We start from the raw sequence: 72,089 nt of genomic DNA, 5'->3' as shown, positions 1-72,089 counted from the left end.
ATGAGCTCAAATGTCAGCATAACATGACCTTCCTTGGCGACAGACCAGGGCTTAATGTTTGCTTAATGTACCACCAAGGCTGTGTTGCTCCTGAGAAGTACTTAAGTCCAAGGAAAGTGTTCGAGTCGCTGACTACATAGTAGTTAAATGTACTTACCTAATTGGACTTAAGACATCTTAGCTGCCTGCCACTGCACTTTCTAAGCTAAAACTACTTTAATTCAGCTGTAACTGAATTGGGTTTGCTCTCCTCTATATCCATAGCCATCCAGCCTCATCATGATTTTTTCTGCTGTTAAGGAAAAATCCACAGTTTTAAAATGCTTTGTTAATGGGTTTTGTTAGTTTTTTGATGTTGTTTTGATAGGGCTGTGAGCACTGTTAATGGTAAATCACTTCTAACATGTTCTCCTTGGTTCATGTGTTTCCAAGTTCTTCCTATGCTTCTTCTTATGGTACAATAATGAAATCAATGTAAATGGAGGTAACATGACATAACGGATAAATTGAAGTGATGATTCAGTATGGGGCTCTGCTCACAGCATAACCTATATCTCAGTCCTTTTGTGCAGTATCTGAAAGATGTCATTAAGTTAGCCAGGAGTATTTGAAGATCTTTATTTGGACTTCTTTTTATTGGTTGATTTTATTTTCAGATTTCATTGACAGTGGTCTTAATACACAGTTAATGTATTTTGTTTTCTGAAAGCATTTTGGTGGAGATGTTTATTTATCTTTTGGTGTATTTTTTTTGTGAGAGAGATGTTAGAAGCACAAGCTACTACATGGCAAACATATGCATAGATAAATGCTCCCTACAGCTCAGACCTTTCATCTGCAGAGACTTACAGTGCCCCTCTAATATTTTTGCTTGTTTGGTGATTCTACAATACATCAAGACAGTGTTAAGTCCCACTGTGCATCTTCACTTCTAATATCACTGAGAGTATAGCACAGATCTGAAGAAATCAAAATTAATTGTTTCTCATTCCTGTTTATCTACTGTTTGCCTTTTATATTGATATTGCTTAAAACCCACACAATCTGCCTTATTTGCTGACGAGGGTTTGCTGTGAGCAGACAGCATTTGTACCATAGATTTAAAGTTTACTTTAACAGGTCAGTGAGAAGGTGCGCACATGATTAATATGCCCTGAATTCCCAAGGGAGACTGTGAAACACCTTGGGCATATGACCATTAGACTTTGATAATGCTTCTGGAAGATCAGGCCAGACTAGGTTTAAACAGGATTATTCTAAAGTAGATTTTCCTTAGTTGCATGGGGTTTATGAGGGGAAAGTAGGTTTATCATCCTGGAAAAATCTAGATTCCTTTCAGTTTCATTACAGTCTTCAGCGTGAGTATGAGATAGTTCCTTTGATTGATATACCGGCCTCACCTGATGAATGATATCCCTACAGATTTGTGTATTTCTGCGGAAGCTCACTTTCTGGCTGACATTGTAGGACCCAAGACTTAGATGTTATGCTGCCAGTTCAATCACCACAGCAGCTCATGGGAAGTTCACCAAGTACTGGATTTAGTACAAGGAGGATGCAGGGGCAGGCAGGATAGTTGAGAATGCCACACAGGATTTGCATGGGCTGCTAATGGATTTAAGTTTTGACCTTGGTGCCAAGACAAATTGGCAAATAGCTTCAAGCCTATAGTAGTGATATTGAGATTGGCATTTGCCATCATGGCTTCAAGGTTGGATACCTGAGTCTGAGCCCTTAAGCTATAGGCTTCAGAAATGCATTTACATGTGACTTAAGGTGGTGTTTTTGCTGACATTAGTAATTTAATCTGTTGCATGTAAGCACCTGACAATAATTAAAGGATCTAGATTGGGAACAGATCACTGGCTCCTCAGTAATATTTTATAGGCCAGAGTTTGGAAATCATATCATGCTAGGAAATAGCCTCAAGTTACAGGTTAATTTACTCAGGATTTCACATAAGCAGAGGTTGTTCTGTTTAGTAGTTTGTCATCTAGTTAGGGTGAATCTCAGGTCAGCACAGAGTAACTCATCAGTGTTGCCCAGCCTTCAGTAAATAGAGGCATTTAACACTTATCTGCAAATAGCTACTAGAGACCAAATGTTAATACCAGTGAATAATACCATCAGGACTTTTACAGCCCTTTTCCTCTTTGTTTTACTGAGCCTTTCAGATGGTGGGTAAGGGTGCTGTCCCCAATGAACAGAGGTGAGGATGACACGTGGAAAAGGGGTCACAAAGGACATAGAACTGGGGCCTAGGCTCCAGCTGAGCCATAGTACCAGGCTATTGCCACCAGCTACTTGACTCTCCTACAGCCGTAGTTTTTCACCCCCCCAACCTTAACATAAGCAATTACTCCCTGATTTGTTTTTATCAGTAGTCCAAGCTAAAAAGCCACATTTTAATGAACAATACCAGAGATCACAGCAAGGGTAGGTAAGTTATGCTGCCAGGAGCAGAGGCATAGCATCTGGGGATACCAAATCCATCTTTCAATGAGAGAAGACTGGGAAGGTGCAACAGCCTTTTGGCTAGGACCTGAGCAGGCACTACACAAGCCACACCTCCGTCACATTGTTCAAAACACGCAAAACCAGATGAAGCCTATAGGTAACCATTTCTGCTTTTACCTTACAGCAAACACTGCCTCAAAATATCTATGTACTCCAGTATACTTCTACAGAGGCTAAAATCTACACACCACCACACTTGGTCTTCCATCAGGCTATTGGAAATCTTCAATTCCTGGCATTTCATTTCAGGAAACAGGTGGGTCACACACACAGCCAAAAAATAAAAGCAGCAAAAGGGAGGAATATCCTTACACTTCTGCTACCAGGCCTTGGAAACTTCTTAACTGCTTAACTAACTCTCGCAGCAGCTTCAGGTTGCCTTTGTTTTCCTCTTTGCTTCCCCCTCTGCCTTCCTCTTTGCTTTCCTGCCCCTTCTCCTCCTTGTACCTCTTAAACAGTGTGAATAAAACCTATCTGTGATTTTCTTGAAGCTGTTCACATAATTTGAAAAGCTTGGGGGTTGGGAATTCTTTTTTAACTAATCATGGTAAAAGGTTGTGTCAAGAACATAACTTTGCAGATCTTACTATTACTGGAGAAAGGAAATTAATATATGCACAGCCAGCTTCTGAGTAGAAGTAGTATGCTGGTTTGCACTACAAATACAGGGCTACTTTAAAAAATGCTGACACAAGAATGTCACTATTGACTGCAAGTTCTAAATAGGCAGGATAACTTCCACTTTTTTTTCTGCTAACTATGCCTTTCTTAGAGCATGCTTTTCTAGCATCATTTAAGTTTCTGACTTCTGTTTATTTCTTTAACCAAATACAATTTAGTTTGGTGGAATATGGGCAAAAGGATTGCATGAAATTATGTTTTCCCAGACTTGGTTGTTGTATTTCTACAAACACACCTCATTGGTGCACAGCTCTGTTCTAGATGAGAAATGGATCTGGAAATCTCTCTCTCTTGGTCTCCCACCTGAGTTGCCCAAGTGCGGTCTGTAGAGAAGCTAAGCATACAGCCACAGCTGTGTATAGCTTTTTTGTTTCCTAGTTCAAAGAAAGAGCTATTCTCGCCCCACAAAAGTAGTAACACAACTAACTCAGAAGTCTGATTCAGCTAAAATAACCTGTGGCTAACCATGGGCTTCCCTGTTCTTGGGTCCCCAATTACATGTCCAAAAGTGATTGCTGGGTATGTCACAGCTCTTCACAAAAACAGCTGGAAAGAAAGTCCAGTAGGCTCTACCAGCTGCAGGTTGAATTGCCATCCCAGCTGCCACCTCTCTTGAAAGCCCAGTTGAGGCTGCCTGTGCCTCCTTCCTCAGCGTGGGGCTGGCTGGTAGGGCTGTGGCAGTTGTAGCCACATCTGCTGAAGTGAGAACTCTGGCCTGTCCTGTCCCATCCTGGCAATGCCTCCTGCAGCCACAGACACAGTGAATCAGCATCTGAATAACAGCCTTTTTTTTCTCCCCCCTGTGTATTGACAAGGAATTTCAGTATAAGGAAATTGCACTTAGAACGAAAGTCAAATAAAAGAAACTTAACTGGCATCTTAAGATTTGCCTTTTGCAAGGGTACAAGCTAAGGACAAAGCTATTTGTTTAGTTAAAGAAAACATCAGGCACATCAGTTAGTCCCTGAACAAGGTTTCAGGGCCAAGTAAATATTTTGAGCAGTCCAGCTAGTCTTTCATGGGTTCTGCCAAAGACAGAAAATGCAACAGTGCCATGCTGATTTTCTTGCTCTCTGGTATAAAAGGGTGGATAAGTCTTTTTAGAGCACTGAAGTGATTTTTACATAGTAGTTCTTAGTAATATCTAGGACTTCAGTTTTGTAATCTTCTTCCACAAGAGAAAGCCAGCTGAAATTTTGATGGTCTTTGAGAATGTTTGGGTTGCGTGATAATCTTATTTAGAGAACAAGTTACAAACTTATCCTTGCTGCATACTAATAGAATGTATTTCATCCATCTGTTCCACATTTGTCACCACAATATCTGAATGCTTTCTTCTTTGTCCTTGGAGGACAATTTCTTGTGCTTGGAGGATTTCTTTTAAGACTAGATTTTATGTAAGTAAGGACCAGTGAAGAGAAAGGAAGTCTCCTCTTCTTTCTCTCCTCTCTTTCTACGCTCTGGCATACAGCTGCAGCTGTGTCCTTCAGAGCGCTTATCATCCCACGCTTTGTACAGGGAGGAAGAAAACATGGACACTTGATACTGTTAATCAGACTTGGATGAAGATAATGACGTTAGCAGTGCAATATTTTGTCTAAAGTCTGGTCAACCCTGAATCTGATGTTGTCCTTCAGCAATGCCCAACTCAACATGTCCATCAGCCTTGGCACAGAGATCCCACGCATTTCCATGGTGACAGGTAAATCTCAAGCTGTTTTGCCCTTTCACAACATATACAAAATGTTCTACTGCTTCCAGGTCTATGAAATGGTCTGTTTTGTTTGGGGAATGTGTAGGAGTAACTGTTACTCTATGTTTTCTGTGAAACCAACCCAGTCTACTTCATGTGTAATTTGCTTGTCCATTCCTAAGCTTTCTCTGTTGAAACAAATAGCAAAATAAATGCACGGAAAAAAAACCTTTTTACAAATCCAAGTCAAAATAATAAGAAGCACAAAACATTCCAGCTTTTCCTTGAAACTGGCATTAAGGACAGTGACGCTAATGGAAAAGGTGACACTATATGATTTACTGCAACTTGCAGTCCAGGAAGCAGGGATGTGTCAAGGTAGTCAGTCTGAAACAAACAGAAATGATTGTGCTATCCAACACATAAAAAACAGGTACAACCCACAGTCACTGGATGTTACATCAAGCAAAAATATGGAAGTTTCAGAGAGGGATTAGACAAACCAAGGAGCTAAACCAAACATCCTCACTGCAAAGTTGTTTTTAAATGTCTTTGATTTGTTGGTTGAAAACAGGGCAGAGTCTAAAGGGGAAGGTTCCTGCTGTGTCTTGCTATCCTGCTGCAGGTCCAAGTCTATCAGTCCTACAAGAAATAGGACAGCTGTACCAGATAAACCTTTGGTCTGACCTAACTCCGTCCCTTTTACAACCATGCATAAGGAAGAGTACTCTTATCCCTGCAGAAGGATGGAAATGCCAAGCAGTGGCTAATGTGCCATTGAGGACATACCCTCTCTCCACATGAAGAACATAACACTGTCAGTAGCTCAGGGGTTCCTGACCCCATTCCATTTTGCTACAGTTTTTCTCCAATTTCATTATTTTCAATAAATGAGAAAGGGGTGTGATTTTTTTTAGTACGAAGATGGGTTATCTGTAGAGTGGCTGAAGTCCTCTGTGGATTCATGGAAGACATATTGTGTAGGAGCAAGAGTTGTTCAAGCTACCTTGATGCCTAGTTGGTTCCACAACAGCCTAATATTCCTGCAGCTCTTACTGTGCGTGTCTTCAACAGCTTAAAACTTTTTTCTTCTCACCCAGCAGCATATCTCTTTGTGGGAAAAGGTTACCAAACCAATTCCAGGCACTTAAAGTAAATCACATTTTTGCAGGAAAGACTTAGAAAATCATGGAGAGGGTCAGCTCCAAGCACAAGCACATGGGACGCTACTGCTACACGTACTGTAGGGGTGCTCTGCCACAAAGCCTGGCACAGGTGCTGCAGCCACACATGTATGATGGTGGTCGCGACCCACACACTTACGGGTTCAGTATACGTTTCATGTTTTCACAGGCTGTAGCTTTCAATATTGCAGCCTGTGTAGCATCTGCTCTTTGGACAATAGCCATCAGGTAACTCCAGAGGTCCTAGCTGGTCCATATTACTGGGCTTTGGTGTTGTTGTAATAGTGGTTTTAATCTAAGTTCAATTTTCATGGCCTAAACACCAAGGAACTGAGTGTTCCTTTGAGCAGGCTGTCCCCTCTTCTCCAGCTCAGATCTCACCACTGCAGGAAGGCTGGAGAACTGTTCAAATACGACCTACAACTGTCACGATAGTGTAGTACCTAAGACTGTCATACCTTTATCTACCCCGGCTTTCAGCTATTACTCCATCTATCTGTATGGGTCAGATTTTCAACAGAAGATCTATACGCTGCTCTGGGTGACACACTATACTTCAAAGGCGTGGAGATGCCTTTGATGGCACAATACTGTGAGGGTGCATTAACCAGGGTGTTAGGAAGGCTGCACATGCCCTGGCAGCCCAGCTTTGAGGTTTCTGCAGGGTAAGGGGCAGAGGGGCAGTGCAAGGGATTGGAGGAGATCAGCATTAGGCAGGTATCACAGACTACTTATTCCATGCCACTCCCACCCCAGGCTGCTGATCCAAAACGCCTCTGTAAGATATAGCCTTGGAAATACAGTGGGGAAAAGCAAGAGGAAAAGGCTTTTTTTCTTCCATTTTTTTCCTCTCTCACTCTTATTTCAGTATTTGTTTTGCTCTTGCTTTCCTCTCTTATTTTCTTCCCTTCCCTTTTCCCCTGCAACTCCTCAAAGGGCTTTACAAAGCAGGAGTACCAACCATTTTTTTATAGAGAGTTAAAAACTGAAGCACAGGAGTTTACGAAGGTTGCTCATGCTATGTCCCACCTCAAACTGCCTCACCTTGCCTCAGTCCCACATCAGCACCTACAGCCAGATGTGACAGCTACTATAAGGAAGCAACAGCATCCAAACCAGGCAGAGATGCCGCCAAGAGCTGTCTGTGCACATGAACTGCTTTGAGATGGCTTTTGTATTAGAAGAAGTGCAAACATAGTGATTTCAATTTAATCTTATCCTTGACAGTTTGAGATGGTGTTGAGGTGAGGATGCCTGAAATGGCATTGAAACGCAGAAGCCCTAGTGATGAGGCCACCAGCCTGGAAGTACAGGAAATTGTGCTCAGCTCCCTTGTTGTCTGACATGCCTCCAGTAAGAGTTTAGGCTGCTCATGGAGGCTGGTTGAGCGCTGAGGTGTCCAAGCAACCTCCAGAACTGTTAGCACAGAGGTCAGCACAGCACCACAGCTAAGAGAATAATAATACACCAAGATGGTGACTGCTTAGCATGTGTGTGATGTCATGCTGCTCATCTACTGTGCCTAGAACAACTCTAGCCCCCGTCACTCCAACATATTCTCTGTGTGTCCTGGCTTTCACTGAGACTTCCAGCCTCACAGCTGGGTTCATGATGAATGCACAGCTTCATGGGATGCCTTAGCAACCCTTATCTCAGCGCCTGGAGAGGCCAGAGAAGAAGAGAGTAACAGCTAATTTCTTTATAGGTTTAGGCTTAAAAAAAAATTCAGCTGCTCTTTCTGTAACAGTGACTTCTGCAGACAGTTCAAACTCTTCTCTTTTCCCTCAATTATCAATTGGTATTTGTGAATCTTCCTATGACAATGCTGGAAATGACCCCAACATTTGCAGCCCCTCCACTGAGGTAGGAAGTATCACTCAGTGCTGGCTGGTATGTGCTGCAAGATTGCACTGGTCTCATTTGGCACATCTGTTTGGTGTTTCACAAGCCATAAAACCACAACAAGCATGATTCCTTAAAAATAAAAGCTCAGGGAACAATTTTTGGCAGCACTGAAGTTAATACAAAGAGCATTAGCACTGCCCACAGCTAGCTAGAATTTATATTCTGTATAAATTATCAGACAACTTGGTTTCTTACAGCTACGAACCTTTGGCAGTGTGCGGGAGGTTGAGATTTGTTTAGGCAAAGGCCAAGAATAAAGTTTAGCTACCATTGTAATATTTCCACGTTCCAAGAAGAAAAATACCTTTTACCTTTTGAAATGGTATCTCTAGGACAAAGTGTGAAATGAAGAGGCACCACTCATATTTCATCTGGATTTCATGGCATATCTGATGATATTTTGGGATTAATTCCTAAAGGACTATTTTAATTGGAATGCCATCACAAACTCATTACTTTGGAAGGAAGACAGCTAATTGCAGAGTACAAACATAGGGCAAGCAACCTTCATTTTAACTACGCGCTCAACTCATGAACTGTAAACCTATTAAGCTGTTATAAACAGTTCAGCACCTGATCCTAAATCAAGAGTCTTTTTATTCTTTTTAATAACCACAGGAGGAGACTAACAAAAATTACACTGGTAATGCGCTCATGATTATGCAATAGCTTTTTTCTAAGACTTCTTCTGTGTTCACTTGTGCACACTGTGTCTGTATCAACTCAATGTAGCGGAACAGGTAGTTGAAGCCTGACATTTATTGGCAATAGACTCAAAGGCTCTCAAATTCTCAAACTGGCTTGTAAAACCTCTATATCATAACAACTCTGCTCACAGCTGGGGTTTATAATGCTTTAAATAACTAAGTCTCAGCATAGTACTCTAGCAAAAGCTCACAGAAGTATTTCTCAATGCTACTTTCCAAAATAAAATGTTAAGTATCAGAATTCTTATGGTGAAAGCCTAAATGGTCCCTTCTATTAAGAACAGCAGTCTACAAAGAAGTTCTTTTCATTTGTTTTTTCTCAGTAGTTTGCATGACCTTTGCTGATAAGTTGACTGATGAAAATATGGAACAGCTGTATTTCTTGCACACATAATTTTGCATAAGTTGATAAAAACTTGTACATAATTCTCAAAACTTCAGCATACAATTCCTCAGTATGTAATAGTGGCTCTCCTATGGGGGGCTGTTTAGTTTCTTTTAAGGAAACCCATTTCTGGTGAAGCTGCTTGGAGTGAGGACATTTATGTGCCTAAGATTTAAAAAGTAAGAAAGTGAAGAAAAACACATAAAAGGATATGTGACCGTGCTTGCTGCCAAGTATAAGAAGAAAGCATATCAGAATAGTCTACTTAGGCACAAAATAATGAAAAGATTACTGAAGCACTGCTTTTGACTTATTAAGCTAGAAAATCTAGTAATAACGATGCATTAAAAGCTGTTAAGAGTTTTGAATCTGGGAAAAGGTTCCCCTAAAATAGCATGCTAAGCAAAAGCAAACTTTGCAAACCCCTATGATGTGTGTGCCCACGTTCCCCAGAGAACAGGAAAAATCTGTGCATTTCCACCACTTTGCTGTGTATTACGGTCTTCACTGTAAATCTTCATTATTCAGCTTGCTACCTTTCTCTCCCAGGCCCAAAGTCAAACACAGAAGGAGATGAAGGTTAGTGCAAACACAAGGCCTCTTTATTTTGTTTGAACAGTACACGGGTTCCCATTTAGCATGACGAAAACCAAGCAGAAAAGTGGAAATTACAATACCTTTTTCCTAAACATTGCTCTTCCTTAAAACTGCATGAGTATAACAGGAAGGATAAATTCACAACATTAACTCCAGTTAGCCATTTTCACAAAAGAACCAAAGCCTATGCACAACAGGCAACGAGCTGACAAAATCAAGAACCAGAATCAGAAAAGCTTACTGCAATGAGGTGTAAGATCCCCTTTGGGAAAAGAAGACTTGTTTTGAAGCAAGGGCTGCAATCTTCCTCAACTAAGAAATATGTGCAACTGAGCAAAATCTGTCAAAGGAACACACAACCAAGCTCCAAAGCCACAGGGCCAGATAGAACACAGAGATCGAAGCCTTCAGTTGTCACTATCACTCATACCTTCTACTGAAGGCTTATCTCCAAGAAGTAGAGGGGTTTTTTTACCTAAATGTGCCTAGGAACACTTGGCTAAGCAAAGTCTCTGAAGATGTAAGTGCAGACTAAGGTAAAACAATTTTATGTTTTTATCAGCTCACAGGTTATGTCCTGGTTTTGGTTGGGTTTAATCATTACCAGCTTAAATCATTAAGCCTTTAAATCATTGAGCCTAAGAGCTGTACAAACAACATAGTATCTATCTGATGGGACAAATCATTTGAGTTGTAGTATTAAGTAGGCAGGTGTTAAGAATGCCTTTTAGCCTTGTTCTTCTTCAAACTCTATTCATTCAGCACTGTTATTTTCAAATAAAACCAAGTGCATGAGAAACTACAAACTAAAGCCAGAGTTAAAAAGACTACACGCTTTTGAGTCCTGACTAGGGGAGAAAGCGTGAGCCTAGGCATGACTATTGCATTCACTTCTACAGAAGTGAATGCCTTTGCACAAGCCACAGGGGACCTCATTTGTTGGAGCACACACTGATTCAGGACATTTTCCAAGAAAGGATTTCCAATGAAATTTCAAGGAAACTGCCCTCCAAAATCATTGTTCAGCCTTTCAAGAAAAACCTACAGTTCTGTTAACCTTACTCAACAGATTGTTGTTGATGTTGCTGATGTCCTTTTTGCCTCCCAAGAATTGTTTTGATTGCTGTTGTTATTGGTTTTTGAAGAGAGAGACATGAAGATATCATTTGATGGCTTCTCTGTTGAGAGAAGCACAAATTGTTGCACATGTAGCTTAAAACCATCCCCCCAGTTTTAAGCCAAAGTTCCTAGTACCTAGAAGTTCACTACTAGGTAAAATATATGTTTATGTAATTTTAAAAGTGCTGTGCTCTCTACAATGTGCTAATCTGATTTTTAAACCAGCTTATTTCCAGTTACTTCAGTCACACCAGATGAGCTCGTCTGGTCCTCAGGAAGAATCCTGAATGCCCCAAACATCATCCCTTGTCATGTGCTTGGTGGTGCAGTGGTGACTGAGTCCGACACAGGAAGACAAACATCTGGTGTGACTAAACTTAACCAATGCCAAATGTTTCATAGGACACGTGGAATTAAAGCATAATGTGGTGTTGCACCAGATTTCTTATGCAGTTGTTACAGATAATCATGAGGCAGAGGTTGAGAAGTTGAAAAGTGTTATATAATTATTCTGTTATTTGCTACAACTATTTGGACTTGTATTATTAAGCATGTAAGTTACTACTTTGCAAATCTGCTCAGTTTTTGGGCCTCAGTAACTTTCAGAAGGAATGAGGTCTGTGATTTAACAGAACATTGCCTGAAAACATATCTTCATTTCTGAGTGTTTCCTACTAAAAGTTCATTGACATATTATCTAGCTTTTATGAGTTCCTTTGATCCAGCTTCTTTCTACTTTGCATTATTTTCTACTCTGCTAGTACCCTTTTCAAATCTCTTCTCAAATTCTTTTTTCTTTCCAATCCTTTCTCAAACTTTTAAAATCCCTTGTTTGTTTTTTTAAAATACCTTCTATTTGCACATCACCATTTTAGAGATGAGTTGACAACTGCTACACACAGGGCTTCAGATAAGGCAGCACAGTTTATTCATATAAATCAAGTAAAAAGCTGCTTGTCTTATCATTTGTTATGGATTATTCATTGAAATGCTTAGAACAATATTTTTAAACAGCTTGTCCAAGCAATGTCATTAATATATTTTCCTTTTAAGCTGGGATATTGTTCAGAAGAACTCAGGCTTTGTATTTTTCAAGACTTATGCATACTATTAAAGTGTGTAGTCAGGAATACATTCTTCTTTGCTCAGTGGAACAGTAGATATTTAGCAAGAATTATCACCTTTTGCTAATCTCCATTGCATAACCATGATCAAAATTAAAAAAAAAATCTATTTCTCTGTATTTTTAAATTAAAACATTATTATTCATGTCAGCTTTCATAAAACCATTACAACTTTTTCTTTCATGAATGTATAATCAGGCACAAACTTTTGAACCGGGTCATATTAATGTTTCTTTTTCTAACACGAAGTCCACCTACAATACTGAAAATGTTCAGTACAGTGAACAAATACACTGTTTTGTTTCTTAAAAGCTTTCTAATTGCACAAAAAGCACAGAATAAATACAAACTCTAGGCCAGGGCAACATTTTAAAGTGCAGAGCTCCACTTACCACACATGACTAATTCAAATAACACTGCGTAATGCATGGGCAATAATAACTGGCATTTCATTAATAATCAAAACTCAAAGTGACACAATGAGATCAACATTTAACAGTAATTCCAATACATTCCATCTATAATTAGTAAGTGCTCATCTGAACATAAAACACATTAAGCATATTGTCCCAACAAGCAAGTTTTCCATGAACTACCCCTTTTGAATTTGTCTGAAAGGTGTGCCGACATTAAACAGAAAGACATATCCACAATCTGGCAAGAGAACTTATCAAGAATGATACCTGGAAAGAGTAGCATGTACATTTTTCCAGAGGTTTTATCTTGTAAGTAGTGCTATGTCAGTTTATACTGACTGAAAATTGCCCCTTCTTTTCTTCCTCTTCCTCATCCCCTCTTAGTGTTTGGCTGCCTAATTTTTACTTTCTTTATTTGTTTGGGGGTTTTTTGGAAGAGAGAGGAAGAGGGAAAGAGGTAGCTTTGTATTCAGCTATTAAGTTCTGGTACAATGAGGACAGAGGAGAATAGTCCAAGTCCTAGCCCCCATAAGCATTTCAGTTTGAGACAGCAGTGCTGTTCTGAAGTGAATTATCAACCATCCTCCCTTATTGAACCTTGTTTCAGTGCACAGGGTGGTTTCGGTACATAAGGATTTAAGTTTATTTTAGAGAAAACTACACTGGAGGCTCAGATGCATGCCAAATATACGCCAGCCTTTAAAATAGACATTAAGAGGCTGAACCAGTTATGCGGCCTGCTTCAAATGGCCTATGCAGTGGAGACATTTATCCAAGGAAAATGACCATATGTAGTCTTAAGCTGCACATAGTGTAGATGTACGAGTCTCAGCAGTAATTGCTCTCATCTACTGATCCTCTCCTACTGCACCAAGTATCTTGGCAATTCATACATGATTAAAGAGTCCCAAGGATCATAACTTCACAGTGGGATCCTCAGTTACTTTCCCAAAAATTGTTCAGAGGAGTTTGGCTACCACATCCTTTGTATATCCTAGAACTTTAAAATTTCTGCGCAAGCCATTGTCCACTGAACCAGATTTTGGTACCACCTCAGAGAGGACCCCACTTCAACATTTTTTTCCTGGCGTTATGGTTTTCCTCCATTTGATTCTATTTAAGATGGTGCTATTGAAAGTACCTCCCAGTTCATTTGTTATTCCTCCACTGGCTTCCTCTCACACCAAATTCAGGCTTCCTTCCTTTACCTTCTTTCCTTCCTAAGCACCTCAGCATTCAGTGTAATGCTTTCCATCTTGATCCTTGCTCCTCCAGCTACTGGGCATTGCAGGGTTGTGCAGGCAGCACACAGCACTATCTGCACATAGAGCTCCTCCTCCAGCTAAGATTCCTTAAATAAAGCTGATTATCCATCTCTAAGTTTGGGTAGTGTCTAGGTAGAAGACACCAGTAAAGCTATAATTAAAAGGCTGAGTTCCTGCTTTGTGCCTGAATTTAACAAGCATCAAACTGCTCATGACACAGCCAATATTCAGATACAAAGCTCACTAGCAGCAGTGAGGGAGTCCTATGGAGGCTCTTTATAACTGAGTCATTAGTGTAGTCTTGAACTTGTTAAATGTTTTTTGTATTCTCAGTTTGCAAATAAGCAACTGCTCCTCCCCTGCAAATCTTTTTAAAAGAAATGCTGAATACTGTTCTTAACAGCACTACAAAATTGTGGGAGAACAATGAAGTCAGAGACACTTAAGGCTACACTACAATAAAAGCGTTGGTTTAATTCATAGCTCTGAAAGTGAAGAAGTAGGGCACAAACATATATCATACACAAAGCTGTATAATCTTTCTCTGCCCCGGGACACATTCTTGCAGGAAAGCTAAAGCTGAAAAACATGCAACTCCCTAAAAATAGTTTGAAACAGAAACCGGGTGGATTAAAACATGTGTCTCACAGATCTTTGGTTTTGGAAGGTGAAGTTTGGTCAATTAAGTTCATGTCAAAATTCATGAGGAAAAATGCTCCCTGAATCAGGAAACCAAATTAAAGAGCTAAAGACTGTATTTGCCAAGCAAGTGTGCTACTGTGTAGGTGATTGGGAAACAGGAAAATTCAAATTACTAAGAAAACATCCTGATGGAATGTGGAAATATTAATCCTTAAATCTTTATTTCTAAGGCCTTAGCAATCATTGAACATAATGGATATGAAGGTGGTATCTTCACAAGCACAAAGCACAGTGCAGTGCTCTGTGAAGGCACCTGAGCTAGTTCTCAGCAAGCAAGCCACATAGCCCCACTTGGGTAGTGTCTGTAAGTGAATATCCCCTTCTGTTCAGTGGGGCTACTTGGCTTTGGCATTAAAAAAACCCAACCAAACAAACAAAAAAAACCACCGAAAAGTCTCTAATGCTTTCAGCGTCCAAGGTAGCTTTTACACTTCCACTTCAACCATAACAGTATGTAAGCTCTGAAAATGCTTTTAAAACCAGAAAGTTATCAATTACATTGGGTCAAGCACTCTCTCAGAAGTAGACATGAAGTGAGACTTTGGTGCAGTGACTTCCCTTGTTTTGTGAATAGAGGGAAGTCTTGTGCTTTTATATTATGAGGCAGTGATAAAACATGAAACAAAGTTTACTGACATCAAAGGAGTTAGAAGCAGTCCTTAAAATCATATTCAACATGTTTATAATCACTCAATATAATATTGTCTCTATTGACACTGAAATTAAAGCTTACATTCTTTGTGTTCCAAAAACATAATAAAGAAACAAGAAGCAACCCCCTCCTCTAACTAATCTCAAAAAAAAAAAAAATCTCTGATAAAAAGTAGGAAAATAGGCTTTTTAAGACAGGAAGTTGCATAGATTTTCAAAACAAAAAGGACACATTTTTTTTTATCTGGAATTGCACAGGGCTGGAATTATGACTGGCATGTTGAATTACACAAAAGAGACTATTAAAGTTGAGCTGCTTTTACCAGCGACAATTTCCACCTCAAGGAAAAGGTGGTAATGGCCAGAAATAGCCCATTTCTCTTGTAATTTTCAAACTCACTCACTTCCCTTACAGAAAGGAGAAGGGGCATTGTATCATCCTGTCTGAACACTCAGGAGCAAATAAGCTTGGGAAGCAGAAGTCTAAACCAGATGAAGCAATCCCTCTAGCCCAGAAAAACCTCTTCATTTGTTTGCCGCTGAGTAGCCTGCTTATATGCCTAAGTGCCTCCTTCTAATTTAACATGTTTCATTCAGCTTTCACTCAGCTGACATTAATGCAACGCAGTAGGTGCAAGATCAGGCAGACCACTTCTAGACTTAGGGAATAAAATCTGCAGAAATGCAAATTTATCTGACAGTATCACAGAATAATCCAGCTTTTCCACTGTCCCAGTCTGTGTCACTGTGAAAAATGTTCCGTTTCTTATTTGGTTCTTCCACCAGCTCATTTCTCTCTGACTATGAATGACAAATCTGAACTCTTAGATAATAAGGACCCTTATTTATTTATAAATACACACTTATCTAATTTCTTTAAAAAAATAATGTTTTAAATGAAACAATTACTTTTTAAAAAAATAAACTACTAAAGAAATGTGAAAAACAATCTAAATGCCCCAAAATGTCACTGATTTTTCTGTCCTTGGTGATAATATTATGGGAATTGCGTGCTTTCAAATAAACTTACTAGCACTGGCTTTTTTAAAATTCAGATCCATTATAGACAATGAAAGTCTCATTGCTCTTCGTAATGCTTCTTACGCTATTATTAAAAGGAACAGTAGATGTCCTCTTTAATTAATTAAATTTAATTATTTAACAAATTCCTTATCAATGCACACATGCTATTTTTAGGGAGAAATCTAAATACCCACTTCCTCTAAAATGGTGACAAGTTTGGTAAAGTAATTCTTGAGCAATCTAACAAAATTTTTAGAACATTAAACAAAAATGAGGTGTTATTCCTGATCAGGCACTGTGTTTTATCCACTTTTTCCAAATCAGATGCAGAATGATCAGTAGAGTATCTTGCAACAGGGAAATGCATTTATACTGAACTTGAAAAAGGAACCACTTGCTTTCCAGCCACATACACTTCAGAAATATTCCGATCATCACCTGAAAAATCATGGTCAAAATAGAAATTTGCACATATATCTATGCACTGATTTCATTAATAAAAGCTATGCAATCCACAAAATCAGTTTTGGAATACGTAATTTGCAGTGACCATTTCCTAGGAATGAGAAAGCTTGGAGAGAATTAGTCAGGTGTACTACAAAGATCAACAGATGTTTAAACTACTTACACTTTCTTGAGTAAATAAACCTAGCATAAATACACCCATGTCAGGGGTTTTCTATGTACTTAGTAGATTCAAACCCTGAAAATATTATATATCTGTACAGAAAATACATTGTTGTGCAGTATCTCAACTATCTCAGGTACCAGGCAGCAGTCAAGCTGGTTTGCCTCAACCAACTTCTCAAAAAGGGGAACGCCTAATTAGAAAATGACACAAACATGGCCAGAGTTGACACCAGTTACTTCTACATAACAACATAATAGACAGTGCCGCTCTTGGTCCAGACAATGCCCTACAAAGAATACCTGTTTTCTTAGGGGTCGGGATTGTTTGGGTTGTGTTTTGTTTGTTTTAAAGGCCATCTTTTTTGTTTGGGAATAAAGGAAACAGTTGCAACTGGTCTGCAGAAGTTGGTCTAAGGTGAGCTGGCTCTGAACTGGTGATCAGCATGTCAGTGTTACTTTACTGTGAAATATGATTTACTTCATACTGTAGCTAAGGATAAATGTGGTGATAAATCAGACAAACTTGGTGCATCTGATCACGTTAAACTGACTCTTTAACTATGTCCCAAAGAACGGAAGTTAAGCCACTTCATTCTTAGTCAGCATTTATAAATAAATATACATTAATGTATATTTACATATAAATAATACATTTAAAAATGTAAATATACATTAATGTATATTTACTACATGTAGATAAAATCTATAGTGGTCTATTAATGTTGATATACAATGTAAAAAATCTATTTAACAATTGTAGACAAATATATATTTAATTATGCGTAAATACACTTATCATTAACCTCCACATTAACTTAGGTATTTTTTGATGTATGAAACAACAATAGAATTTTGTGGGGGCTGAGAATCAGAACATACCTAGATAGAGAAACTTCTGGAGAGTGTCCTGTAAAGAAATGGGAGAAAGCAAAATTCAGAAAGTTGTATCTGCTATCCCAGATCATAGTTATTTGAAGCTTGAAAGAATCTTCCCAAGTATTCCTACAAACAGTAAAATCAAAACTTAATTTGCATGTTTTCTCATAAGTAACTTCCAGTAAGGAGACCGGAAGAAAACACTGCACAAGTTTGACAGCATAAACAAATATATGTCTAAAACACAATACTTCCCCACCGTCTTTTTTAGAGTTCACAAATACACTTACGTACTGAAAATGTGACAAAATTGTTTTCGCTAACATAGACAAAAAAGGTTTAACTTAAACTGGAAAATAATTTATTTTTCAGAATTATTTGAATTAGGAAGATTTACAGTTTAAATAATTTAATCCAACCTAGATTACTGTGGCTGAAACAGATTAAGGAACAACTATCCTGCCACTTATGCCCATATTTCTAAGTAAATAGAGACATTCAGAATAGAGATGGCAATGTACTGTATGAGAAAGTGTACCCATTGCGTAATGCCAATACTGCTTATATGTTTGCATGAAAACTGCGGCTTCACCTCAAATTAGTAATTTTGAGTTCATGCTTAAATTCCCAATAGCAGTGCAGTCAAGGTAACGCAGCCTTCGTCTGGGAACAGGTTGCCTTTTTTTTTTTGAGTTTGAACTTAAAATGTTTATTAAAACTAAACTGCTTTTTCTTGCTTGCCATTTGTCGCTGCAAACAACTGACTTAAATTGTCAGCTTGGGCTCATAAGATATATATTAAGAAATGTTACATGCATTTTTGCTCATGGGGATACGGGCTGTCGCTGAGGACAGCAGGATTCTAAAGAAAGCTCTAACCACTGGTCCTCTTGGATTGAAATACAGACAGCAGTGGTGTAGTGCACCTGACTCCTATTATTGGAATAACTCCCAAGAGTCTTATTCTGGCTATATCACGGACCTTCCCCACATTATTTCTGGTCAGTATTTTAATCATTAATCCCATTCTGATTACCTCAAAATTATCAGCAGAGAACAAGTCAAATGGGCTGTCTGAAGCCTTTGTGTTGATAAGCAGTGCATCAAATTCTTTGCCGACCTCAAAGTTTCCAATTACATCATCTAGACCTAGAGCTGCAGAAGAAAATAAGCTCACAAATAGTTCTTCAATGCATGACTCTTTCCACCATGTGCTGCACCTGGCAGCTTATTTGAGACATTCATAGAAAAAACAATAAGGATTTAGATTATTACAAAGAAAAATATGAAAGGAAATTCAACAGTAAGTACGTCAGCATCTGAGCTCTTAAACAACATCCCAAGAAAAACGTATAATTGGTGAATTTCAAAAAGCATCTGTTAAAGGAAGAGAGATCTGAAAAACAATTTGAACCTCTGTTTCAATTTTTGTTCTTTGAATATTCTCCATTTTCTGTCACTGCAATCCTGATGTATAGGCTACTAACTGTTTAAAGTTGAATAATAATCATTTACATTTCAAAAACATTAAAGCTTCAAAAAGGGCAATGAAATTAAGTCATAGAAAACAAAAAGTATTTAATAATACTCACCTTGCAAAGGCAATGTTAGATTTAATTCTTCAAACCGTTTAAGCAACTTTGTCAGGTACTATAGACATATTACAATAGTACTATATAATATTAATTATAATACGATAATGAAAGAGGTGTACTGAAGTGATAACTAAGAGTAATTAGCAAAAGCAAGCAACAGAATGGTATGGAAATTAAAAATCATAGCTATATCTGAAGATCTTCAACTTACCTGTAAGGCTTGTCTTGTGATCTCTTATTTACGTTACAACCTTAGGTTCTTAGGTTTGCAAGCACTGAAAATCTAATTTTATCTTCAGTGACTGGGTGCTTGCAAGTTCTTACATCACCTTGGATATTATTTAGGGTAATTTTAAGTGATACAAAGCATCCATGTTTTAAGTCACCTTTTGTAAATAAAAGGTTAAACTAAGTTATCAAAGGGGATAACATCTGCAAATCATTTGTTCATTTGTTTTCAGATTGATTCTGTTTGGCAAAGGAACTCCAGCCTTCAGAGAAGTTTGTGAGTGGCAGGACATTCACAATACCTCAAAGGTGTTAAAACTCCTCCAAATGGTGAAATGCTTTGACCACCTACCAGTCTACCAGTTTCAACTAAAATGATCTTGTATTCCTTCAGGTTTGTGAGTAGATTGCAATTTTTAGATTAAACACAAGAGGGTGACAAGGGTTTAGGAGTCTCAGCGAAGCAAATTATTGAAACAAAGAATCACTCATATAAATTTCTGCAAACTGTACTTGTCCAGGCTACTGAAAGGTTGTATGAGTAATTTATATTTTACCTTTGGAAGTGACTCAATAAGGATAAACATCTCAAAATCAACACATAAGATAAAAATATTACTAAGTAAACATAAGAATCCAGATTTATAAAGCACAAGAGTAGCTGGGAAGGGAAACTACGTATGAGTTTGGGCTTTTTGTTTTCCTTTTCACATCTTAGCTAAGCTATTCTCACCTTTTATGAGAACAGTATGTATTAAGGGGAAAAAAATTGGGTTTTGTACTCTGACCATTGTCTCTTCTCTCTGTTTCCACATCATGTCCTTCACATAGAGTCTTGAGAAATCCTGTTTGTTGACAGAGAAGAAATGTTTCCTAATGTCTAATTTGAACTTCTCCTGGCAGAACTTGAAGCCATTTTGTCTCGTCCTACCACCTATCACTTAAGAGAACAGACCAACACCCATCTCTCCTACAACCTCCTTTCAGCTAGTTGGAGACAGTGATAAGGTCTCCCCTCAGCCTCCTTTTCTCTAGGCTAAACAAGGCAGCTCACTCAGCTGCTCCTCATAAGACTTGCTCTCCAGCCCCTTCACCAGCTTTGTTGCGCTTCTCTGGACACGCTCCAGAGCCTCAACATCCTTCTTGTGGTGAGTGGCCCAGAACTGAACACAGGATTCGAAGTGCACCCTCACCAGTGCCAAGTACAGGAGCACAATCACTTCCCTGGTCCTGCCAGCCATGCTGTTTCTGATACAAGCCAAGATGCCATTGGCCCTCTTGGCCACCTGGACACACTGCTGGCTCACATTCAATCAGCTGTCAACAAACACCCCCAGGATCCCCTGCCAGGCATTTTCCAGCCACTCTTCCCCTAGTTTGTAGCACTGCACAGGGTTGTTGTGTTCCCAGTGCAGAACTCAGACCTTGGCCTTGTCAAACCTCATCCTGTTGGCAATCCAGTCTGTTCAGATCACTTTGTAGAGTTTCCCTACCCTCAAGTAGATCAACAACTCCTCTAAGCTTAGAACCTTTCGCCAACTTACTAAGGGTACATTCAAATGCCTCATCTAGGTCATTGACAAAGATATTGAACAGGACTGGACCCAGCACTGAGCCCTGAGGGACACCACTTGTGTCTGGCCTCCAGATGGATTTAGCTCCATTTACCACAACTTTTTGGGTCCAGCCATCCAGTCAGTTTTTTTACCAACAGGGTGCACCTGTCCAGGCCAGTGGCAGCCAGTTTCTCAAGCAAAATACTGTCAGAAACACTGTTAAAGGCTTTACTAAAGTCCAGGTACACTATATCAACAGCATTTCCTTCATCCGTAAAGTGGGTAACCTTGTCATAGAAGGAGATCAGCTTAGTTTGACAGGAACTGCCTTTCACAAACCCATGCTGACTGGGCCTGATCATCCAGTTGTCTTGCATGTGCTGTGTGATAGCACTCAAGAAGACCTGACCCGTGACCACCCCTGGCTCTGAGGTCAGGCTGACAGGCCTATAGTTCCCTGGATCCTTCCTCCAAGCCCTTTTGTAAATGGGCATGACATTTTCCAACCTCCAGTGAAGTGGAATTTTCCCAGTCAGCCGGGACTGCTGGTAGATGGTTAAAATGGGTTTGGTGAGCACCTTCACCAGCGTCCTTAACACCCTTGGGTGGATCCCATCAGGCCCCATAGACTTGTGAATGTCTAATTGGCTGAGCAGATCTCTAACTGTTTCCTCTTGGATCACTAGAGCTTGGTTCTGCTTTTACTCCCTGTCTACTGGCTCAGGAGGCTGAGTACCCAGAGAACATCTGACCTTACTATTAAAGACTGAGGCAAAGAGGGCATTAAGTACGTCAGCCTTATCCTCATCCCTTCTCTCTATAGTTCCCCCTGCACTCAGTAAAGGATGAAGATTCTCCTTGGTCCTCCTTTTGTTGTTGATATATTCATAGGAACATTTTTTATGATCGTTCACAGAATTGGCCAAGTTAATTACTTCATCCTCACAGTCCTCCTGAGATGCCTGCCCCATCTTCCAAAGATCATTTACTTTCCTCTTTTAACCAAGATTCACCCAGCCCTCTCTCCTCAGCCAAGCTGGTTTTCTTCCCTGCCAGCTCACTTTTCAGCACAAAGGGACTGCTTGCTCTTACACCACCAGGATTACCTTCTTAAAGAGCATTCAGCATTTTGGGCTCCTTTGCCCTTTAGAATGCCCCCCAGGGAACTTTATCAACCAGCCTCCTAAACAGTAAAAGTAAAAAGGTTTGAGAATAAGTCTCTGGGTTAAATTTCTGTGTGTTTTAATTAAATGTTACAAAGTGGCAAATGTGGTAAACACGAAAAGTTAGACTGCAAAGTGCTGTCTCTGAATGTATAACACTTAATAAAGGTCCTGTCACATACAAAGTCAGGTAACTGGAACACAACACAGAACAAGAGAAACCTGAAAATTTGTTGTACAAGCCCTGTTTGCTCTCATCACAAGAATAAAACTTTCTTCATTCATTGATGGTTTTCTTTTTAAATTCTTCTAGACCAGCTTTAGATTCCAGCACACTACACTTCACTATTTTAGATGCAGTGGGAAAAAAACGTCAGGTCCATAACTTGGAGACATGCTGACATTTATATCTGAACAAGTAAGCATGTTTTTATATCTCCCAATGGTTTCCAAAAGAAATGTTTTTTACAGCAGACTACTAACCTGTGCCAAGGCCAACCTTCACGTTGTGTTTCAGGACATTTTGCACATTTAAAACACCACTGCGCAACCTGAATTGGAAGAAGAAATGCGTTCTGTGTGATACATGGAGAGGAAGTTCAGGAAGAGCAGTTTTATAACAAAGGCTCTTAGAATGTGTGTAACAGGTTGGATTTATTAAACTGAGAGTACTTGTGTTCATACACCTGAATGATGAGGTTTAATTACTAAAAATAAAGACAATTTTTCTCAGCTAAAAACTCTCATAGTTTTATATTTATCTGCTTAAAATAAGCTCTCAATATACCTGGGAATAAAATCCAAATATGCTGTAAAGTATAATACAAAAGATGGGAGGTTATTTCATGAGCTCCAGTAAGTCATCAGAAACAACATATTATGTTAAAGACAAAAGGACAAAATTCAGTACAGCATCCAGGCAGGTTCCCATGCAGTATCTCATTTCTTCTTAATAGAAAGAAGCGTATATTGCCCCATTGCCGATTCCCATTTCCCCAAATATATGCATACTCTGATACTTTGAGAGGAAGGGAGATGGCCTAAATCTGCCATTGATAGAACAGCCAAAAGAAATAAAGTTGAAAAGAAGAAATATTTTTATTTATGTGTATATATATATAACTAAATATCAAAAATATATATGACTACACTGAAAGATCACAAATCAGCTGACAGCATAACTTGAAGAAGTGGAGCATGAAAGATCACGACCCTTTTCACAGAAAAGGTCATTGGGCACTGGTAGAGGCTGCCCAGGGAGGTGGCTGAGTCACCATCCCTGGAGGTATTTAAAAGAGGGGTAGATGAGGTGCTCAAGGGCATGGTTTAGCGTTTGATAGAAATGGTTGGACTCGATGATCCTGGGGTTCTTTTCCAGCCCAGTAATTCTGTGATTTTGTGATGGCAGGCTGGATTCAGGATATCATGTCAATAACAGCTTCATTTAATAGTACAACATTCTTTTTTTTTTCCTTTTGTTTTTATAACTTACGAAAAATTAGAATTGGGGCAATGTGATATTGCAGCTCCACGAAGACTAAAAAGTTTCAGCTCTTCTTCAGAAAGGTAACAGGCATGAGCCATCACTGTCTAAAGAAAAAGAGAATAAAAAATTTACTCAATATTGCACTTATTGTGCCTGTGATTTTTGCTGCATCACTTCTAATAGCCAAAAGGACACTTGTTGCCACCAAGGGTAACTTCTTGAATGAAGCTGTTGAAATCAACTGGGGAGAAACTCTCATTAACTTCAGCATGCCTAACACATCACTCCCTCATTTTTTCTGTTATTGTTGTGAGAAGATAGGGCACTAACTCTTGCAGTGACTAAGAGCTTCAAGGAACAAAAGCAAGATTCTCCCATTGCAATAGCACTGTAGTACCCTTATGACTTATATTTTGTAGCTACCACAGAGATTAAGTACTGTAGCTATAAGTATGTAAGATACAAGGGAAGACGTACGTGCTTTTAGCACGTTTCCTGCCATCTCTCTAAAGGTTTGCACCAGGTATATACATTTGGAATATTCTTTAATCAAAATAATATAATTTTAATGCAGCTGATTAATGCTTTTCTTTCTTGGCTCATAGCTGACTTTAAAATTAAACTCACAAGCACACACACAACACACAGACATATAGGATAGTATAATTTAATAGGACGTAAACCAGTTGTTCCAGAACAAATCTACTTAGAATTACCTCGTATGTCAAATGCCCACTCAAAGAGAAGAGCAAGAGCTCTGTTAGGTCTAGGAATCTGCTGATAAAAATTGGAACAGCACAGCAACTGTTTCCATTGAGCATCTCCTAATAGCACTGTACCCTTGCCATCTCTACTCATCAAGCTCAGAAGTATCTGAAAACATAGTGAGAGCAGCCCCATCTTAAACTAAGGACCTACTTATCGTAGCTGCTAGATGATATCTCTGCTGATCTGTAATTCTTTTAAAAAGAAGGAAATATTTCAGCCACAGCTCTGAAAAACATACTTCTAAAATGTTTTAAAAAATGATTTGGGGTCTTAGTTCCGGTGACTGGGGATCGAGGAAACATCTTTGTATTTTATGTTTGTATTTAATAGAACACTTGCAATACAACCAGTGGCCTAGTGCCAAAAAGCACTGGTAACCTTGATTTTCAGTGACTATTTTCAGCACAGTGCATATAAAATTCTGATAGAATTAAGACTTATGTTTTTGTAGCACTAATATTCCCTTTAGTATCCTGACACAACAAATCAGCTGTGCAAAAGCAAGAAAAGTTAGTACTGTGTACATACTTAAATAGTCTATATTGATTTCTGAAGTAAAAGGAACTGCAAATATGCAATTTACAGGGGTACATTTTCAAAGATAGAGATGGGAATTCAACAGCTAATTCCCAAGGAGTTCCCAGCTGCCTTTTCTGCCTCTGGAAATTCTTTCCTAAAATTTTATATCAATTTTAGTGATGATTAAGCACTCTGACTTTAGTTAGGTTGTTCATATTCACACTTGCATGGGCAAGAGTGCACCTAATAAGGTTTGCCCTGGCTCTCCAACCTGTATTTAGTGTGGGCTGGTATCAGATCTGCTTACACTTATGCCACCAGCATAAAGCTTTGAAGAATTTTAACTCTTCAGGCCACTGTACCTCTCAATACTTTGTAAAATCAGGTAATGACGTGAGAGTGCTTTTGGATAGCTGGAACAGTGAAGTGTACTTGTCTGTATGTGAGGTTCACACAGAGAACAGAATAGAACAAGATTTTTTCTATAGGAAACTGTCAAAAAATGAAGTTGGCCCTACCATAACACCACAGAAATAATCTTCAGGCAGAACCAGTGCGCAATAACACTGTAAGAAGAACTTGGCACTGCCCAAGAATTATGAGTTCCTACAATACCAGCTCTAATTAGCCACTGTCTGACTCTACTGCTCCAATTCTCTTTGGAGCTCTCAGAAAATGGATGAGGGAGCATGAAATATCTCTACTGTTAATCTCCCCTAATATGCTCAGGAAAAGTATGGTTTTGACTAAAGTTCCAGTACCTTGATGGACACCTATGCAACAAAGAACATAAAACTAATTTGCTTTACCCCAAATGTCATTGACCTTGATAAAACAGTACAAACACTTCAGGTGACTGTAGTTAACTATCATATACTCTACATGGATAAATCTAAACTATGCTACAGATTTTTTTTTATCCAGCTACCTTGCTGGTAAGCAGCTTATTTTTATCATACAATTCAGTGTAATTCTGGTAGGCAGGAAACATGTTCTCCACAAGTTTGAGTTCTTCTTCATTCTCACTTACGTGACTCTGCAATAAAAAAATATATAGCAGTGAGTGCTTTGACTGGAATTAAACCTTACATTACAACCTTCCTGAGCAAGCTACTGGTGCTAAACGTATAATGACAGAAACATGTATTTGTTTCCCTTTTCATTAGAGAGATTCCTGGGACCCAAAAGAGAAGAATCATTTCTTCCTTTAGAAGTGACAGGAGATGTTGTGCCTGGGTAGTTCACCTCAGTAGTCTGGTGACATAACAGTCCACTTGGAATTTGGTAGATGTTAAAATAAAACAAATGACTGTGAGGTAGAAGAGAGAATCACCCAAACAGAAAGTGGATCAGAGCAGCACATAGGTGTCTGGTCCATGTATCTTCAGATGGGCTGATTAAGGTCTGGTCTCAGATAAAAATCTGATCCTTCTGTACTCCCACTGGAGCACATATTTTCAGAACATCCACTTTGTAGTGACAAAAAAAGTCCTAATGTAGGATAGCTTTAAAATAATATATGCTTGGAACTTTTTCACACACAGAAGCTTTATCATACTGATGTTAACCATGTCAAATAAGATATAAAGATAAGTAATAATTTTATCTGCTGAAATCCACTCTACAGAGACATCAGAAGGCTTAGAGACAGTCATAACAATTTTGTACTAGGGAGAGCAGCCTTCAGCAACTGAAGGATTGCTCTTACCTACAATACTGGATGCCGGTCTCCTAGTGACTGTGCATGTGCTAGGGCTTGCTGAATTGTGCGTCCTTCCAGCTACGAGCCTTCTCATTTCCTGTGTAGGTCACAGTGTTCTTGCAGAGCATCATTAATAATTTCAGAGGAATTTAAAGGATGCAGTCCAAGGTAAATATGTAGTTTAAGTGTTTTGTTGAAATTATGAGAAGTCCCTGATCTGTATCCTATCTATCCAAACTATTTGAATTGTATACAGAGCTCTTAGAGCTTACCTGCACATGAAGGTCACGAGCCTGTGCCAAATCGCCAAGTGCACACAGCAAATCCTCTGTGCAGGAAGGGCCAAAGCGAGGGGTTATTACAGGCTGTACCCTTGGATACTGAAAACATTAAAAAGACATGCTTGGGAATCTACATTTTACATGTCAATAACCATAATTAAGACAAGCTTTTACACAGCAACTACGTTTTGTCTCCAAGGCTTAGTGCTTACTGTATCCTTGCCAACTCAAATAAAACTGCATAGTAGTTTCCTAATTTTTATTAGAAATTTGATCACAGAAATAGAGTATCAAAGTTTTTCCCTGAAAACAGTTTTAATGAACCTTAAAGAAGTAATTTTCATTAGAACTCTTTCATCAAGTCACTGAGATTTTACCACACTCCACATATGCATTTCATATTTGTTTGCAGTCCAGTAAGCATTATGAAAAATAAGTCAGATGAATGAGCAGACATTTTTCTGAGTTCTGCTTCTGTGAATATCAAACATGTAATGATGCAAAACTGCAGAGTCCGCTGTGCTCTGGCTCCGTGAAACTGAATTTACACAGCTACAACTCCATTACTCAACAACTGATTGATGATAACTCAGATTGATGATAACTGCCTGCTATGTAGAAAGATGCATATTGATTTGTCACGCAGTTTGCCAGTAGGATTTCATATATTCACACACCATCTTCTGAATACAGAAGGGAATACAAAGAAGAAATCAACTTACTTTCTTTTCCAGTAGTTCTTTAACAAATCTGAAAAATATTAGACAAAAAAACTGTTATAAGTTTGTCATGTGTGTTATAAACTATGAAAAATAAAGAAAATATTTACTTAGACCCTATTAAGCTTTTCAGACATAGGTTAAGTTTTTACAGAAAGCTGTGCCAGATTTTCTGATTAAATAAAAAGAAGCAACACAATGAAATCAGGACAGTTACACCCAATTATGCTCCCTGTGAATTTGATCCTGAATATTCAGAATTTCTCTCATTTGCAATAATTAACATTGGCATGTGGTAATTACTCTGAGTTCTCACTGAAAACCAAACACATGTTATATTAAATTAATTGAAAACATAATTATAACTTACAGCTGTAACATCAGAGAAAAAAACCCACTTATATTAATCTGGCCATGAATTTAAATTACAGCTTTAAATATAGCCTATTATTTAAAATCCTATTTTTAAGAGATGCTGCAGAATTTCATACCTCACTTACAGTAGTTGCATATGTCCTCATTCACTTAAAATTTTCTGGAAATGCTCCTATTAATGTTAGTGTATAGATTATCTATATATAGATTATCTACCTTATGGAAAATACAGTATAGATTTACTTAGTTTCATAAACAAAAGAAGCTGCCTCAGGGGCTTCTACAAAAAACCCCAAGCAGTCAACACGGCTTATACAGATGCATACATAAAACTTTCTCTCACTTTGCAGGGAAGAAATTCTTTGAAAACTCATATCCACAGTTTATGCAAATAATTTCCAAAAGCTAGTCTGAGATGGATTCTGGACAGGATATCTGCAAATTATTGTCATAGTTTCTATTCAGAAAAAACTATAATTTTGGTCACAACATCGAATAAAATTTCTCAAATGTCTTCAGATGGAAAAGAGAATAATGCTAGAGGCTGCATTCACAACACTGAAGCTGGTACTGGATAAACATCTGGAAGCAAGAGACCTAAGCTAAACTTCTGCAATGACCAAAGCAGTTTGATCCCACCATTGTCTGTGAGAACCAAAATGCAATGCGAATTAGGTATCATCTGTCTGTCTCTCCTCTACAGAGACACCTGATAATAATAATTAATTAAATATTCACTGGAGCCAAAGCTGTAATGCAAATATAATTTTCAGGTGATAATCCAAAACCTCCAGGTGGTCGTCTTCATTCTTTTTCATATTCTCTGAAAAGCATCAACACTGTTGCAAAACTGAAATACTTTTCTCACAATACCCTACACTTTGTGGGCACTTTGCTGGCTTCCGTACGTCTCCACGAGGGAAGAAATTCAGGTTCAAACCAGTGTTTTCTGTAGCAGAAAAACAGATTTGAACATGGTTCCTCCTCTTTTCAAGTGACTACAACTATTAGGAACATATACAACATACTAGATCTCAGATCCCTTACATTTTATTCAACTGTCTTTGCAGGAGAAGGGTAGATTCAAATTCTTGACTTGCACTTATGTCTAATATGTGAAGCACTTGGAACTGCATATTACTTCCATGCACACAATATAAATGCTTCCACAGGTTAACTGTAAAGAACTGGAATCAGTGTAACTCATTATCTGACAGTGTGACAGATCCCATTTCTTAAATTCTGCTCTGTTAGGTTGCCTCTTTAAGAAAGAGTTTTCTCATTCTCCTGCAATTGTGTTGCTGCAGTTCAGGCCTGATGAGATAAGGACTCCTGATCTGTGCTGACAAGCACACAGCTCTCCTCTCTGGATGGCTCTGGAGTACTTGTGGCACACTCTCATCCAAAGCTGAGAAACATTAGTTCTTAACACAAGTACATGAGAATGGAGTTGGAGGCACAAGATATATATTTAAAAGAAAGCTATTTAGATGATTTTAAACTTTAAAAAACATCAGTACCACAAGTTCAGCCACTTTTTCAGGCCTATAAAGCAGGACTCATGCTAAATTATGAAAAGGAACACAAAGGAAAATAAATGTCATGGAATCATATAATCATAGAATAACCAGGTTGGAAGAGACCCACTGGATCATCGAGTCCAACCATACCTATCAAACACTAAACCATGCCCCTTAGCACCTCGTCCACCCGTCCCTTAAACACCTCCAGGGAAGGTGACTCAACCACCTCCCTGGGCAGCCTGTTCCAGCGCCCAATGACATTTTCTGTGACAATTTTTTTCCTAATGTCTGGCCTAAATCTCCCCTGGTGGAGCGTGAGGCCATTCCCTCTTGTCCTGTCCCCTGTCACTTGGGAGAAGAGGCCAGCACCCTCCTCGCAGAGAGGGTCGCAGGGAGGATCCAGGGAACTACAGGGCTGTCACTCTGACCTCAGTGCCAGGGAAAATCATGGAACAGGTGATTTTGAGTGCTACCATGAAGCACATGCAAGAGAACGAGGTGATCAGGCCCAGTCAACACAGGCTCACAAAAGGCAGCTCTTGCCAAACTAACCTGATCGCCTTCTATGACAAAGTGACTCGGCTGCTGGATGAGGGAAAGGCTGTGGATGTGGTCTTCTTGAATTTCAGTAAAGCCTTTGACACAGTTTCTCACAGCATTCTGCTTGAGAAACTGTCAGCCTCTGGCCTGGACAGGCGCACACTCTCCTGGGGGGAAAACTGGTTGGATGGCCGGGCCCAGAGAGTGGTGGGAAATGGTGTGAAATCCAGCTGGAGGCCAGTGACAAGTGGGGTTCCCCAGGGCTCAGTGCTGGGTCCAGCCCTGTTCAATGTCTTTATCAATGACCCGGATGAAGGCATCGAGGGCACCCTTAGCAAGTTTGCGGACGACACTAAGCTGGGTGGAAGTGTTTATCTGCTGGAGGGTAGGGAGGCTCCGCAAAGGGATCTGAACGGGCCGGACCACTGGGCTGAGTCCAATGGCATGAGGTTTAACAACGGCCAAATGCCGGGTCCTGCACTTGGGGCACAACAACCCTGTGCAGTGCTACAGACTAGGAGAAGTCTGTCTAGAAAGCTGCCTGGAGGAGAGGGACCTGGGCGTGTTGGTTGACAGCCGACTGAACATGAGCCAGCAGTGTGCCCAGGTGGCCAAGAAGGCCAATGGCATCTTGGCTTGGATCAGAAACGGAATGGTTGGACTCGATGATCCAGTGGGTCTCTTCCAACCTGGTTATTCTATGATTCTATGATTCTATGATCAGCCAGCCTCCAGTCCAGGGGAACTTCCCCAGTCTTCCAGGACTGTTGGAAGATGATGGAAAGGGGTTTGGCCAGCACATCCGCCAGCTCCTTCAATACCCTAGGGTGAATCCCATCTGGCCTCATAGACTTGTGGGTGTCTAGTCGGGCTAGCAAGGCTCTGACCACCTCCTCCTGGATCATGGGAGCCTCATTTTGCTCCTCTAGCTCCTGGGTTTGTACACAGACAGAACAACTTTCTTTACAATTAAAGACTGAGGCAAAGAAGGCATTAAGTACCTCAGCCTTTTCCTCATCCCCTATCACTGTTGTTCCTACTGCGTCCAATAGGGACTGTATGGTCTCCCTAGTCCTCCTTTTATTATTTATATATTTATAGAAGGATTTTTTGTTATCTTTCACAGACTTTGCCAATCTGATTTCTAGCTGAGCCTTAGCCCTTCTGATTTTTTCTCTACACAATCTCACTTCCCTCCTGTAGTCCACCCAAGAGGCCTGTCCCCTCTTCCAGAGCCCATAAACATTTCTCTTCTTCTTGATATCACTCAAGATCTCTCTGTTCAACCAAGCTGGTTTTCTCCCCTGACAGCTTTTTTTCTGGAACGTGGGGATGGCTTTCTCCTGAGCTGCTAGGATTTCCTTTTTGAAGAGCTCCCAGCCCTCATGGGCTCCCTTGCCCTTGAGTACTGTCTCCCATGAGACTTTGCCAACCAGCCTTCTGAAGAGTTCAAAGTCTGCCCTCTGGAAATTTAATGCTACTGTCCTACTAACCACCCTCTTCACTCCACCTGGAACAGAAAACCCTATCATCTCATGATCACTTTGTCCTAGGCGTCCACCTACTGCCACATCCCCCACAAGGCCTTCTCTGTTCATAAACAGCAGGTCCAGGAGGGCACCCTCCCTTGTTGGTTCATTCACCAGCTGTGCAAGGAAGTTGTCTTCCACGCACTCCAGGAACCTCCTAGACTGCTTCCTTTCTGCTCTATTGTACTTCCAGCAGATATCTGGAAGATTGAAGTCTCCCACAAGAACAAGAGGCATTGATCTAGAGATTAACCCCAGCTGTTTATAGAAGAGCTCATCAGCTGCTTCTCCTTGGCTGGGTGGTCTGTAACAGACTCCTATCACAAAATCTACCTTCTGGTGGGCTCCTCTGATTTTAACCCACAGGCACTCAATCTCCTCATCATCACAATCCATCTCAACAGTGCCCAAGTCCTCCCTTACAAACAGGGCTACCCCACCTCCTTTCCTGCCCTTCCTATCCCGCCTGAAGAGTTTGTACCCCACCATAGCCGCACTCCAGTTATATGAGTCGTCCCACCACATTTCTGTGATGGCAACGACATCATAGGCTCCTTGCCCTATGACAGCTTCCAGCTCTTCCTTCTTATTCCCCATGCTGTGTGCATTGGTGTAAATGCACTTCAGCTGAGCTGACGAGCCTTCAGCCCTCTTAGAGGAAACAGAGTTCATTCCCAATTGCCTGGTAACTGGAGTAGCTAGCTCCAGAGTGCCTGTGTCTCCCTTAGCACCCCCAGGTGTGTTCTCCCCCACTTTCTGTGTGGTGAGGTACTGGTGGTCCACACCAGCACACCCTCTCTGATTCACCAGTGCCCCACGTCCAGGCTCGCTCCTGTCTAGCCTGGGCTCAACCCCCTCCCCCTTCACATCTAGTTTAAAGCTCGATTTATGAGCTTAGCTAGCTTTTTAGCAAGGGCTTTAGCCCCCCTAGGAGACACGTGTCCCATCCTTAGCAACAAAGCCTGGGGGTGCGTGAGCCACCCCATGATCAAAGAAGCCAAAGCCCCTTTCCTCACACCAGGCTCAGAGCCAGGCATTAATCGAATTCTTCTTCCTGACTTCCTGCTCCTCTCTATTTAGCCTTGGGATGGAGCAGAATACTATTTGTGCCCCAGAGCCCTCCATCATTTTCCCAATGGCCCTGAAGTCTTTCTTGATGGCTTTGGTCTTTCTGCTTACTAGATCATCGTTACCAGTTTGGACTACTATCAGAGGATAGCAGTCTGTCTCGTGGACCAGGGAAGGAAGTTTTCTAGCTACCTCCTTCACTGATGCCCCCAGTAAGCAGCAGACCTCTCTGTGGAGGGGGTCTGGTCTGCAAATGGGTCCCTCCGTTCCCTTTAGGAGGGAGTCCCCTACCACAATCACCCTCCTCTTCTTCTTGATGGAGGATGTTTTTATCTTTTTCTGAGGATGGTGCGGCCTAGGTAAAGATTCTAGGCTGTGGGAGCCATCATCCTCATCCTCAGGATTGGATTCCACCTGCTGCACCTGGTACTTGTTCACCAGGGGGATCTGGGGTTTTGGTGTCTGGTTGAGGGGAGCAGGTTTCCTTTGTCTGGCAGGAACTTGCTGCCATTCCCCATCTCTTGTTCCCCCAACCTTACATTTTGCAGGTGGATGGTGTTTGGACGTACCAGCTCCAGCAGGCTGCTGAGTTAGTGAGAGGGCACTGCTCCACTGGTAGTCAGTGGAGTACAAATCACTAATACTATGTATTTTAAAAATTTCTTTAAATATAAAGATTATTAGAAATCCATGACCACTTCTAACTTCTACTGGCATCCTTCTAGCATGATTTGCAAAACTAAGGTAGTGACTTCACATAAGTGCCATAAGATGTTTCAAATATCATGCTGAAAGAGCAAATACCAAGCAGTAATATAAACACTTATACAAGTAAATAAAAAGTCCTGTGAAAAAAAGCTGTATGTCTGCTTAAGCAGTCTCCAAGTATGGATGCAAAAGACATCAGGCTGACATAGCTCAGTTTTAGGTCCCCTCTGCCATGTACATTGCCTTGATCTAATTCTCTTTCATTATCTCAGCTGGGAGTTAGAGTAATTTCACTGGTGCTATACTGGAGGAGAGGAGAATCACAGCAAGTTTAAGATGAGGTATACAAAAGCTGACTCCTACAGCTTGAATAAAGCTTCGGCCTAAAGGAGGGAAGGAAATAGATCATAAGTTAATGGGGGCAAAGGAACTGATTGTTACCCCATCATCCCATGTCAGGCCACACCACCTTCACTTTCAGAGCTGTGAAGGGAAAAGGGGAGGCAGAAAACACATATTCTTTCCAAACCCTAGAGCTCTAGTTTCTCCCTTTCTTTGGAACAGCTAGAGAGAAACTGCATGGGCTGTGCAGCAACTGAGTGCAGGAGTTGACAGAATCACAAGAAACAGTACTTTCAGAAGGAAAAAAACTGTCCCTAACGAGTTTGCACCTGTAAATTCTTAGTCAGCTTCACATTCACTTTTCAGACGCATGAGAAGTCTTATTTCTAAAGGCTGTGCCATCAATTCAATCACCTTACCTTTCTGTCTCTTGGACAGAGTGAGCAGTAGTCTCTTTGTATTGTGGCACACTGTCATTCATATCCATGCAGACTTTTCCAACAAATGCTCGTTGACCAAATTTATCTGTTGAGATGCATAAGAATATAAAACTCAGAATCATAGGTTTTTGAAAAATGCTATCAAAGCGTGTACTGAAAACCAAAATAGCAAATTCCACACAAGCCAGCTTCATTCTTATGTCTTTTTCTTATCTTTAAGTTGGAACTATCCATGTGACTTCTAAGGCTAAAAAGGAAAAAGAACAAACAAGCCAACCACACTAAAATAGGAGTTCTCCTCTTCCACAGTACTACCCAACTTCATAAATGTTATAATTGAGAATTAGATTACTGTAGCCTAACCACAATCAGAATTCATAACGGTAGTACATGAGTAAGATTGATGTCAAGTAAAGGATGAGAAACACAAGCATCAAAGTATAGTAGCTTTAGCAGATAATTACCCTGATCTGAGGACGGGCACAAACATCTCAGTAAACCATCACTCCTTAAGAGAAAGGAATAGGTTCCTAACATGTCTCCTAAGTGCAGCTGGATGGAGAAAATTACCACAGGTACTTCTAGCCTCTTTCTTGAGATTTATCCATTCCAGGCCTCATAACTTATGTGTACGGTTTAAAAGGAATGTATGTAATATTAAATTCTAAGGTTTTAAACCTGTTTCTAAGTCAGATCTCTTTTTTTCTGTTTTTACTATTCAAGCTGTTGAATACAATGGCTTCAAAGTTCTAGGTTTTCCTACAAAATCAGAAAGATTAGGGAATTTTTGATGGAAAATGAGATTCTTCTTAAATTATTCTGCTTTGGGAGCTGGATGAGCCTTGAGAAATCCTGCAAGAATCACAACACTTTCAAATAGAAGGCATTTGCAGTGGTGAAAAGAAGAGGGATAAGATCCTGTCGAAATTCTGGTTTTGGAGGGTGCATGGAGATTTTTCATGTCAATTCTCAACTGCAACTTCAGAATGTCAGGAAATCAATGCACTGACTGCACCTCTTGTCATTCAATCCTTTAAACCTCAAATAAGCAAAAGGTTAGAAACAGCAGACACCTGCAGCTGAAAAGCAACTCCAGCAGACCTAGTTCAAGCTCAGCCAGCAGCTGATTTGGGAAAGAAGACACTAGCAGAAACAACAGTAGGAAAGAGGCAGTTAAGTGAACAAGGGTAACTAGGGTGGATTTTTGGGACACAGTATGACAGATACAATGAATAAAGAACAACTTTATAGAAAGACAAATCCTAGCTAGTCTAAAAGTTCTAAGCTGTGTTTCCTTCAACTAACATAGTCTGTGCAATATCCTTCAAAATTCACTGCTAGTCTTACCTATAATTTCAGCAAGAAGAAGAGAAGTATCTGTGTAAATTGTTGCAAAGTAGCTAGCTGTAGTCGTGCCATTCTTTAAAGTTCGTCTCTCTAAAAAAAAAAATCAGTTTCAACTGCCTGGAATAAAAAGTAGTCAAGCTGCCAAAACACAGAACAAGCAATCTGATTTCAAACTGCAAGAACATTTAGTTACTGTGAAATTGTGCAATGAAGTGGTAAAGTAAAATACAGATTTTTAATTTCATAATACCTTTTGATTATAACAATGGCTAAAGCCATAGAAATCAGTCTATATTTCCTTCACTTAAACTGAAAATAAATTCTGGAAATAAATTCAAATATTTAAAAATATAACCAAAAAGTAATTTATGTAATTTCCTAGTTTTAAAAGGCTCTGCAGTTTTCTCATTGAAGCTCTGTTTAGCTCACATTAGCAAAGCAAGGCTTTTGGGAAGAAGTAGTGGTTTTCATTTGGCCACCCAAAGTGGCTGAGAAAATACCCAGGCTTTCAGGTATAAAAACCATTTGTTATGAATACTAAGTAACAAACCTCTAGGCAAAAATAATCTCAGAACAACTGCTCAGGGTCATTTATTTATTTATTTGTTTGTTTGTTTGTACCATTTGAAAGGAGAAGGTGGTTAATACCTATTCACATGACTTTTGGAGGACATAACAGTAAATGAGTGCCATTTAAAATTACACCAAGTCATGAAGAAATTTATAGCCTCACTTCATCTTGAGAATAATGCATACTATATTGATGACACAACAAAATATAGGTTTAAGTTACATTTTTGGAGTCTGGCTACAATGTAATTTGGGAATTTATTTTTATTTTATTTTCTTAATGACAGAGAAAAGGTGAGACATCCAATATAACTTTTGAGAATAGCTAGAGTTAATTATTTGACAGACATGAAGCCAAGCTCTCTCCTTTCCATACAATATTGAATAAGTTGTCTTTATGTCTTTAAGGGCTCCTAAAATGAGTCTCAAAAATAACAGCAATGTCTTTACTGACACAAACTACCTTGCCTTTCTTAGCTTTTAAAATCCAGAGTTCTCTACTTCTGGATTCCTAATATCACTGCTAAATGACATCTAAAAACATTATGTTTCCAAAACATCATCATGAAGAGCTGGTTTTCCTAAATTTGAGACATCAGAGGAGGTTCCAGCTAAAATCTCAGATTTCACCTAACTTTTTCTTTTACCATGTAAGGAAAGTGGTTATTGGAAAGAGAATTTTAATTTGAAAACAAATACTTGTTTTCATTACAACTCCAGAAATACAAAGAAACATATGCAACAATATCTGCTCCATACAGCTTTAATCCTGTTTCTAACAGTTGAAGATAATTAACAGTCCCATCAAATACTGCAGAGCAAGTGATACAATGCAGCAGTTGCTGGTGAAGATATTTTCCTGACCTTGTCCTAGTTGAAACACATGGGGAAAGCTTAACCATTCTGTTGAAGCTCCTACAACTAACTTCCATCTCTCATTGGCAGGTTTTTTTCCAGGTGATGTTCTCAAAAATCTTTTACAGTGAGCACTTTAGCTGTGCTGATGACACCTGATCTGAATTGGTAGAGACAGTAACATATCATTGAGGGATGCAGCTGTGAGATTACCTTTATGTTTTAAGCAGCTGAAGGCATGTGTGCTTGTAAATAGAGTTTATGGCCAAGTTGTTCCCACGTGCTTTTATTATGGCAGAAAGTTGATTTTTTTTTTTTAAATTTGTGTGGCAAGGATAGGATAACTATTTATTTCAGAGTCACTATGTTATTATTTTGACAACACGTTGTCATAGTATTAAACAAATGCAAGCAACTTACACTAGCCAAAACACTAAATCTGTTGGAAATATTTCAGCCCACACATTGAAGGATACATTTCAGTTATAGGACAGGATCAGTACTATACAACATGACCTAGCTGCTTATCGGTCATCAAGTGGAATTCTACTTTAAAGCCTTTATATTGCACAGAAACATTCTAGCTCAAACACAATCTCTGTCCTTGTGCCACAGTATCATTGACAAACTTAATCTAAAGCCCCTGCAGTGAAAGTTATCCCTGCTACAAGGACTTCAGCTGGACAAGCTTCATCTTCCTTAATTACTCCACACCTCCCCACTGCCCCAAGATGTTTTGCCTGTGCATCTTCTCTCTTTGCAGAAGACTATTTCATAGAGGGGGTTAGGGTAACAGGAGTATAATTTTTTTTTACTGTGCTTGATTATATCTGCATTGAGGTTGTCGGCAGCTGCTGGCCATATTAGCTCTGAGAGTACACTTAAACATTGCTCATTATACTCAGATATTACAAAAGAAGAAGTTCATTGTTAATCATGTGATTAAATGAACTGTTTTATCAGCAACAGCTAGTAGAGGACAGTCTTGGCTGGCAATTAGAACAGTGTGGTTTTGTCTGGTTTTCATTACATTAAAACATGCTTTGCTGTTTCTGAAAACATATTTCACAAATACGAATGCTGTCAAGTAGGTAAATTACATTTGCAGTACTTACAACAACTCTGGTGTACACTTCCTCTGCAAAATCACTGTCTTTGTATTTAGCTTCTGTTGGGAATGTGTAGGTAGTTAACCACTGCAAAAGAGGTAGATCTACTCTTGTACCAGTAAATGAATACTAAGGGGCATGAATGTGTGTATCAACCATTCCTGGCATGACGAATTCACTAGGGAAAGAAGAGAAAATTACAGTAGTTCAAAATCCACACATGGTTAAGTAATTTTGCTTTAACTAGAATGGTTGAGCAAAATCCACCGGAGTATAGGGAAAGTACAGATTAACCTTCCTCTTTCAGTATCAGCCTATCAACAACTACTTTACCTCTACCCATTCTCCTTTTACAGTACAAAGTAGCTGAATGGCCTTTTACACATTTATATATAGCTAAGGGAGAGAAAAACAACGTAAGAGCACGATTAATCCAATTAGCTTTAATATTTACCCTGACTAAATACCAAAAACTAAAGCCATACTGACTTCACAGTAACTAAAATTACTTCACTGTAGAATCCACCTGAAAAAGAGAATCTTTGAGCACAGGCTTGCTTCCTAGTATGGATATATTTGGAACGCCTCTAGCTGCCAGATCATTATATTTACAAAACTGTAACTTTCTATGTCCAGGCTGGATATAAAATATCCAACTTGGATATAGAATATGGATAATATATATCCATAGATACATATTATATATGTATATTATATATGTGTATATATATAATATATGTATCTATATATATATTCAGTCAATGAATTTCAAGGCTTAATGGAAGAACAGCCACTCTGTCTACAAATGCAGACTCTGGTGAAAAATATTCCTTCCTCAATATCTTAACATGAAAGATATTTAAAATAGAATTGTAACATTGTTTGTTTTCATGTAGTGTTCACGCAGCAACAGGGATAACTATATCAACATTACCAGGAAGTTGCTATAATAATTTTGTTTTGTGCTGGAACTTCACATAGCATTAAATCTCTCTCATTTCTCTTCCCTTTCCCCTGACTACTGAATAAGCAGTGATTTTGTCTCCTTGTAGTTCCCCGTCGTCCTGTTTTCCTGTATGCTAAAACTGCTGAAAGATCTTTCTCAATCTCATTTCCTCAGGCTATTTCAAGCAAAGAAAACATCTGATGACTAATATATTCTGTACGATTAGCCCTCAAAAAAAAAAGGTACAGATTTTTTAACAACCAAACACTAAAACGCTGCTGCAGTGCTGAATTCTAAGTCACAAATCATTTATAGTTGGGCTACTACATAAAACACACAGTAGGTACAACACAAAACTATTTTACTTCACCAGAAAGGGAGGAGATTTTGCTGGCTGAAGGAAAAAGTAAGACTTCAGCTCTAATACAGATTGAGATCCAAGGCTCTCTGTTTAGAAGATTTAAATCTTGTAATTTTATTATATTTTAGACAGTGCGTTAAAGCCCAAGCAACTGAGTTTGATAACGGCAGTGTTAGCGTTACCTCCATTTACTATGTGTAGTTTTGAGCTAGTTAGATGCAACCCACTGCTAACAAAATGGTTATAAAATGTAATCTCAAGAAAGTATATCATTTACTTCTGTAAGCACAGAAGACGTCATGTATGAAAGCTAAATATGGCATTTTTAATGTGCAATGCAAATAAACCAGCACAAATCAGCCATGGCTGTGGCTGCAATCCCAGTCCAAGGAATGCAAAAAAGCATGGACCGCCCACTCGCTAAACCTCACCCAGGATGCAGGCAGCTCTTGGATTAAGAGCTCCCACAGTGCTGAAAGGGAGTTTTGCCCACGAGATTGGATTTAATATGCTCCCTCCAAAATCTGTTCACAGAGACTCTCACTACTTCACTCAGAGTCATTATTTCACTCAGAGTGTAAATTGCATTTGCTGAAATTAATCTAAACAAAACACATACTGGTTATTCAGTTCTCTTAGGTCAGATGTTTTGAACCCCCACTTCTTAGCAAGTTTCTCTTGCTGATCTTCTTGTTCCAAAAACACAATCTAGAAGAAAGAAAACACAGTCAGATACTTTAAACCTGTATCCCACATCAGCTTTACATGAAGGCACAGTGGCTCATTTCTTAAAACAGATTTTACATACTTACCACAAAGGTGATAGGTTTGCATTGAAATACTTGTTCTTCCTGACCATTAAGCATGATTTTGAAATACCTATTCACAATCAAGTATGTAACTGCACACACTTTGTAACTTGTAAGGAAACAATTCATTCTCAAGCAATACACAGGCAGAACCACATAATACAGGCATTCCTATAATGTACACCATAATAGCAGTAGAGTCATTTGTGGTGGAGGTTTGCAACAGCCTTACAGAAATACACTTACAGTGCTCAAAAGCAGAGAGGTCAAACTAACTGCTTTGCCTAGGACTGACTGGCACCAAGCTAAGAATTTTCTAACTTTATGCTTGTGTCGTTAATGTTGGGGGCAGGGGGGAATAGTTTTTTAACTGCCTGGAAAGACAAAAGAAATTGAGGGCAAAAATATGGATAATCTTTCCATTTTCCAGTACAGACTAAAAGCATGCCTAATATCTTTGCAGTTTTGGGGTTTTTTTAAGTAAGTAATCTGGAGCCTCACCCATCCCCATTTCACTCCCAGAAAACATTGACTCTACTGCTGCTAAGTTTCTATTGCCTAGTGAGAATTTTCACACCCTTTCCATTTATTTTTAAATTCCTTGGTATTTTAATCTAAAATATGACTCATGGCAGCTGAATTCTCAACTCCTTAATTCTCTGAACTGGCAATAATAGTCTCTATGAGAAACTAGAAGTGGGGGGTCTAGGGACTACAATGTTCTCCACAGACTCCAGGCAGGATCTGGGTTCCTGCTCACTTCACAGAGTACAAGACCATGCCACCACCCAAGACAAAGACAAACCCAGGTCTCCATGAATTCTTGCTTAACTGTAGTTTCTGCCAGAAACCAGCCCATGGTCTTCTAGCTCTCAAGAGTTCATTCCTTTAAGTTCAAGAGAGTAACCTTAACTGCTACCAGCATTCTTCTGCTCCTGTGAAGATTCCCACACCGAAGGCCTGTATCACACACATGACATAAGTTTCTAAGGCAGCAATTAAAAAACATGTAAAGTCAAGATCAAATAGCTGTAGAAATACACAGGAAGGAATTCAGGATAAAGATCAAAAGGAAGAGCATTGTTTCCCAGTTATCTGCACTTTTTAAAGTGTATGAGCTTTTGCTTTTTCTATTTTTTCTATAGAGAAAAAGAAGCAAAGATTGCTAAACTGCAGGCAAGTCATTTTTGGATGCTAGTCTTTTAAATGCACATATGACTTAGATGATTGATATTGTCTTAAGAGCAGATGTTTTAAAGCTTTTGTCAGAAAAAGACCTATTAAAATCACACCACATAAATAAACATTGCACTAGCAATAATTGCAAGAGTATTGTAGTCCATTAATACTTCACATGAAGAAGCATTTCCCTCCTTCTAAACAGGAATATAGCCAGCTTAATTACCTATACATCTGCAGAGAGCTTTGAATACAGACCTACTGAAATTTCTGATGAGCAATAAAGAAAATGTCACTCAGATGCTGAAATCAAAATGGTTGCAGAATGAGGAATGTCAGAGCTGCTGAGAGAAAAAAAAAAAAGGAAAGAGGGAGTGAGAAACACCAGATGGCAAATTTGGAAAGAGGTGTTGCCATGGGAAAGAAGTGGCTATTCTATATTCTTAGGGTGCAGATAAATAAAACAAATCATGGAAGAATGAAGAAGAAAATATATTTCAAGGGAGCTGGACATATGAAATCAACGGTAAACAATCCATTATTGTTGAATGTGGCAATGGATAAATCATTAAGACATCTATAATTTTCAAACAAAATTCCCAAAAGAATGCCTTGGTCACTCAAAAGATGTTCCCCGTTGCTTTATGATGAATTTGCTCTGTCCAGCTTTCTAACACAGAGTGCTTTAAGGTCTTTGAGGTCCCAGGCTTGGACATTTCCTTGAGTATCTGCTTCAAGGTAATTGAAGGTACATTCAAGGTAACCAGCCTGGTCTGCTGGTTCTTTAAATTGTAAAGACTGATTGTAAAGAAGCAAGTCAAGGACAACAACCAGCACTTTGGGAAAAGTGTATCACAAAACCCAGAATCAACAGCTGCTAACACTAGTGCCCAAACAGTTCTGACATGTCACCCATGTTATAGGGCTAAGGGATCCCACAAGGAGAAGCTGAGACCTCTCTACCCCAGAGACTATCTCAGACCTATTTTATTCCAAGAGATGCTCAAAGCTCCTCTGTCAGTGCATAGCCAGTCCAATAAACTACGCGTCAACCCTGATGTGGTAAACTTTGAATGCCTCCAAGCACCACAGTGCAATTAACTTGGCTACTAGAAGAACAGAAAGTGAACATTACTATGTAAAGGTACACAGGAGGATTTTTTAACACAGCAGTGCCTGTGTTATTTTGTTTCTGGCTATGATATTCATAGATTAACCTGAATAAAGGTTCCATCCTTCTTCCTCCTCCCACAAGCCTCTCTCCCCTCCCTGTTGTCACAATGATTAGCTGACTTTTGCAATGACAGACATGATGCTTATTTCTTACCTATTTCCCAAAACTGGAATGTGAGGCTAGATGAGAGACAGGAGCACTTACTAGACCCAGGTCCTGAACGAACAGCCCAGCCTGCCAAGAAAGGCTAAGGAATAAACCCAAGATGGATGTTGGTGCCTTGGTAACTTCCTCCTTGCACAGCTAACACACGTCACTTGCTATCCCAGCTGGTTGAAATCAAGTGCATATGTTTGCCAGCACTTGAAAGTATTAACTCTTACTCCACAACTCTTGCTCTTTTCACACCTTCGACAGGAGCTTTTAGCTTAATACTTGCTCCGTCTACTTTATATTCTACCTAGCTAAGTTAATTACACCAATAATTCAATGATAACTCACATTTTGCACCTGTCTGTATTTTCTTTTGAGGAATACTGTTTAACAAGGCCAAATGCCGGGTCCTGCACTTGGAGCACAACAACCCTGTGCAGTGCTACAGACTAGGAGAAGTCTGTCTAGAAAGCTGCCTGGAGGAGAGGGACCTGGGCGTGTTGGTTGACAGCCGACTGAGCATAAGCCAGCAGTGTGCCCAGGTGGCCAAGAAGGCCGATGGCATCTTGGCTTGGATCAGAAACGGTGTGACCAGCAGGTCCAGGGAGGTTACTCTCCCTCCGTACTCGGCACTGGTGAGACCGCTCCTCGAATCCTGTGTTCAGTTCTGGGCCCCTCACCACAAGAAGGATGTTGAGGCTCTGGAGCGAGTCCAGAGAAGAGCAACGAAGCTGGTGAAGGGGCTGGAGAACAGGCCTTATGAGGAACGGCTGAGAGAGCTGGGGTTGTTTAGCCTGGAGAAGAGGAGGCTGAGGGGAGACCTCATTGCTCTCTACAACTACCTGAAAGGAGGTTGTAGAGAGGAGGGTGCTGGCCTCTTCTCCCAAGTGACAGGGGACAGGACAAGAGGGAATGGCCTCAAGCTCCGCCAGGGGAGGTTTAGGCTGGACATTAGGAAAAAATTTTTCACAGAAAGGGTCATTGGGCACTGGAACAGGCTGCCCAGGGAGGTGGTTGATTCACCTTCCCTGGAGGTGTTTAAGGCACGGGTGGACGAAGTGCTAAGGGGCATGGTTTAGTGTTTGATAGGAATAGTTGGACTCGATGATCCGGTGGGTCTCTTCCAACCTGGTTATTCTATGATTCTATTCTATTTGCCTTTATTCAAGATCAGCACTGCACTACTCTGCAAACCACTCAGTTAAACACAGTCTTTATTTTGTTGCTTAACGGTAATTTAAGTCTTCATATCTGACAGCACTGTTTTCCTTGCTAAAGCTTATTTTTCATCTACAGGCAAAGCTGAGGGAGTTGTTTCATCTGTGGCCTTTACCAGCCAAGTATCCCTACAGACAGCAGGGGTCTGGGCAGCAGCATTTTGTGTTTGATAGGAACAGTTGGACTCGATGATCTGGTGGGTCTCTTCCAACCTGGTTATTCTATGATTCTATGATTTCTGTGGCACTGATTATATGCTCCTGTCCCTTGGAGGATAGGCAGGGACTCACACTGGAGAACAGAACCTGGCTATTCACAAAAACTGATCTGTTCACCCTTTCAGTGACTGTGCAAAGTTTTTCCATGATGGAGTCAACAAAGTGAGGCAAATACCTATTTAGTTAAACTTAATTCTTTGGGAGCAATACTGAAACACTCTGGTGTAAATTTGGACAACAAAGGTAAGCAATTTTCTAACCACTATGTCCTTCTTGAAAAGTCAGTTCTTCTGTGATTCCAGTGGAAGTTCTGCACGACATTAAACTGTGTAATAAGCCAAAGGGTACTAAAACCCAATGTATCAGACCCTGGGGTAATAAAATGCCAAGAATTTCTATTAAAAAGAGAAGAAAATTAAAGTCCTTGTTACTGTACTCTAGTGGAAATTTTATTTTTGGACAACTTTGTTTTTCTGTTAAATATTTTATTTAAAACAACTGCATGGGAATGTGCCAGTTTATGTAAGGAAAACAATATCCAGTGAATCCTTGTTCACTAGAAGAATGGAAGAGAGTGACTGAGAGCATGAATTCCTAGGTCCAGCTTACAAAGGTAGCTGATTTTCAAGAAAATCACTTAAAGGTCCTGATTTCCTAAGGATGCTGAGCAGTGATCCTTTTCTGGAAACTGCCGTTAGAGAGAGCAGAATCTGGTGCGAGTTTCTGCCTCCCACACCTAAGTTATAGAAACCAAATCCTTTGTGCATTAAAGACTGCTGGTTTTGTTAATAGTTGACACCAACCAATACATAGTTATGTAAGTTTTTATTCCCCTCCCATACATCAAAGTACAGCTTCTCACAGACTTTGCTATGCCTTGCACCAGACTTCTCAAGAGCTCTGAGAGGTGTATCTGGAAACAGGCCTTCATGGGGCTGTATGAATATAGAAAACAAATACTGTAAGGGCTTGAAATGTGCTGTGCACAGATTTCAAGTGCTACTGAAGCATGACACACTGAAGTCTCTTATTTAGCTGCAAGAAAGAAAATTATCGGTTTTTTTAATAGGGTACTTATATATGTTGTTGAGTCTGTAAGAAATTACCAGTCCACCTACACAACATGCACTGTGAAATGGAGTGATATTGTTATGGGAATGATGCAGCTTCCCTGCCAGAATCGATCCCGCGACACCTGTTTTAAACCACTCACATGCCCAATGTCACCATTTTCAGAACTCCTTACAGGTATGTGCCACTATTTTGCTTGTGATAAAAGAAAAAAAAAAAACCTGCTCGGAAGGCTACGCATAAGTACAGGGTGGGGGGACACTGCAACTGCTCACGTTCACTACTTCGGCACTTAGAGAATGAAAAACCTGCTTGCGAAACTGAAAGAAACTGAGAGAACGCCTGGTCCGGGCGCAGAGTTGCTTTGGAAACATTCAGCACGCTTCAAAAACAGACTTGGGCTACCAGCAAACCCATGCAAGGAGCCAGCGGGCCAACCCGTTTATCCCCACCTCCTGCGAGCACGAAATCCCTTCTCTGTAGCTCTTTTCTCTTGCTCGAGTGGGAGATTTTCCCCACCTTCTCCCTACACCCCGGCGCGGGCGGCCCTGACCCGTCGCTTCCCCGGACCGGGACTCGGGACCGAGACGGGTCGCTCCTGCCGCCCCCGCACCCAGCAGCCACCCCCGCCCCCACTCACCGTCCCGCCGTCGTCCACCCCCAGCACGTGTCCGTGGAGGATCTCCATGGGCTTGGAGCGGCTGGAGTGCACGAAGGTTCCCTTGAAGACGTGGGCGAGCGGCGGGCGCTGCGGGGACCCCATGCCGGCCGGGAGCTGCCACCCAGCGAGCCGCTGCCCCTCGGAGCCTCCGGGCGCCCGCGGCGGCTTCCTGGAGCTGTCACCATCTCCCCACCCCCTGGTGACTTCTCGGGGAGTGGTTTCGGCGGAGGGAGGGCGAGAGGCCGCCCCGCTCCCCCCGCGGGGGCTGCCCCCTAGCCCCCCGCCAGCCGCCCCGCGGCAGGAGGCAGAAAAGCCTTGCCCGGTGGGTTTAGGGGTCACCACTTTCCTCCCGGGAAGTGGGGAGAGATCCCACAAGGTGTCCGAAGGTGTTTCACGGGGTGTCGTCCGACATCTGACTTCTGTAGCCAGCCTGAAGGCTGTAGCTGCTTCCAAAAGCTTCTTTTACAAAAGCTTGAGTTTGTAAGCTTACTCTGCCCCAAGCTGCCGGCAGACTGCGACACGTCGTTCTGTGCCCGGAGCGTTAGGAACTTTATTGGACTTTTTCAGAAGGACGGACCTAACTTTAAAACGTTATAAACTTTAAACGTGTGTTTTGTCATGGCAGTTCCTGCTTTGCTTCACCTGTGCTGTTGCACTCAATGCACCGAGAATTATCTCTTGGACCGTCTCCTTAGCCCTTGGCCCCTGCGCTGCGTGTTAGTAGGTTATAGGGAATAGAACATAGATGCCGGCTGAGGGACCAGAACAGCTGGAAGCAGACAGCCGAGTGCCTCATTCGGTGGAGGTACTCTACAGAAGAACAGCCTCAGGAAAATTAAAGGCACAGAAAAATAAATTTTGTTAACCCAGGGAAATTACACTTTCAGAACCAGATTATGCTCCAACAACCTAAGTCAATGCATATCATGAACATGTGCTAAGAGGGTCACCTTTGAGGGTACTGGAATAAGACTTCATGGTGTCAGAACGATGTACACTAATAATAATACCATGAGTGTCCTCCGGATTCCTGAAGACACCTTTCTTCTTCAAGTTATCAAGTGATGAATGAACTGTGCACCGTGGGCAGTGACACTGTTATTCTTATAGCTGGACTGGGAAGTTTGTTGTTACATAGTTATCATTAAAAGACCTTTGCTCTTCCCACTGTGCTTTTACTTTGCAAATGCATAGGAGATTGTCTTTCCTACAAGCTCTCCAGATCAGTCATGGGAGGAGAGAAGGACACGGTGGGAAAGCACAGAAATTATTTAATTTTGGTCTGCTACGAGCATACGATCAGCCTTTATCTTGGCTTCTTTGAATAAGAATGCTTTAAGTTACTGTGAAGCAAGTTTAAAAAATAGCAGACTTACTGACTCCAACTGAAAGACTTTACCTTGACTTCACTATCAGCTTAGTCAAGCCATAAAGGGTGTCCAAAATAAAATAGATATGTGAAAGTGAGTCTAACATGCTGATATTGGTAATTTCCTGTGAGAGGTCTCGTATTTTAGAAAGACTCCCAATGAGATAAAATGGATTTTTTAGACACAAAGTGGGGGTTTTAATAGTGTTTCTGATCTCTTTGGCATGAGAAGCTAGCAAACAAACCAAAACATAAATTGGTCTTGCAGATTTATCTAGTTCGGAGAAACTGGCGTAAGAATCTTTTGGGCATTTCAGTTTATTTACAACACAATAATACTTCCTGCTTCCTTGAACAACAAGGTGATAAATTTGAAAAAAAAATAGCACCAGAAGACTTTTAAATTAGCACTTGCAAAAGCTGCCTTACAAAGATGTTTCCGAGGATGTTACCTTTCTGTTTATTAAGACTGCAACTGAAATGAGCTGTATTTCAAACTGTGACCTCAGGTGAGGAAAATTGTCTTTTGCTGTGCAAGGATAAAGCGTAAGAGATAGGTTGTCTTCGAACTGAATAACAAAAGTTACAGGAAGTAGAACTGAGAAATAGGGTGAACAGAGACCAAGCCCTGCAAAGATAAGCTCGCTTGCTCCTCCTGTGAACAAAATAGTGAAAACACTTTTCACCAGCAATAGCTTCTGTTCTACACAACTTACCTCTGCCTATGTGGCAGCAGCTGGCCTGATTTTTCAAGTTGGCTGGGTCCCACTGTTTTCCATCCTCTCCAGTATGCTGCCCTAGGTATCTGCTTTAACTTAACTCACCTTAGGCTACACATGGCTTTCAGCTTCCTGAGAAGCTGAATCCTGAGATCTCGTGCTGGCGGCTAACCAGACACACATTCACAGCTCTCCAAAGTAATATTCAGCAGACTTCACTATTCCTGAGAAACCCTTTTGTTGCTTTTGGTGGGCATGTGTGCTGCTCCTGAGAATCTGAGACTGCTTCAACCCTGGTTTTCCTTTAAAAATCTCAGGAATTTCCTCCAGCTACATTACCTAAAGGGTGATACATACTGCATTGATTTCAATGAGGTTTAATCCAGTCAGTATTTATGCACAAGAAGAGAACAGAAAGCACCGACAGCTCTTCCATTACCACTTTTAGTGAGAAATGTCAGTACCAAACATTGTTACAGATAAATTTATTGCTGTAAGGGGGTTCTAAACGCTCTGGAGACTAGTGGTTTCTTTTGCTTTTTCCATCTGTCTCATGGGAAAGCATGGGAGCCCCTGAAGAGGGTTTGTGGAAGAACAATTACATACTTCCCTCCTCTCAAACTTTTTTAGAATCATAGAATCACTAGGTTGGAAAGGACCCACTGGATCATCAAGTCCAACCATTCCTATCAATCACTAAACCGTGCCCCTAAGCACCTCATCTACCCGTCCTTTGAACACCTCCAGGAAAGGTGACTCAACCACCTCCCTGGGCAGCCTGTTCCAGTGCCTGATGACCCTTTCAGTGAAATATATTTTCCTAATGTCAAGCCTGAATCTCCCCTGGTTCTTAGTTTGCAAATTATACATGCATGCCCTAGATATTGAAAAGACTTAGGATGAGATCTCAACCAGCTGTGAAAAACTGAGTCATTCTTCCAACATATGGGAGAATTATGCTGATGTGTGTTTAGTTTTGCTGGGGTACACTGAACTAGTACTTTACCTCCTTGGATAGAACTGTAATGCTCAGTTGTGATTGTTACATTCTAATTAACAAAAGAGATTGAAATAACTTTTTTGCTACATAGTTGACCGTCTGGAGAGAGGTCTAGCTTCTTACAAATTACACAATTATTTATTTGAATAGCGTATTAAAATGTAAAACTTAGCTTCAGAAATTCCTTGAATTCATCATACCTGGTTAAACACATTTACATTAAAATATATAATCACTGTTCTTCTGTCTCCTGCTGTTAAAAAAAAAAAAAAGTCCATCTCACCATTCAGTAGCTTTTCAAATTGTGGTTTTTTCAGTCTCTCTTTGACTTCAAAATTATTGTCTTTTAGTTAGTTGTAGAAATGAGTCTTTAGTCTGTGTCCTGAAGCCAAATGACTTCAGAAATGGAAGAATAATCAATGTACTTCTAGGAGCACAGGGACAGATTTTAGCAGGATTAGTGTCTTTATTCCCATTACCACTTTCACTTTCTTATCTTTTGTTCTGCTTGGTACACTATACAAAGCAAAAATTCGATGCTTCTTTCAAAATTTCAGATCACTTAAGCTGATCCTGCAACATCTGAGTAACATAAGAAAAAGGAACTTGTTTCATCCCCGCCCCCTTTCAAAATACAGTTGATGAAGTACATGCTGCTAAACAGAAGCTCCTATTGTAAGGACTCTACTGAGATAAGTGTCTGCAGAGCCTGAGCATCAGGGTACAGTAATTACTGTTCTGATATAGAAGTGAATGTTCTTATTGCATTTTACGGTCAGTGTACCTTTTCTGTAATTTGTAACATAGCAATTAAGTCAATGGAGAGACAAAATGTAGTTGATAAATCTTTTATTGAGTGTTTTTTGTCCTTAAAAAATAGAACTGAGTATGTGGCAAATACTGCAATTACTCAGAGAAATTAAAAAGTGAAGCATGGTAAGTATCTACTCTCAAGTGTGACATTCACTTTGGAGCTAGAATTAATGCAGCATAAGCTACTTCAAGCACATTTCCCTGAAACATTCATATCTTCAACTTCTGTTTACGCTACTTAATTTTTCCAGCTCTAGGTAAAACTGAAAATTACCCCACCTCAAAAGGATAAGAATCGATGAGCATACATACAAGCTGCTTTTCTTTTACTGCCATGGTGATGAAGTCTGCAGGTCCTGGACAGAGCTTTCAGCCTTTGATTCCCTAGTCTACAAAATCTGGGGAGAGAAGACTCAGAAACCTCTCAGTGAGCTTCTGGTCTTCTCCACTTCCACAAGGGCTTAGTCCTACCACAGTACTGTCATAAAATATCCCATCATTATAATTTAAAGACAGTATGTGTAATTTTTTTCACTAATATGTAATTACCTGAAGCACAGATTGCCTGGTGATTGGCCTGAGCCCTTCCCCTGAGAAAACTTTGTGGCATTATATTACATGATAATATTTGTTTTCTTCAACCTTCTGAGTAATGGGAGGATACCTCTGAAGAAAGAGGCAAGCCCAGGATATAAATACTGGCTCCAGAATTGGTGAGTGTCTCATAACTTCGGGTTTTAAAGCTATGGAAGTGCCTTCAAGAGACCAGGTATGCTGGACCTAATGTAATCCACCTGTTTCAATGGGAAGACCAGGTGTTTGAATTTAAGCTGCTGATGCTGATTGAGAAAGCTTTAAACTAGAATCAGTGGGGGAAGAGGATATCAACAGGATTGCAGTAGGTAAGCCAGGGTTTGAAATGACATCACCTGAGGGTGGCAAAGCTAGTGAGAGCATTTATGCTGCTTGTGGGAGGACAGAAGGCTCAGTAGGGTACCTCAAATGCATGTACACGAAAGCATGCAGAACGAGAAACAAACAGGATGAACTGGAAGCATTGGTAACCTCACAGATCTACTGCATTGGTGGTATTAGTGAGACTTGATGGAATGAGACCCACAACTAGAATGCTGGGATGAAGAGCTACAGGCTATTCAGGAGGAATAGACAGGGCAGAGGGGGGCCATCACCAACACCAGCAGAGGTTGGGTGGTGAATGGATTGAGAACAGCCCTGCAGGGAAGGACTTGGAGATACTGGTGGATGAAAAATGTATATACGAATCAGCAACATACAACTGCAGTCTTGAAAGCCAATTGTAAAAAGAAATGTGGCCAGCTGGATAGGGGAGATGATTCTACCTCTCTATTGCACTCTTGTGAGATTCCACCCGCAGTACTGCATCCAGTTCTAGGGTCCCCAGCACAAGAAAAGAATAGGTTGAGAGGAGGGCCATAAAAATTATCTGAGAGCTTTTCTGTAATGAAAGGCTGAGAAAGTTGTCTTTGTTCAACCTGGAGAAAACTCCAAGGGAGATTTTATTTTGGCCTTTCAATATATATTCTTTCTTATATATATCTTATATAATTATTTCTTATAGGAAAGATGGAGGCTTTTTACTAGAGCTTTTAGTGGTAGGACAAGGAATAATAGTTTTAAACTGAGAGGGTGAATTGAGATTGGACATAGAAAAGAAATTCTTTAACAGTGGTGAGGCACTGGAACAGGTTGCTCAGAGAATCTGCGGATGCCCCATCATTGGATATGTTCGAGGTCAGGCTGGTGAAGACTTTAAGCAACGTGTTCTAGTGGAAGATGTTCCTGCCTGTGTTAGTGGGACTGGACTAGATGAGGTTTAAAGATAAAAAAAAAAAAAACAACCAACAAACAAAATAAATCATTCTGCGATTCCAAATATCTGCTTGCTTCTAAAGATATCAGTCTGGTTTGTTTTTTTTCAAAGGCAATAAGAGCATTCACAATATTATAATATGCTACTTCTCTTGAATCTCAAGTCGACATCTGTGAAACACAGACCCACATCCCATACTGTTGTTAACACCATCTAAAGGGAATCCTGACAGAATTCACAAAAACATGACAAAGCTTCTCCCAAAATTAATACCAAGGGAAAATTGTTCCGTTGGAAATGCGCCTGTAAAAATTATGGAGAAACCATGCTGACTGGAACATTATGAAGACATACACACACAGCATACTGCCACAAAGCAGAACACCGTGACATGGAGACAAGTTGCAGAAGCCTTGTATTAGTGGTAGGAAGCATCAGAGAAGTTATTTTAGCCAAGTGTCGTCCAAGAACTTTATTCCATCACGCTTGTCCTTCTTTATTTCTTCATTTCAATTCCTTGAATAGCATCGTTAACTCACTGCTCTTGTTCTATGTTTTTCTGAGACTCTTATTTGTGCTGCAGCCTTTCTGCTGATTATGAATACTATCAGGTTCAGGTTTGTTTTCGAATGTGTTTGTAGTCTTGCAGCATTCAGGGATGTTAAGTGAAATCCCCAGGCTTTTTTAAAAAGTGTGCTTTTAAATTTTTATTAAATTTTTTTGTTTGTTTGTCTTGAAAAGTCTCAGTCAAAGTGTGGGCTTGCATTAGAAATCTTCTTCATGCAACAGCAGTAGAAAAATACTGTTAAAATGCAAAGAAAGGCAAGGAAATCTGTTTTGGAAGACAGGTGTATATGACCATAACGTGCAAGAGGCCTCCAGTTTGCATTACATTAAGATAGTTAATAATAAATTTACCTTGGTCATCATCACTTTGTATGCATAGAATTTTTTTCCTTTTCCTTTTCCAAGAGCACCTTCAAACTTTTCCACAAAAAGCTGTGCTTCCCTGGAAAATGAGGGCAAAAGAGAGGTATATCATGCTACAGAAAAAACAATATTGTCTTTTCCATGACAATGTAAATTTTGATGTGTTCTAAATCTTCATAGAGATTTGTGTAATCTTGTTCCCTCAGTAATGCTCAGGAAAAAAAAAGCAATGAGATTTTATTTTACAGAAGACTAATCATATGTAGCGCAAACAGAACAAGTAACTGCAGTAATCTGCTCTAATCCAAATGCATTTGGAGTTCTGAGATCTGCCTACATACAGTTAATGCTATCAAATATTTTTAGTTACAGTGGCTTTCTTTTGCAGTTCACCTGTTGCCCACTTGTGTCACTTAGAAACTGTTATTCCTCCTGGTTCCATCTACTATAGAATGTTGCCTAGCTATTAAGGGAAATTTATTTTCATTTTTCATTTTGGAGATAAGTGTACACAAGACCATGGATTTCCCCTCTCTCTACCTTTCTCAAGACTAGATATAATTCAGCTTTTCAGAACTTCTGTATATATCATCTCTAACTGTATCATTTTTGGAATAAGTTCTTAAAAACATAGCTTCAGTGGTCCCAAAAAACTAAAATTTTGCTTATAAAGATATGGGAGTTAAAAAAAATCCTAGTGATACAAACATTAAAGGAAGATTTATAAATTGTTTTAAAAAGGCATAATGTTCATGGATTAAAACAATAAATAAAATAAAACAAAACAAATAAGATCAAGAGAATATTAATATATCTTCCATTCCGTTTCACCTAGTCTTCATTTCTAAGTATGACATTCATGTGTGTCTCTGTTGAGAAAATGTGCCCTCTAAGTAAAATGTCCTGATTTAAAACTCTTGAAAATCGATTAAGAATGCTCAGTTGTCAATTTGTGCACGAGACTGTATAACTATTTTATCAATTTCTACAAGGTAGACTGTTGGGAAAATGTTAATTATGATGTATGCCTCTCCAGAAGAGCTACAGATAAGTTCATTGAATGAAAATAATTATAGTGCTTGTATCTTCTGCTCGCATATTTTGTGTAATCAAGCAAAAAAATTGTCTTAGACCGAAAAATCTGACAGTGGCTTTGACAGAATAATGGAGTAGTGTGCTAAAGAAGAATTAAACTTATGTGTGAAGAGGGCTGTTAACCACATCATAAATTCTCTTAACTCACGGTTAAAAATCTCAGTATTTTTCAAAATACTGTCTATTTTTAGTAACTGCAGATGCTTAGGGTGACCTTCACACTATCATCTGGAGACTTATTAAAACCTTTCTCCACTAGATAGAGATGGCACCAGCCTCTTTAGCTCACAGTACCAATGCTCTGAACAGCCGTTTGTCTCTATGTTTCTCAAGATAGTGCAAAATTGAGTTTTCCCTCTTCAAAAGCCCTGTGACTACTTCCACATTCCAAGTGATCACACTTAACCCAGTTGGTGAAGAATCTGGACCAATGCCAGTTCATCTGACCTCCCTAGGAGTTCCGTGTATCTTTTCCCACCATCTGATACTCCATTTTCTCCTTCAAAGTCACAGGCTGGCAAAACCAAAAAGCTACAGACAACGTTACTCTTCTTTTTTGGCACCAGGCATGCACAAACGCAGACAAAGAAGATAAAATACTTGTACTCAGCAGCCACCCTAGCCACACATGACACCTAATCACCAATTCAAAGTGTTCCTCAGGGACCAAGTCAGTGCCTGTTTAAGGCTCTCAGTCCCTTATTCTCAAATCTGCATTTCTAAATCACATTTGTATTCTGGATTTTGGAGTGTGATCCTTCTGTGCTTCAGCTAATCTTAACACTGACTGAGCCTTCTTTATTTTCCTAGCCACTGTGAGTCCATCAGAGATTTTCTGATTCAGCACTCTCTCTCTAATTCTTTCATTTTGATTCTCCAAAAAATTCTGCTCTTAAATTTATACTCTTAAATAAGTCGGGGAAAACAGATTCTTTCTGCTTCAGGAAACCGGTGTCCAAGAGTGCCTTTTAAATCCATGTCCTCAGGATAGAGAATCTTAGCTGTCAGGCGATATAAGGCAGTGTCAACAGTAGATGGCAGCTTCCTCGTAAACTCTGTAGTCAGCGCTCGAGCAGTACCGCAAAAGCAGCTAGAATCTATAAACCGGATATGTACTAATCTCCAAAGTCAGTATATCATATTCTAGACTTATTAGAATAACATTTTACTACCCTTTCTGTCACTAGGTAATTCAAGCATTGGAGCTTATTCATGAAAAAATATTGAAATCAAAATCATCTGAGCTATAGAAAACCTATGCTTTCAGTCACTAATTACATTAAGTTATGCTGCAGACTATGAAGTTTTCAAATTACAAGTTGTTTGGGTTTTTTTATAGTGAAGCAGTAAATTAGAAATTTATGGAGTTAATATGTAAACAACCATTAACACATAAAAGACCCTGCATAGTAGTTATGAACATATTTTGCAACTGTTGCTGAAAACAAAACTCCACAAACATGTTTTGCTATAAAATTAAACTAAGCCAAAACAAGGAATTTTCCACAACAAAAGTTATTAAAAGTTTTATTTTTATAGTCTTAATCCAAGCCCTCTGCTGACTTGTTTGAAACATCTTTTTAGGAGGTTTACTACAAAAAATACTTCTTAACCCTGTCTGCCTCCTGAACTCTCCATCAAGCAATCTTTCAAGCTGAAGTATTGGCAGTATTTAAGTTTTTTCTCCAGGACAACTCAAAATATTGCTTTCTGTAGGTGGCAATCTGGACCTCCAAGTCTAATGCTACAGACTTTCCTGAATGCTTTCCCAGGTTTTACTTTGCCAATGGCTGAGGTTTCCTTTATCCCTGCATCCCCTCTTCTCCAGCACTGCCCAACTCCACTGTGTGCTTTTTACAGAACTGTTATAAACTATTCCTTAATGCTGATACTTTATAATCTGCTTTTCTCAGTTTTTTCACCTCACTGCCCTACACTGGACTAAGTTCATCATTGCATCATAAACAAACCAGATCCTGGTTAAAATTCTTACTGGGTGGTTCCACATGCAGTCAGCTGAGTTACATATGCAAGACCAGAGCACAAAGCCAGTTGGATCCATGCGTGCATATTTGTGAAGCTACTTTCAGATTTCATGGAAGAAGCATGGAAACCTTTCATTTTTATACATATTGTTTTCCTGTTCTCACAAACCCATTGTTTAAATCTTGAAAAAAAAATAACATCAATCCAAATGGTGGACTTACAGTATTACTTTAGTTTTCAATTTACACTGCATTTGCATTCTAGTCTAGTTAAAATACACTGGGATTTTTTAATTAATAGGACTTCTGGCATTAATGCATATTTCACACTGATCATGACAAGAAGGTATTTCAGATGTGCATTAAAAACTGTGGCTGTGATATTTTCCATTCTTGTGAACTAAGAGCCAAAATCATTATGTAGTCAATAATCACCACACAGTCAGCTAAACAGCACGTGCTATATGGGCCAAAGAATTGTGGTGAATGGAGTTAAATCCAGTTGGCAACCAGTCACAAGTGGTGTTGCCCAGGGCTCAGTTCTGAGGCTGATTCATTTTAATATCTTTATCAATGATCACGAGGAAGAGATCGAGTGCATCTTCGTTAAGTTTGCAGATGACACCAAGTTGGGTGGGAGTGTTCATCTCCTGAGGGAAGGAAAACTTTATAGGTCCGGCTAGACTGATGGGCTGAGATTGTATGAGATTCAAGAAGGCCAACCAACAGGTCCTGAACTTGCATCATAGCAACCCCATTCAACACTACAGGCCTGGGGAAGAAGAGCTGGAAAGCCGCCCAGCTGAAAAGGACATTAGCGTGTTTAACATGAGCCAACAGTATGCTCAAGTGGCCAAGGCCACTGGCATCCTGGCTTGTAGTAGAAATCCTCTGGCCAGCAGGACTATAGAAGCAATTGTCCCCTTGTACTTGAGGCTGCACCTTGAATACTAGGTTCAGTTTTGGGCCTCCCTCTACAAGTAGGACATTGAGGTGCTGGAGTGTGTCCAAATAAGAGGAATGAAGCTGATGAAGAGTCTAGAAAATAAGCATTATGAAGGGCCCCTGAGGGAACAGGGATGTTCAGTCTGAAAAAAAGGAGGCTAAAGGGAGACCTTATCACCCTTTACAACTCTCCGAAAGGAGGTTATAGCAAGGTATGTGTTGGCCTCTTCTCCCAGGCAGCAAGCGATAACACAAGAGGAAACAGCATCAAATTGTACCAAGGGAGGTTTGGATCAGATATTAGGAAAAATTTCTTCACCAAGAGAGTTGTCCAGCAGTGGAATAGGCTGCCCAGGGAAGTGGTGGAGTCTCCGCCCCTAGAGATATTTAAAAGACATGTAGATGTAGTGCTTAGGGACATGGTTTAGTGGTGGACTTGGCAATGTTATGTCAACAGTTGGACTTTATGATCTTAAGGGTGCTTTCCATCCTAAATAATTCTATGATTATCATGCAGTTGAAATATTTTTTTTTTCCTAAGCAAGCTACCTTTGTTGTTCTACAAGCATGTCTTTCCTTTTGGTGTGTGGTGGATTTTACCAATAATATTCTAAATAGCATTTTCATACCACTTATTTAGAGAGACTACATCTTACAAGGGAACCCCACCACATGCCAGTATACAGAGGAGTTATTAAGTGCCCCATAGCAGCCTATTTGTTAACTGCACTCCTGAACACTTGCATGACTTAAAGATCTTACTTAATTGGTAGTTAAATGCAAATCTCAATAACAACTTGATCCTATGAAAAATTCCCAGCAGACTTTTACTGAAATATCTGAAATCAAATTTAGTGCAGAAGCAGAGCTTGAAAGAATGCCTACAGGTGACAAGGCAGGAATATATATGCAGTTATGTTCAAAGAAATAATACAGGAACCATAACTATCAGATGATGCTAGAGCCATCAAAGAGAGCTTGTTTTCTTTTTCCTCCACAGCTTTTCTTCCCTCATCAGCTCTGCAGCATGTAAGTCCCACTAGGTTACTCCTGACCCCTGTGATTTGCAGGTTAAGGAGGACTTGCCCTGACTTCCACTTAAGCTTCCTAGCTTTTAAAGTTCAGCAATGACTTGGCACCATTCAGTCAGGGCACAGCCTTGCAATGTCCTGCCTGCACCTGTGACATGTGTTCTTTTGTTAAATATAATCCAATATGTTACTTTATCCAGGTTTCTACCTTGATGTCTAAACCATCGCACTAAAAAACATCTATTAGTACATCCATGCAGACCTTTGCCACATTTTGTCTTTTCCTCCATTTCTTTTGTGCTAATAATAAAATGTGAGAAAAAGCAATCGAGCTATAAAAAGTAGTCCTAAACCCACAGAACTTTTTCAGAAACACCTACTTGGAAGTAATGCAACTTTACCAACATGAGGACGTGTCAAAAACAACGCAGAGCAACAAAACTGAGCTTTGTAATCACTGGTATCATGTGTTATAGGTAATTTATCTATATCACAAGGTAGGCCAAAGTGTGCCCCGTTAGCTAACTGTGAATTTAAAGAAGCTTCAGAGAAACCTTATTAATTGAATTACAGACACAAGGAACTAATAAATATTGCATAGGGCTGGGCATTATTGTCCCAGAGAAGACTGAGTTAATTATTAATACTAGGTGTGGAGTTACAGCTTCCAAAGTGCTAGGTGTACGGTGCTTCAGCCACTTTGTTATTGCACAGAAAGGATGAATTACAGCTCTTAGAGGATGCTGCTAATGAATAGGATTCAGATGGATTGCTCACATTTTTCAGTAACAGTTCAGGAAGGCTTCAGTCTCCAAGATCTAAAACCTCATTAAAAAGAAATGTATTAATGTTCATCATGCAGGACTTCTCCAAGTCATAAACAGTTTGGGCTAAAACTGACAACACAGTAACAGCTGTCAGGCACAACTTACTTGAAAATTAGACCAGCAGTAATAATGGGCAAATTATAGTGTTATTTAATACACAGCTGGCCTCAAGGATACCCAGACTGGCCCCCAGGAATGCCAGTATGTCCACAGTAAGAGTTTAAATACTGATTCATCAGAGTACAAAGAATGCATCCATGGAGGATTTATTTCCACCATCTCCCACATACACTTTATGTATCTTTGAGTTTTGTATACTTATGAGACATTTTATTTCCAGTACATCTATCTTGATGGTGATCTAAGTCCTGTAATAAAATAAATTATGCTAAATTATACTGAAAAATCATTACACTATGTTCTGTCCCCAGCAGATGAAGAGACTTCACTGTTCTGTTTTTCTTAGAAAAAACAGGAAGTTCTCATGCCCCTCTTTATGTTCTGTATTTAACTAGAAGCTCTTTAAAAATCTTAAGCTTGACATTTGATTGCTTTTTGGGTTTTATATTGCCATTTCACTTTTTTTGATGGTTTGCCAATAGGCTTGTGGTACAGCTTATAAGTGAGACCACTGTCAGCACATTTCCGGATTCTTGTGCTTAATTCTATAATTATACATCACCGTAATAGACTTTGTTGGTGGATACAAACTGCATGACTGTTAATAGTCTTTGCTATTTTATAGCACAAATCCTTGACTATGTAAAATGTTAAGTGCACTAGCAAGGGGAGAGATTACTATATATTACTGGGATAGTTTTCCCTGGAGGTTTTCCAATCTGCAACAGCTGAAGCTGTGATTCATTAATTCCCCGAAGTTTAGTGGAAATTAAATCTTTCCCCTTGTTCTGGAAAATTAACGCTTCTTTAAAAAAAAAAAAATATTTAGAATGAAAAGTCCTAAACAACCCTAATATTCACTTTCCAAAATAATAAGAAAAATGTATGGTTTGGTCTTATTTTATGTTACAAATATTAGCAAAAACTTGAACGTTCTTGGGGATATCTTTTTCATTCTCAGAAAAAAAAACCAGCTGCTAATGCAGAGCAAACATGGAAGTGGGGTTTGGTTCACAGAAAAGAACATTTCTCATAATGCTGAGAAGAAATCTTCAATGAAGTAACTCATCACTGTAGAAGCTGGAAGAGAAACAGGGAAATTTCTTCTATCTCTAAGCAGATAGACTTTTTTTTATCACACATCCCATAATACTCTAAAATTTGCACAGAGCAAGAAGTAGATGATGTGGGGAAATAATTGCTAATAATAACTATTGACCGAAAGTCTCAATGATAAGAGATGTGAATACAAGAGTATTCAAAAGTCACTTGTTATTGATTTACAGGTTTAAGGCACTTAAAGTCACTGTGTATATATTTTACACATGCTCAAGAATAATGTCAGTCTATCAGGCTGCAGGTTCTGGTGTAAATTTAAATAACTTGCTAAAATACAAACCAAATACATAGATACCATAAAATGTGTTGATATAGACACTTCTGTATTGTTATAACTACAGTCATAATAGAGCATCCACTGATAAAATATTACTATACTTCTTATTTTAAGTAGCATAACACCAGATCTTCCACTGCAACTCAGGTGAACTTAAGGCTCTGAAAAGCCAACCATAACAACAGGACTCTAGAAAACTTAGCCTATTTTCCAAAGTACTGAGTACTTCCAGATTCTGTGATTTTCATTTAAGATGCAAAATGCAGACTTAAATGCCTAATTCTCAGCTCATACACTTAAAAATGTGATTGATTTAGTTTTCAAATTATTATTAATATTCCAGATGTTTGCTGAATTTATGTATTTTTTGTCTACTGAATTATGCGTGACTGTACAGAACTGTGACAAGCCAAATGCGATTACCTGGAATTAAAGGTGACTATTTTGGGAATCTTGCTTGACAATGAAACATAGTAATCAATGTAATTCTTAAGTTAATGAAAACAGATTCAAAATATACGAGCTAATCTGAAGAACTATCATTTCATCTTGTAATATACATTGTTCTATGTCAAGTAAGCTGATAACATGCTTTGGAGATTAATTCAGAGAGTTGTAGCAAAGCATAGGAAAAAAAAACAGTGCGGCTAACTGCCCTAAGAGAAAATTGATGCATATTTTTCACTAAAACAAGCCTTCTGATGTCAGCAAATAAAACTGAATGCATGTCTAATCTACCAGTCTACATTTTATAAATTTAAGAATTGAATTAAATCTTAAATTTTGTAAATTTAAGAATTGAAAAATTAATAAACTAATGGACTCTTAGGCAGAATTGCTGCCCATGTTGAATTTAGAAGGAACACTTCAGTCTGAATATTAATAAAGAAATTGTTAAAATAAAAATGCACATAACAAGGGGGGGATTTTGAAAACTCACTATTGCCTTAATTGAGAAAGCTCACCTCTGACAATGATAAAAGTATAGTAGTTTAGCATTCGCTGAGGATGGCTAAAAGCACTGATCCAAGTACAAACATTTCACAATAAAATAGATTTCAGAGGCCAGAAAAGACTGATACTACCACACCTTCTGACTTGGAAAGGATGATACAGTCTGCAGGTCTTCATTGAGGAGATCCCGATTCAAAACCATAATCAGTAGCTGAACTAAAATATATTGTGTAAAAAATTACACATCTGATTTACAAGCTTCTGTCTGTAGTTGATCAGCATTTACTCTCACTGCAAATATGTTTGCCAGTTGTCCTCAAAAGTATCTTTTTTACAATGTTGTGTAATCAGACTGAGAGAACCAGCTGATTTTAATCATAAAATCATAGAATGGTTTGGGAAGGAAGAGACTTTTAAAGGTCATCTAGTCTACCCCCACTGCAATAAGCAGGGACATCTTCAACTCAATAAAGTTGCTCAATACAACCTGACCTTGAATATGTCCAGGAATGGGGCACCTACCACCTTTTTGAGCAACCTGTTCCAGTGCTTCACCACTCTTTATGTCAAAAAAATCTTCCTTATATCTAGTCTAGATCTACCCTCCTTTACTTTACCTCTTGTCCTATCACTAGAGGTCCTGCTAAAAAGACTGTCCCCATCTTGTAAGAATATAAGCCCCTTTAAGTATCAAAAGGCCACAATAAGATTGTCTCAAAGCCTTCTCTTCTCCAGGCTGAACAACATCAACACTCTCAGCCTTTCTTCATAGGAGGTGCTCTAGACCACTGATCATTTTTGTTGCCCTCCTCTGGACATGCTTTAATAGGTCCCTGTCTTTCTTGCACTGAGGACTCCAGAGCTGGATGTGATAGCCAGTTGAGCGGAGCAGAGGGGCAGAATCGTATCTCTAAATCTGTCATGTTTCTTTTGATGCAGCCCAGGATGCCATTGACTTTCAAGTGCACTTGTTGGCTTATGTCCAGTTATTCATCCACAAGTACCCACAAGTATGTCTGGGCAGAACTACTCCAAATCCCCTTATCCTCTATCCTATATTGATACTAGGATTGCCCAAACCCACGTGCAGAACCAAGCACTTGGCCTTGTCAAACCTCACGAGGTTCACATGCATGCACTTCTCAAGCTTGCCCAGATCCACCTGAATGTCATCCTGTCCCTCAGGTGGTGTCCCTCACCACTCAGTTTGATATCATCTGCAAATTTGCTTAGGGTGCACTTGATCTCACTCTCTGAGTCATTTATGAAGATATTAACAGTACTGGTCCCAATACAGACTCCTGAGGAACACCATTCATGACTCTCCTATGGATTTTGAGCCATTGACAACTATCTATCTGGATGCAGTCAACTGGCCAATTCCTTATCCACCAAACAGTCCACCCTTCAAATTCGTAAATCACAAGTCTTACGGAAGTCCGTCCAGACGGATTACACCCCTAGCTCTTCCTTTGCTCACTTATGTATTTACTCCTTCATAGAAGGCCACTAGGTTGGTCAGGAAAGACTTTGCTTTAGAAGAGTTTTGCAAGCCATCTCAAATCACTTCCCTGTCATGCACAGCCCTTAACATAATTTCTGGGAGGATCTGTTCCAAGATCTGTTCCAAGGTGAGACTGACAGGTCAGTAGTTCCCAGGGTCAGTCTTTCTACGCTTTTCAAAAACAGATGCAGTATTTCCCTTTTTTCCAGTCACAAGGGACTTCGTCTGACTGCCATGACTTTTCAAATACCACAGAGTGCGACTCTGCAATTGCATCAGTCAGTTCCTTCATGACCCTGGGATGCATCCCATCAGGTCCCATAAACTATGTATATTCAGGTTCCTCGTGTGAATCTGATCTTTTCTTAAAGCAAGAGGGACTTTTCTCCTCTAGTCCCTTGCCTTGAGGTTCATCCACTCAAGAGTTATGGGAAGAAAGACCAGTGAAGACTGACAAAGATGTTGTTGAGTCTCTTTATCCATTGTTACCGGTTTTCATATTCATCCTGGTGGTACACTTTCTTTGACTTCCTTTTTCTGGCTTACATCACCGTAGAAGACGTTATTATTCCTTGCATCCCTTGCCAAGCTCAGCTCCAGCTGACCCCATCCCTACATAACCAGGCAACATCCCTATGCTTTTGCCACGATACCTGTCCCTGCTTCCACTGCCTGCACATTTAATTTTTGCCCTTTAGTTTGACCAGCAGGTCTTGACTCAGGCGTGCCGATCTCTTTTCCCTTTGAGACAGAAGAACTGTGTCCACCACCAGCAGGCCTGGTGCTGTGTAGACCATTTTGTTATCAAGAAGTTCAAAATTCTGCCAGAGATATCAGAGACAGAATCATATATTAATAGACTGGATCCATCTGTTTCTTCAAGTATTTCTGCCCATAACTGGAAGGATGGAGGAAAAACATAACACTGCTCAGCTTCCATTACCAACCATCCCAAGATCTTGAAGTGTCTTTTGATGGCCCTTGGACTACATGTTGCAGATTTATAGGATCATATAATCATAGAATAGTTTGGGTTGGAAGGGACCTAAAAGATCATCCAGTTTCAACCCTTCCTGCCATGGGCAGGGACACCTCCCACCTGACCATCCAACATGGCCTTGAACACTTTCATGGAGGGGGCATCCACAAATTTCCTGGGCAACTTGTTCTAGGGTGTCACCACCTTCATCATTTAGAATTTCTTCCTAATGTCCAGTCTAAACTTTCCCCTCTCCAATTTATAGCCATTTCCTCTCATCCTATCACTACATCTCTTTGTAAACTATTCCTCCCCAGCTTTCTTGCTCACCCCCTACAGGTAAAAGAAGGCCACTACAAGGTCTTAGAGCCTTCTCTTCTCCAGGCTGAACAACACCAACTCTCTCAGCCCGTCCTCACAGTAGAAGTGCTCCAGCTCCCTGATCATCTTTGTAGCCCTCCTCTGGACCTGTTCCAACAGTTCCATATTCTTCTTAGGTTGGAAGTTCCAGAACTGGACACAATACTCACAAGAGTGGAATAGAGGGGCAGAATCACCTCGCTCGACCTACTGGCTGTGTTTCTTTTGATGCAGCCCAGGATATGGTTGGCTGCCTGGGTTGTGAGCGTGCATTGCCAGCTCATGTTGAGCTTCTCATCTATCAGCACCCCAAAGCCTCATTGCCACCCACATGGAAAAGCAATAATGGATAATAGTCCAAGGGTTGTACCAAGACAGGAAGCTTCCTAGGAACAAGGAATTGCTAAGAATGCTGGGTTAGAAGAATGGCTATAAAAATAGAAGGTCTGTTCACAGTAAGTATACAGTAAATCATAACTTTATGTACAAGGACACTCTTCAATTATATGCTATGCAAACCAAAGTAATTTCAACCTGATTACCGCACCTACTCATCTTTTTTTTTCTATTTCCCTTACCTCCACAATGCTTCCAGTTTACATCTCCTATGTACTCAGATGTCTTTTATCCTCTTCCATCTCACCTTCTTTGACAATATACATTCCCCTTCCTATTTGCAACTGTATTCTTCACAAAATTACCTTACCTTCTAGAAGGAAAAATCTGTAGACCTTCCACACAGTATTTCATATGTGCCCTCCTGCCATTGTCTGTTTTCACATATCAGAAACTGCAGAAGAGAGACCATCTTTTCTATGTTAGATGTGTCTAAAAAAACTCAACCATAAGTTTTGTAGGTGGTTGGGCACTACTGTAGTAAATTAGTTATTCAAAACAGAGGAGCATAACAGTTTTGGCAGAAGAATCAAGTTCTCTGTGTTTACCTGGTTTCCTGTGCTTGTGGAAATTTAACTGTAAATGAAAACTTAATCTTTAGCCTTAATGAAAATCTACTGAGAAGTTTGCTAGGGCAAAATACAGTTTTATGTATGACATATCTAAAAATACATTAAAATGTGAGCTCAATTTACATTCAGTTTGCTTTTTGACAAGTTAAAAAAAAATTTCTTCCCAAAAAGTTAGACTAGAAAAATAAATTCTTTCTTCCCACCCCAGCAATCTTAAGGTATTCCAGAAACTGCATAATTTTACTTAAATGAGATGTTAAACTTGTCAAGTGAAGATTTTCCCAACATCAACCTAACTGAAGAAAATTAACTACTTTGCAGGAGAGTGTAATTGAAACTCAAAAAAGATATGAGTTTTTCATATTTGATTTCAGGACTACAGAGACAAAAAAGCTATAACCTGCAATACCATTTACCTCCACTTTCTGTGAAAGGACGTCCTGTGAAAGAGAGATTTGAGGTGGTTTGAAGTTAATTGTGTCTGTAGGTCTAGAAATAAAGAGGCTGTGCAGAAAAACAGTACAAAGTGAAAGTAGGATGGCAGATATTAACTATGGAAATTAAACCATACTTCAAGACAGACAACTTCTTTTTCATCTTCCATGGCTTGTTTCGTAGAGTGGCGATCAGTTTCTTTTTCTCTTCTACCTCTTCTTTCAGCTTGGCCAATTCCTCCTCTGTAATCATCTCCTCCTCAGAGTCAGAATCAGAGCTTCAAACAAAAGCAGGAACAAAAACCATCACCAGAACACAGAAGAGACTGAAGTTTTCACTGAAGCACATACTTGGTGTTAATTCTCATTAAATTTTAGCCCTAGATAAATGTTGCACGAAAGGGAAGACACAGTTCATATGACTTGCTATAAATTTTAGTATGAAAGGCAAAGCCTGCACACAAAGCTCAGAGCTGCAGCAGAGCCAGCACTGCACCCATAGCATCCCTTGGAGAGTGGCTAGTGCTCTTGAAGAAGGATCTGGCAGTCTCTGATTGTTCCTGCAGGACTAACCAACCTCCTAACTAACCAAAGTCCAGTTCAAACTCACAATGAACAAGTGAGAACACTGTAATTGCAGTCATAAAAATGATCTTGTTCACCTCACTTCAGTGTGTCCCAGGAAAGAGAAGAGATACCACAGCCACAGTAAAGGCAAGTTTAAAAAGTATATGACAGCCCATCCACTGATAAAGAAGTAACATTTCAGAGATGGGCAAAAATTCAAAGCCACATTGCAGCAAGGCTGTGATATTTCTTAGCATTTAGAGTAAGCATATACAGTAGTAATAGCATCACCAGATATGTTGTCATTGTAATCTGAAATTCTTTTCCATGCATTGGATTGCAGTATCTTCGGAAACCGCTGCTGATTAAGGGAAGATCCACTTTCCTAAAACCTACTAAGATATCCTTTTCAGTGATAAATCATATATCTCACATAATAGCATCTAGGAAATCATTAGAAACAGGCATCTCTTCTTCTTATGCCAGTAAACAGGAAAATGACAATAATAAAAAAAATTAGACTCTGACATCCTGCCCTAAAAACCTGGCAGTGATGAATACCACTAAGTGAGCCCTTAGTAAAAGCAGTTTCATGCATTTGTTTGTATTTGTTTCTTATTATATTTTCTTGTGCTTTTCTTTTTGCCACAATGATGGCAGCAAATGCAACATTATCGCTCTGTGGAATAATAGCATATTTAATTTTATTTTTATTTTTTATTTAGGGATTTTTCATTATTTTCTTTCTCAACTCCTTATTTTAGTCTCTTCATGCTTTTTCCTGCTGAATTTTCTCAGCAATTAAAAAACTACATTTTTATTTATTACATGGCAAGATGTACTCTTCAACAGTACGCAGCACTTGTTTTGATAATTCCTCATGGATTTGCTAGACAGGCTATATTTTTATGCTGCCACGCTTCTCTCACAATCATAGAATTGTTAAGGTTGGAAAAGACCTCTAAAATCACCAAGTCAAACTGACAGCCCAACACCACCATGGCTTCTAAACCATGCCCCAAAGCTCCACATCTATACATTTTTTAACTCCTCTGGGGATGGTGATTCCATCACCTCCCTGGCCAGCCTCTTTCAATGCTTCACCTTTCAGTAAAGAAATGTTTCCTAATATCCAGTCCTAATCTAATGTAATCTAATGTAATCTAATCTAATCTAATCTAATCTAATCTAATCTAATCTAATCTAATCTAATCTAATCTTCTATCCTGAAAGTGCACAAAACCTTTATCTGAATCACAGCTGAACTGATCACCAGCCTATTTTCCTTTTTTCCTACAATGTTTCTTGTTTTCTTTTTAAAGTCTCTTAAAATCTTCTACTATTATTACTTACAAACTTGTCAACTGGTATCCTAAAAGCCTAAAAGTATAATGTTCTTGAGGTATCTTCCAGATCACCCGCAGTTTTTCCTCGAGTGTTATGATTATTACTTCAAGAACAAAGTCTTGATCCAGGGTAGCAGTTTCTAATTATTTAGCTCAAACACAAATTTTAATGTTAAGAACTTTGGAAGACAAGCAAAAACTTTGTGGCCTCATTCAATATTATTCAATTATTATTTTCTGGTCTGTTGGTAATTAATGCTCAGTAATAGTTTACAATGGAAGAAAATAACAAGCAAAGGAAAATGGATTGACATATTGAGGCTTGTTGCTGCAACAGGAAATTGCACAGGGGGTATAATTGTCACTGCAGTGAAGAGCCAGCACAAAGAAAGATTTTAGGCATTCTGGTAGGAGAGGTAAATGAAGTAACATATATTGAAATGGGATCATGGACAAATAAATGCAACAGCAGGACTCACTATATTTTTTGGTTTGGCTCCTCCTTCAGTTAAGCCTTTGGGATCACAAACCACTGTAGTGGTTACTGAATGGGGGAAGTAGAATCTCTCTCTCTCTCTCTCTACTGATAAGCATGCCTAGCTCGATTTGCTCCTTTGTATGCCATTCTTAGGACAGAAAGGAGCAAGAGATTGCCAGAATGGCAGAAAAATACAAAATCATTTTCTGAAGAACTCTAGGTCAGTGAGGTCTTCAAAGACTCCAGGCTGAATTAAATGCTTTGGAAAAGTGAACAGTAATATTTCAGAGGGTCTGAGAGGAAGACAGATCAGAAAATCTCATCCCAGTCCTTGGTTCAGGGTTCTTGAAATTTTGGCACCGATCTTTTATAAAAATTTAGCTCAAACTTGGCTGGGAAACAACAACTTGATCTTGTGAAAATTGTCAAGATTTTAGTTCTGCACTGGAAATAAAGCTATGACTTCGGGGTTTTGGAGGGTTACCAGCTTAGAGTTTGGGGGATTTTAGTTTTGGGGAAAGAAAGAAGCAGGAGACATCTCACCTGTTACCACCTTTCTCTGTCATTTTCTCCCCTCCTCTGTCATTTTCATTCTTTTTTTCAGAAAATGGCTCATAAACATATGAAATTTACCTACAATAAGGGTTACCCTGGCTTGAGTTCCCATTCTATCTGACAAGATTTGATCTTTAGGGTATCAGCAGTCCCAGAAAGGCTTGGCTGGTCAGATCCCAAGGTCCTACGCTTGATTTGTGGCAAATCCCTGACTTCCTTCTACCAAAGTGGATATGACTTTGTGGAACGTCTCCATTTCACTCCACTAGCAGTCCTTCTCTGCAGAAAAAAATACATCTGTCTAGTTCTAATTGGGCTGTAATAAATAAAGGAGTCATACTGACTTTTGGTATTTCACAGCTATAAAAGAAAGAAGGTTTTCTGTAAAATAACCATGACTTTATGTTAAAAGAATTGTTTACTAAATTACCCAGATGCTGATTTCTTTTTGTCTTTTTTCTTCTTGTTGGCCTTCTCTTTTTTCCCTTTCTTATCAGGCTTTTTGTCCTGTTTCTTCTCATTTTTGCCTTTCCCACTTTTACCTCCTTTCTCATCTTCCTCATCTCCATCATCTTCCTTGGATTTCTGATTTGTCTGGTTCTTCCTGGCTTTTTCAGCATCTGCATCAGACTCATTGCCCTCATTTTCAGCTGCTTGTCCCCGTCCTCTGCGGTTTCTGTTCCTGCGATGCCCAGCTCTCCTTGCCCCATCTTCATCATCTTCATCCTCCTCATCACCATGCCTGGCTCTCCCTCTGCCATGCCCCCTTCTGGTTCTCGGTGCTGCCCTCTTCCCCCCTCTACCTGTGGTAGAGAGAAATTAAAAACAACACATGAGAGAAGGCAGTATCTTCGAGGGAGAACTTTTCCCTTGCTTCATTCATACAGATAATCAGAAAACATTTGTGTCTGACCTCAGAGTAATCCATACTACTGACCTTTTCCTTTAACATTTTCTTCATTCTCAGCTGCACTGCTTTCCTCATTGTCAACATCACTGCCATCTGTGGAGTGAAAACGAAGGTGAATACACGTGAAGTGTGTGAAGTATGGAACAGCCGCATTCCAAAAGGAATGCACGGCATTTAAGAAATTCTTGGCAATTACTGCATTGTACTCCCTTATATCATTTCTTAAACCCACCTTTTTTGAATATGGCAAATAATTTTCAAGAAATAAGATGAAGACAGAAAAAATAGTTACCCTTCCCTTCAGCACTCAAATAAGTAAGACCCTCAGTGATGCCATGAAGAACTGTCTCTTATGGAAGAACTATGGAGGACAAGGAGAATCCTCGAGAAGAGACACAATAGCAATATCCTACAATTAGAGGAAAAGAACAAAAGAACAATTTTCCAGTTTGACTGACTGGAGGGCATTAATCTTCACAGGTGCAGCAGGGCTGAAGAGCGCAGTCCCAGAAGAAGGACAAGATGTGCTCTCAGTTCCAACATCCAGATCTCTAAATATAGTTACAAAAGTTGACCTAGCTTGCTCATATGCTATATGGCTGTCTTTTTCTACCACTCATTGAGGAGAACTATTAGACATTCTGGGGGCCTGAAAGGGTCAAAGACAGAATAATGAAAGCCAAGAGCCTGGAGAGCAATATTCTGTCTGGCCTGAAAGGGTCAGGAACAGAGTATCATGCCAACAACAAAGCTGCTCCTCCTGACAGGGAGGATGTGGACTATCAGGGCTCTTGGCAACATGCTTAGTTTCTCATCATTCCAGGGCCCGAGTTAAATATATTTCAAGAACACCTGCAGGTCTAAGATAAGACCAGCACAAACAGAAGAATGTGTGAATCCTTGAACAGACACGTAGTCCCTCACTTGTAGAACTTGCATAACTTGTATTCTCACGGTAAGAATAGCCGTAACGTAAACAGCGCACTCAAGCTTGGTAGAAACTGACAAGCTCTCCCAGGAGAGTATAAAAACTCTGGTTGAGGAATAAAGAATTGCTACTTGCCACCAGAGCAGTAGTCCGTCTAGTCTCTCTTAGACGTCCCTGTGAGATGGTCTCCGTCAATTCATGACATGATAAAAACACTGGAGATTCTAGAGAGAACCTATTGACATAAGCAAGAAGTATTTCTGCTCAGAAACATCTTTGGTTTGGGTTGGATCTCTTACTTAAGTCTTTCAGTCTCAATAAGCTCAATAAGAGGTGCCATCTCTCCTACCAATCAATAATCAGGAAAGTATCCAATTCATTTACATTGTAGACTTTCAAATCTGGTCGTGCACATACTGAGAAGAAATACAAATACTCCTCTCTCTCATATGTATTTTACTATCATAATTAATTATGTATATATTGTTATTAATGTATTATTTAACATGTCCTTTCTAAAACTGCTGGTATTCACCAGCAATGTTTCTTCAAAAGCATTTCAACAAGTACCTGAGAAGCCAGGAGCCAATAGGTTCTCTTGAGGTATCTTTGAGCTTGTTCATGCAGGATAGCACTTCAGACATATCAGTGGAATATATAGAAATACATTGTAGCAGGAAATTAATGAGAAGACAAAGAAATATTAGAAATAGAAATAGAAATCGACAGCTGTCATTCCACTCGCATATTCCATTAAGTTGTCTAATTTCCCCGCTATGCAGACAGGACAGGTGACATGTCATGATCACGTCATGGTTGCATTTTTCAGGCAAGAAGAAACTACAGTTCTCTTCCTTCTTCGCTCACCTGTAATACTTCCGAATTTTAATTTATGTTCTGCCTTTCTCCACCCATTCTCTAGTTCCCTAGTTTCTTTTATAAATTTTATTAAGCCAACAGTGAACCAATCATTGAAAATGTATACACAAGCTGATCTACCTGTGGACTGCTGTAGCTAACTATCTGGTATGACTTCTCAGCTTTAACCAGTATCAAAGAATAGTGTTAAAATATGTAAGGCTTCAAACAAGAAGGAATCTAGGGTCTTGTTTCACTGTGTGCAATAACAGGGAAGGGGTTATTATGTAGAATTTTACAGGCGTTTTTAATCTGGAATATATGTAGGGAGTCCATGTTCTCTCCGCAAAATATTCCATTGTAATTACTTTTTCTATCATTTCCACAGCATCTGTACAACATTTTTTTAAGATAACAAAAATGTTATCATTCAATGTCATCAGTGGAACGTGAAAATATGTGCTCTATTGTTTGTTTAGATATATACCTTCTGTTGCTGACAGTAACACGATCTCCATTTGACAAAGTACATTTCTTTGCTATTGAAAGCTTGCAAAGATAAACAGAGACATTTCTAAAGAGATACTTTGCATTTAACAATAGGGCATAGTCCTTCATTGAAACTAATGCTTTTGGTGATCTCTTCCAGCCAAACAGAAATTCCCAGTGAAGCACTTTAATGGTGCAAGATTGGACGCACTGCAGATTCTGATGAATGCATACAACAAGAAAACAGATGGGGGTTTATCATGTATATTGAAACATGCATTAGTAATGAAAGCATGTGATGCTCAAGTTGGCATCATATCGACGTAGTAGTGAAAGTGGCAATGGACTGTGCCACACAGAGGCTTAAACAGGGCAGAAAATAGCTATTAGGGTTTAATTAACTCTAGTAGTATAAAGAGAACAAATATGATAGTCTGACTCCAACATTTCAGGTAAAATAAAGTGTTAAACTAATTAGAGGTTTTAGGCTGCTTAAAGAAAATACTGGGAACTGCTAGAGGGGACAGTATCTGAATAATTATCTCTGACTGTTTATGTCCTATTATCATCTAAATGCTAAAGCATATGAATGATTAAGAAAAGATTTTGAAGAAATTAAGAAAAAAACATTAAATCAAACAGAACTATATATTGTTACAAAACAATTCTAGAAAAAAGAACCAGTAGAATCATAGAATCATAGAATAAACAGGTTGGAAGAGACCCACTGGATCATCGAGTCCAACCATTCCTATCAAACACTAAACCGTGCCCCTTAGTACCTTGTCCACCTGTGCCTTAAACACCTCCAGGGAAGGTGACTCAACCACCACCCTGGGCAGCCTGTTCCAGTGCCCAATGACCCTTTCCGTGAAAAATTTTTTCCTAATGTCCAGACTAAATCTCCCCTGGTGGAGCTTGAGGCCATTCCCTCTCATCCTGTCCTCTGTCACTTGGGAGAAGCCAGCACCCTCCTCTCTACAACCTCC

At 39.6% G+C, this 72,089-nt stretch overlaps 1 pseudogene; it reads right to left on the bottom strand.

The window, feature by feature from the left end:
• Window positions 1–12,009: 12,009 nt before the first annotated feature.
• Window positions 12,010–45,873, bottom strand: LOC138733694 (guanine deaminase-like; annotated as a pseudogene).
• Between the last annotated feature and the right edge of the window lie 26,216 nt (window positions 45,874–72,089).

The sequence above is a fragment of the Phaenicophaeus curvirostris genome, chromosome Z, assembly GCF_032191515.1.
Source record: "Phaenicophaeus curvirostris isolate KB17595 chromosome Z, BPBGC_Pcur_1.0, whole genome shotgun sequence".
NCBI lineage: Eukaryota > Metazoa > Chordata > Aves > Cuculiformes > Cuculidae > Phaenicophaeus > Phaenicophaeus curvirostris.
Note: the sequence above shows the minus strand (reverse complement) of the source record. Positions and strands in the feature narration are given on the sequence as shown.